Here is a 57,500-nt window from a genome sequence, read left to right on the forward strand (position 1 = left end):
CGCCTCCAGCGCTGATCCAATACCGTCGGCCCATATTCACGCTGGCACTTGTAGCCTTTTAGCGGAACGAGCCCCAGGAGCTTTGCGTACCCATCAGGCTCCCTCATGGAATGTGAACACATCGCATTGAGATGTGGCAAAGAAGGGAATTGTAATGCAATGGCGATATAAGACCTATTGATCTAGTACAACTCCAGTGCCTAGTTACCTATAGGACTTCAAACCAGAGCGACGGGCTAAATTGAACTGAAATCATCTGATAACGTAAGGTTTTTAAAATGTGTAAACAATGTTTGGTCCCAAATCAGAATAAGAAGTCAAGAGAAAGGTGGAAGGGATCAGCGTGGAGAGGTGCCCTGAAAGAAGGAGAGGAAAACAGGAAAAGGATGCTGAATGTAAGTCTCTGTATGGTGGCGCCCGTTCCTTCCGGAGAGCACCCTGACTTACTGCACACAGTACCGAGCGCTGCTGCACCCGGTGCCGCCTTCTCACAAACACCTCATCTCCGTAGATCTGTGTGACGTCTCCACCGATCCTACCGCTTCACCGCTCCCGCTGGCGTTGGCCAGCCACCGTACATGCCAGTCACAGGATCTACACCCCCATCTTCCTGGAGGAGAAGATCAGGGTGCTGGGTAGGGTGCCACATGAGGGGGAAGGTGTGGGGGTTGGATCCCCCCACAGCTTCAAATCTTCCGGGATCTCAAAAGAAAACCTGTGCAGGGAGACGGCCCGCCGCAAAGCCACGTAGCGCGGCGCAAACGCCGCTCCCGGCTCCCCCGCCAGCCTCGCCTCACTTCTTCACAGCCTGCCGGTAGCTGTGTCTCTGGCCCTCCTGCCGTGGCTTGCTGCCACTGCCGCTGGCCTTGCTGCTGTTGCCTCCGTCCCTGGTGCTGCTGGCCTGGCTGGCCTGGCTGCTGTCCTGCAGCGTGGGGCTGGAGCGGGCGCGCTGCAGCCTGTTGTCCTCCAGGAGCATCGTCTCGAACGCGGACAGGTCCTCCTCGCCACTCCGTATCTTGGCACGCAGCAGCATGACGTAGGTCCCGTACCGCGTTTTCTGTGTCAAGTGAAGGGAGAGAGAGAGAGAGAGACAGAGAGAGATAGAGAGCATGGGCATGCCATTGAGACAGAGAGAGAGAGGGAGAGTGAGAGAGAAAGAGAGAATGCAAGAGTGGACCAACAAATGAGCTGCAACAATAATGACTTCATGCTTGACCGGAGTCTCTGCTAACCAGACCAAGGAGTCTGAGTGAAGTCTCTGCTTACCAGACCAAGGAGTCTGACTGGAGTCTCTGCTAACCAGACCAAGGAGTCTGACTGGAGTCTCTGCTAACCAGACCAAGGAGTCTGAGTGAAGTCTCTGCTAACCAGACCAAGGAGTCTGACTGGAGTCTCTGCTAACCAGACCAAGGAGTCTGACTGGAGTCTCTGCTAACCAGACCAAGGAGTCTGACTGGAGTCTCTGCTAACCAGACCAAGGAGTCTGACTGGAGTCTCTGCTAACCAGACCAAGGAGTCTGACTGGAGTCTCTGCTAACCAGACCAAAGAGTCTGACTGGAGTCTCTGCTAACCAGACCAAGGAGTCTGAGTGAAGTCTCTGCTAACCAGACCAAGGAGTCTGAGTGAAGTCTCTGCTAACCAGACCAAGGAGTCTGACTCACCTCAAATTCCAGGTATTCGTGCCGCTGGCGGTACTCATCCAGATCACGCCCTTTGACCTTGCGATCAGGGGGATAGGAGCTCAGCTCAGCCAGTTCAGTGGAGATGGCACGAAATTTTGTTTCATGGGATTTTACCTGTTCCTCCTGCATGCACACAGATGGTCAGTGTCAATTCACAATCATAGTAGACAGAGGCAACTCAAGGTGCACTGATATCAATACTAGTATCATATATTAACCTCATACCAGGCAAAAATACAATCGATTGTATTAATATAATGTATTAATGTCACAAATAACTAGAAACGAGTACTGCTAGCAATCTCTAGTGGTTTCTGTAGTCGTCTATCTCTCAATGTTGTTTTAAGGTGGTAATGGTAACCTACCTCTGACAGTTTTAAGGTAGTATCGCCACCTACCGTTACCTCTGACTGTTTTAAAGTGGTAATACTAATAGTTCTGATAGTTTTAAGGTGGTATTGCTACCTTACCTCTGGTAGTTTTATGCTAACCTACCTCTGACTGTTTTAAGGCGGTATCGCTACTAACTGCTAACTGTTTTAATCGTTAAATTACCTCTGACAGTTTTATGGTGGCATCCCTAACCTACCTCTTGTAGTTTTTAACTGTTTAAAGGTGGTATCGTTAAATTTGGACAGTTTGGAGGTGGTCATTCTAACCGACCTCTGACAGTCTTAACACTTTCAGTGCCAGCAGGGGGCGCACGATTTAGTGCTTGAATGCCCAGCATCCACTTCAATGTTAGTGTAACTGAGGGGTACAATTCCCTGACTGTATTGATAAGTATGGTATCATTAAACCACTACCGCTTTATGTACTTTAATTACTGGCCATACAGTACACGATATATGAATATGATGAACACTTCCCACAATGAAATCGGTTCCAGTCAAAGGTATTAATCAAGTATTTAATGGAGCAAAAGGTACATAGGATACTTTACATTATTCTTTGAATGCACTTGTAAGGCAAAGGAGTATGCGTAGGCAAATCAATAACGAATGTCCATTCTCTGGTTACGCAGGAGGTAATTATACAACCTGAATCTTAGGGAATTATATCTATGGTGCACTAGTAATATAGCGGAAGATACTGGAAGGGGTTCCCACTGGTTGTAAGCCAGCAGGGGGGGTAGAAGATCTGTCGGTAGTAGGACGTCTGGTCAACGATGACTAGGGAGACTTCAGGTACAGAAGCCGGTGCAGTAGCCTCTTGATCCACAGACGAATACAGCTTGGTTCTCTTGTAGACTGTAGCTCCACAGGGAAGAAAGCTAGTCGGCCTCAGGCTCTCTGGGCCCGACTCGACTTGACTCCTCTCGGGGTAAATCCAACACGTGCAGGCGTCGGCGATTATCCGCTCCATAAATCACAGGACCAAAGCAAATATATTCCAGCCGCAAAGGGCTATGTAGTCGTCGGGTAGATTAATCCAGTGTACATGTCCATACGGTTCTCGCCTAGGTCTCCTCGGGTGAAAGCGCCATGCGGTCGGCCCAGCCTGGATAAGAACTCTAGCTAATACGAGGAAGCGTTGGAGATGCTGGTCACTATAGAATTCTAACCGCACGATACACTATACACAAATAGACTATTAAAGACTTAATAGAAATATGTCGCACTCGACGGTATAGCGCCAAACTCTGACAATTCAGTTATTAATTCGCACGCGGTCTCGATGCTCTATTCTGAGGCCAAACAGGCCATACTTCACCGCACGTTGTATCGTGGGTGAGGCTTCAACTTATCGGTAACATACTAAGGACGAAGGGTACGGAGGTAAGGGGCTTCTACATTCACCTGCGCCGTATTTATACGCACGGTGAACAAAACTAGTTCCACTCTCATTTCTGTCGCGTATCCCTGGGCAAGGGCGGGCATGTCCAGACACATCTTGACGGTGACTTTGAACCTGGCTCCGGAGGCCTGTTCCTTAATGTCAAGCAAGCAGTGCAAGAATGCGGAAGCATTCTACCGTAGTGGCGTGCGGTAATGCGCCTTTCATTTTCCGCCGCCCAGCACGCAGGTGCGTGCGGCGGCGTGCTCGCGTAGGTGCGTGCGTGCGCCGGCGTGCTCGCGCGAGGTGCCCGCGCATGCGCATGAGATCCCGCCTTGGTTCGACACGAGCGGAGCTCAATATATATAAGTCACCGCCCCTTATTCAGTATCCAGAAATAGCTCAATTGGCAAGACTGCATGGCTGTGGATCCTATGGCTCGTCGCTGGCAAGTTCGAATCCCATCAAATATTTTTTTTAACATGATTTTTTTTTTAACGTGTATTCTTTCGCCGGTTAAGGTTAGGCATGGTTAAGGTTAAGGTTAAGGTTAGGCATTGTTTCGGAGTTGGTTAAGGTTAGAACGGTTAAGTTTAGGCGCTGTTAAGGAGCTGGTTAAGGTTAGAGTTTGTCAAAGAGAATGGCAATATTCTTTCTATGGTTAAGGTTAGGCATGGTTAAGGTTAAGGTTAGGCATTGTTTCGGAGTTGGTTAAGGTTAGAACGGTTAAGTTTAGGCGCTGTTAAGGAGCTGGTTAAGGTTAGAGTTTGTCAAAGAGAATGGCAATAGACAGCCTATTTCCGCGCGACAGCTCCCAAAGCGGGCCTGAAAAGAAAGGCGCTTTACCGTAGTGGCGTGCGGTGACGAATGCTTCCGCATTCTTGCACTGCTTGCTTGACATAAAGCTACACGCGCTCCGGAGGCCGGTCCCTGGCGCCGGTGGACCGCTGTCCAATAGGAGAATGAACTATTATGGTCTGGGCTAAAGGGATATTCCGTGTATATGTACAAGGAATATACAGGGGATATCAAACGATATACAAATACTATGCAATATATATCAATAAATAAATATATATATTCGGTTTAATCTGATCCTTTGTAACAGTTAGCGTTAATAACGCCTAATCTATGTTTTAAATTATGGCTATGTGTCTAATCTGCCCGTCGCTTATCAATGAGTCATTTTCCAGTCAACATTGTCGAAGCGGATTGTTTTTTTTATCGGTTCATTTTCGTTTTATAGCATTTTGAAAAGCCCTCGTTTTCAAGGAAAATAAAAAGATTCCATAATAAACACCCTGTACTGGAATATTCTAGAATACACAAAAACGTTGTAATTTTTCTGCCTATTTATGAATTGTTTTCAAATAAACACTAGATTATCGATAGTATATGTGTACGTATGCACGCTATATAGGCGATCTGAAAAATCGATTCTCTGATTTCCTCAAAGCCATACCCACACACACACACACACACACATAGGGCGAACGCTGAGAGCTCAGCGAATACAACTCTGATTATCCCAAGACTTGTAAAATAGATTCCTTACCTCAGATCAGATTTCTCCAAAAAGATCATTCCAATTCCTGATCGCCATTCCAAAAATCGATCACTTTTATTGATCCAACGCTACATACTGTACATATGTATTCCACGCTGTTCTGAGGGTCCACAATGAATCCGATCGGCTCGGGTTACATGCCTGAGAAGTAAAATGTGGATTCCGGATTTTTCTTTTCTCATCCATTTTCATTGAGTCCATTCCAAAAGGGTGCATTACCATCTGGGAGACGATAGGGGGCGGTTTTTTCACATCTGAGCTCCTGATGGGGCTGGTTTACCAACGGGAGACTCCGTTGATGAAATATGAATTCAGATCGCTAATAAAAAAAGAACACGCTAATTGTCGTGGTGGGCATTCAGGGGGCGGGCTGATAACACGTGTTATGTCGTTTTGGGCATTCAAAGTGTTAAGGCAGTATTGCTAACTTACCTCTGAATGCTTTGATCTGGTCCCCGGGAGCAGTGGGCGGCTGAACTTCTTCTGTGACCCAACAGCTGCTGGGAACGGAGGGGCTGAGAAGATGGCTGCCACCGTGTTGATGCGGGTGATCCAGGACTGCATCTGCTCTGCGTTCCTGTGAAGGATAAAGCACACGCACGCACGCACAAGCACACACGCACGCACGCACAAGCACACACGCACGCACAAGCACACACGCACGCACGCACGCACGCACACACACACACACACACACACACACACACACACACACACACACACACACCAGAATCAGTCTCCATGGCATGTACACACAGGCACATAGCGAGTTACCAACTAAGACATCAAAGAGAAGATAATCATCAGAGAAATGTAGCCTTGCTGTTGACAAAGAAATACATTTGCAGCCAATTAATCCACAAGAAAGGCCTTGTTATACACTAACCGAACCACTAGAGGCCCAAGAGAATAATCAGCCCGCCCCCCCCCCAAGTCCCTGAAGAGAGAGAGAGAGAGAGAGAGAGAGAGAGAGAGAGAGAGAGAGAGAGAGAGAGAGAGAGAAAAGCAGACAGACAGAAAGGTTGAGAAAAAGAGAAAAGCAGACATAGAGGTAGAGCGAAAGAGAAGATGTAGAGCGAGATAGACAGACAGACAGAGAATAAGAGAGAGACAGACCGACAGAGAGGGAGACAGAGACTCACACAGAGAGAGAGAGGTGAAGAGAGAGAGACAGACACAGAGGTAAAAAGAGGAAGACAGACACAGAGGTAAAGACAGGGAGACAGACACAGACAGAAAGTAGAGGTAGAGAGAGACACACACACAGGTAGAGAAAGGGAGACAGAGACAGACAGAGAGGTAGAGAGACAGAGAGATATAGAGTATCTGGGCCAAATGCGAGCAGCAACTGGGTCATAGAGCCGGTAGTTCCTTGGGGACTGGAGGGGACATGTGACCAGTCATATGCTGCTTCCTGTATCTAAACACACACTTAACACATTACCATACTGTATCCAAACACACACTTAACACATTACCATACTGTATACAAACACACACTTAATACATTACCATCCTGTACTCCATTTTGTACATGCACTCAGTGTGCAGTCGTACACACACGCACGCACGCACACACACACACACACACACACACACACACACACACACACACACACACACACACACACACACACACACACACACACACACACACACACACACACACACACACACACACACACACACACACACACACACACACACACACACACACACACACACACACACACACACACACACACACACACACACACACACACACAGCTCTGCTGTGATTGGCCAAGGAGAAAAGCTAGTCTGGACAGAGACCGCTGCTCCAGAAAGGAAACAGGGTTTCAAGAGTGACCTTGCAGAGTCAACATCAAACAGGCTTTTATGTCTGCTGGCCACTTTAGCAGAGGTGCAGGATTTAGGTCCTGTGTTTAGATGAGGTACAGAATTAAATGGAACGGGAATGGCTGCTGCTGTTACCAGACCATCATATGTACAGTGTGTGTGAGAGAGTGTGTCTGTCTGTGTGTGTACGTGTAAAGTGTACATGAGTGTGTGTATGTCGTACAGTATGTGTTGCTGTATGTGTGTTTGTTTGTGTGTGTGTGTGTGTGTGTGTGTGTGTGTATGTGTGTGTAAGTGTATGTGTGTGCCTATTGTTACAAAGGGTCAGATTAAACCGAATATATATATTTATTGCCTGAGATCCCATGTATAATATTTGTATATCGTTTGATATCCCTTGTGTATTCTTTGTACATATATACGGAATATCCCTTTACCTGGTACAGGACAGACCATGATATTCGTTCTCCTATTGGAAGCGATCCCCTAGGCGCCAGTGACTTACCCCTAGAGCTGACTTGAAAGCTACCGACACGAACATGTCCCAACTAGCCCCGGTTCCGCGTAGGAATACGGCTACCGAAATACGAATGGTACTATTTGTTCACCGTGCACATAAATAGGGCGCAAGAAATGTAGAACTCCTCTTAGTCCCTTGTCCCGTTCAGTCTCGTTCAGTTCCAGTTATCCAAGTAACGTCTCTCCCCACTACGCAACGTGGGCAGAGTAGGGCTCGCATCGCCCCAAGATAGAGTCTCGTGTTATCCTAATACGTTTGTTTAACGTATCGTTCGCTATTTATTAGTAAACCTTCATTACGAGTCAAAGACCACGTGAAGTGGGTAATTGTGCGTCTACATAGAGCATTTATTGCTGCGTACTAATAGGATAGTAACGTCAAGTTCAACCGTGCACTACCGCGCACCGGAGGATACCTACACCGGACCAGCAGAGCCACTTTCCGGCAAGGATTATTATTCTTCATTGCTTTGACCAAGCTGCTGGAGCAGAGAACCGCCTACCCCACTGCTACTGTGGGATCTACACCTGCCCGTGAGACCATCACTCGAGCCCGTCTCTGTCGTACCAGAGGCTCCATGGCTTTCACCTACGCGGCGCGCACCCTGGGACCAGGCTGCCTTTCCCCGCTGCTCCAGGGAGTAAGATCGCCTCCGTGGACCATTGACTTTCATAGAGCATTGCCTCCCCCTGCTGGCTTACAACCGGTAGTACACCCCCCCTCCCCAGAATACCAGATCTAATTCCTAACATTCCATATTGATTTACTTACGTACATTCTTTGCCTTATAAGCGCACCAAAGTAATGTAATATAATATTCTTTATGTAATAAATATTCTAAACAAGTATTTGTGTGGAAACCGTTTCATTGTGGAAGTGTTGTCATCTAATATACTTGTGTACAGTAAGGCCAGTAATGTACATACACGGTAGTAGTTTAATGATACTAATACTTGATTAATACAGTCAGGGAATTGTACCCCTCAGTTACAATTGGTCCTTCGAGCCGGATAATAATTAGCGTAATATTAATATAATATTAATATTGACATGGCCGATGACGAACACTCCACAAACGGTTCTCCTAAGCTAGATCGCCCGCAGCGCAGACGGCAGCCACCTCCCTATCTAGAGGCATACTCTGTCAGTCCAATACCTAGCTTTAAAGGGAAGTTAAACGCGGAAAAAGTAGAAAGTAAAATTATGTCCGACCCTAACAACCAGGCTACCCCGCCAACAGAGGCCCTAGTGGGTTCTAATGTAACTGACCAAGCTCACGGTGGGGACCAGGAGGGAACTGACACGACTTTACCCCCAGACAATACCGAAGAAATAGTCCCCGATCAGCTCCGGGAGGAAGACAACCCTAAAGAGACGCGCACCCAGGAGACGGATCTCCTCGGTACGCAACAGGAGAACGGATCTCCAACAAGTACTGCCGGGAGCCGATCGCCCCGAACGGCGTCTTCCCCCAGCGAGGCGGACAAGATGCTGGCGCAGGCACTCATCGCCACCCTGGCAGCCTCCACCGAACGCGATCGACTTCAAGCGCAACAGACGTGCGAGCGCGAACATTTTGCAGGCGAGCGAGAGCGCTTCCAAGCGCAACAAAGGAGTGAAGACGACCGAATAAGACTGGAGACCAGACGCCTCCAGACAGAAGAGAACATTGAGAGAAGCCGCGCCGACGTCGCAAATGCACAGCTCCACGCTGCCCATGCCAGCGCCAATGCCCAGCGCGACGTCGCCAACGAACAGCGCGACGCCGCCCAGGCCAGCGCCAATGCGCAGCACGACATCGCCAATGCCCAGCGCGAAGCAGCGCGCGACGCAGCCCATGCCCGGCGCGAGGCAGAGCGCGACCGGCTGCAGGCGGAGCTGATGGACAAACTGGTTGCCATGGCGACACCCCCTCACTCCACACGGAGCTCTCAGAGATCGTCAAGACATGGGTCTAGGACACATTCCCCTACCCGACGAAGCGACCCGGGACCCCGCCAACAGGAGGATCCTGTCCACGTCTCGGAACCCCCTCCCCGGCCGGTCCATACGAGACCTAGCAACCGGGAACAACCGGACCACGCCGAGAGACTGAACAGAAGACTCCAGGTCCTAGCAGAGGGAGAGGAGGAGGAGGAGGAGGAGTGTCAAGCCGACCAGCAGCAACGTACTCAGGACCAGGAGGTCCAGTACAGCCCAGAAGTCAGCCCCGAGGCCCTGCGCTACAAACCCCCGACTCAACTCACGGGTGAGTTTGACGCACCGTCAGCCCCGAGGAACAGCACCTGGGTACCCGACCTTCGGTACCCACCAAGTACCAGCCCAAGACGAAACGCAAGAGGAGACTCGCCTAGGAGGCCTCTCCCCCAACGCTCACCGATGTGCCAGTCATCCATGGCATCATACATTGGCACACCGACGTTTCCAGACTTCACCCATGAGAATCGAGCACAGTATACGGAGCTCCGGATGTGCTTAGAGACAATGATGGTGGATGTCGCCGATGAACGCCACAAGTATGCAATATTACTGCAGCACCTGAAAGTGCCCCGGGCGCACAATATAGCGCTAGCCTATGCCACCTCTACGACCCCATACACCGCGGCTCTAGCAGCGCTGGACCAGAGATATGGACGTATATGGGATTACGTAATAGAAGAGATAAGGCATATTGACCGCTTACCCCCAGCAACAGACAATCGCTCACTAGACGACCTGTCTATAAAAGTACAGTCCCTGGTAGGGATGCTGGGAGCGCAACGAGAAAAGGGTATGCACGAGCTATACGCCAACTCTAACGTCGAGAGGATTTTAGAGAAGCTGCCGCCCGCCAGACAGGAGCGCTTCAGGCGGCAAAGAGACCACCGTGATCCTAACGGTCCAGAACCATCCCTCCTAGACTTGGCCGACTTCCTGGCGAGAGAAGTCAGCAGCCTGCGATTGGATACGTTCGTGCGGAGCACACCAAGCTCCAGAGAGGGACCTAGGAGAGTAAACGATGGCCGAAGATCGGTGACTGTTATGCACCAAGCCGAATCAGTACCGCAGCACCAGAACCACAACACCCCCTCGACGAAAGAGGACCAGTGGAAGATTGAGTGCCAGTACTGTGAGGGAGAACATCGGCTCTATCAGTGCGAAGATTTCAAGAAGCTGACCACGGATGATGTGAGCCAGTGGGTCAAGTACCACCGCCGCTGCTTCCGCTGCGCGCGCAGCCACCTAGCAGCTGAGTGCCGCTTGAAAAAGAAGTGCAGCAGGTGCGGTGGCACCCACCTGGAGGTCCTGCATGACATCAACAAGCGTCAGCCAGGACAACCGAGTGGGCCCGTCGCGGTAATGTACCATGCCGAGGCGGTGGCACCAGAACCAAAGTTCCACCAGACCGCTCCCTGGTGTCCCGACTGCTACGGCAGACACTGGGAGTCAAGGTGCGACTCGTACCATATAGAGTCTACGTCACCACCCACAGGAGTGCTCCACATTGACCAGCACAGCGGGACCCCCCGTGTGCTCCTCAAAGTGGTCAGAGTGCTCCTGAGCCACGAGGACAAGGTCCTGGACACTTACGCCGTCCTGGACGATGGGTCCGAAAAGACTCTCCTCCTCGCTTCCGCAGCAGCCCAGTTGGGCCTGCGAGGTGTCAAAGATACGATGACCATACGCACCATCAGAAGGGACCAGAAGACCATAAAGGGTGAAAAGGTCTCCTTCGAGATAGCAGCGGTGGACAAGCCCGAGAAGCAGTATAGTATAAGTAACGTCTTCACCAGCCACGACATAGGCCTGTCGCAGTACACCTACCCCATCCCACAGCTGATGGCTAAGTATGGGCACCTACGTCAACTACCTATACCGCTTATCGACGGCGCCACACCGACCCTGCTCATCGGCTCCGACCACGCGGACCTCATTCTCCCAATTGAGGCGGCCCACGTCGGACCCAAAGGATGCCCGGTCGCGGTTCAGACCCGACTGGGAGGGACGCTCCAAGGCCCCCTCTACGGACTTGACAGTCAACCCACGTCTACAAGCTGCCTACACACAGAGGCGAGCGACACCGGCCTCTCCCCCGTACAGCAGAGGCTATTGACATTAAGCGAGAGGCCCGTGAGAGAACCGTGGGTACCAGAGGGAGTTCGGAACTCCACCCCCCTCAGCTGCGCTTCAGACGTAGCTGACCTCGAACCCAGCACCCCAAGCGACTCCTTGACGGGGCGGCCGGGACCGGCCCCTCCTCACACGGGGTACAGAGCGAACAAGAGAAACAGACGGAGGAGGAGAAAGCACAGCCAAGCACAGATCAAAGCAGTCTCAGGCCCGCTTCCTCCTAAGCCCCCCTTCATCCCGTCCAGTCGTCATGACCATAGCCCAGTCACTACCCCGAGCTGCGTGGCCGGCCGGCCGCGTAAGCAAAGTGACCACTGGTGCCGACGGAAAGGTCAGAGTGGCAGAAGTGCTCGGCCAAGGGCGGATCTACAACCGACCCGTGGCGAGGCTGATAGAGTCGCCAAGGCTCCCCGACTCGCCTAATGACGACCATGACCCCTGACTTTGTGAACTGCCCGACCCCTCACAGACATTGAGTAGTGGACAGTGCGGTTAATCTGTCTCTGCTTAGCTAATTAGGTGGGACTAATTAGGGGGCGGCTGTTACAAAGGGTCAGATTAAACCGAATATATATATTTATTGCCTGAGATCCCATGTATAATATTTGTATATCGTTTGATATCCCTTGTGTATTCTTTGTACATATATACGGAATATCCCTTTACCTGGTACAGGACAGACCATGATATTCGTTCTCCTATTGGAAGCGATCCCCTAGGCGCCAGTGACTTACCCCTAGAGCTGACTTGAAAGCTACCGACACGAACATGTCCCAACTAGCCCCGGTTCCGCGTAGGAATACGGCTACCGAAATACGAATGGTACTATTTGTTCACCGTGCACATAAATAGGGCGCAAGAAATGTAGAACTCCTCTTAGTCCCTTGTCCCGTTCAGTCTCGTTCAGTTCCAGTTATCCAAGTAACGTCTCTCCCCACTACGCAACGTGGGCAGAGTAGGGCTCGCATCGCCCCAAGATAGAGTCTCGTGTTATCCTAATACGTTTGTTTAACGTATCATTCGCTATTTATTAGTAAACCTTCATTACGAGTCAAAGACCACGTGAAGTGGGTAATTGTGCGTCTACATAGAGCATTTATTGCCGCGTACTAATAGGATAGTAACGTCAAGTTCAACCGTGCACTACCGCGCACCGGAGGATACCTACACCGGACCAGCAGAGCCACTTTCCGGCAAGGATTATTATTCTTCATTGCTTTGACCAAGCTGCTGGAGCAGAGAACCGCCTACCCCACTGCTACTGTGGGATCTACACCTGCCCGTGAGACCATCACTCGAGCCCGTCTCTGTCGTACCAGAGGCTCCACGGCTTTCACCTACGCGGCGCGCACCCTGGGACCAGGCTGCCTTTCCCCGCTGCTCCAGGGAGTAAGATCGCCTCCGTGGACCATTGACTTTCATAGAGCATTGCCTCCCCCTGCTGGCTTACAACCGGTAGTACACCCCCCCTCCCCAGAATACCAGATCTAATTCCTAACATTCCATATTGATTTACTTACGTACATTCTTTGCCTTATAAGCGCACCAAAGTAATGTAATATAATATTCTTTATGTAATAAATATTCTAAACGAGTATTTGTGTGGAAACCGTTTCATTGTGGAAGTGTTGTCATCTAATATACTTGTGTACAGTAAGGCCAGTAATGTACATACACGGTAGTAGTTTAATGATACTAATACTTGATTAATACAGTCAGGGAATTGTACCCCTCAGTTACACCTATGTTATTGTGTATGTGTGTGTGTGTGTGTGTTTGTGTGTGTGTGTGGTCATTTAAGAGGAGCTCAGTATCTGTCCAGTAATCCCACAGGCAATGAAGACAATTTCATTATTTCCCCCCCTTCTTCTTATATATCATTCCATTTCCTCTGAACTTCAACTTTTTTTGTGTCAAGGACAGCCAGGTTGATGCACTTAAGGCTGCAGACCCCCATTTTATAAGATCTTGTCTAAGAAACATCTGAGAAGAGTTTGGTTATTAGTAGGGATGTCCGATATTATCGGCCTACCAATATTACCTGCCGATATTGGCATTAAAATGTGATATCAGAAAATATCGGTTTACATTTTTTTCTTTTTTTTTTTAACCTTTATTTACCCAGGCAAGCAAGTAAGAACAAATTCTGATTTTATTTATTGTCAAAAGTATGCATAATGTTGTGTTAATTCCACAACAAGAGATATGTAAGGGATAATGACGAGGTCATTGTCGCAAAATAATTGACCGACACAGAGTTTAGAACACAGAGGCGCCGCGCCGTGGTGTTCTAAATGCAGTGAAGGTCAATTATTTTGCGTCAATGACCGAGTATAGCTATACATTATCCCGCTTATTACATGGCTAACTTACTAACAATATACCTAATTCATTTTACACCATCGACAAGACGAGATCAAATGCAGACGCAGTTGTTCTGTGGCTCCTCTGTCATCGCCGGCAGCCGGCAGGTGTGTGGTCTGATTACCTGATGAGTGCAGCTGTGCATATGCTGAGCTTAGCTTTCGTGACTGTCTGCGACCAAAATGCTTGATTGTGATTGGTCAATAGCGCTGTGTTACCCGTATCAGCGGTCATTATTGCGCGTTGCCCATAGCAGCGGTCCGTTATCGAGAAATAACTGACCGCTGTCAGGGGCAACCGAGCGCTATTGATCAAGCATTTTGGCGAATGTTAAAACGCCATGTAATAAGTAATGTTAATTACCTGAAATTATTCAGTTTTGGGGGGGGGGGGGGGGGGGAACCCTGCATATATCGGTATCGGTTGATATCGGTTGATATCGGTATCGGAAATTAAGAGTTGGACAATATCGGTATCGGTATCTGTTGTGAAGGATCAGATTAAACCGAATATATATATTTATTTATGGATATATATTTAATAGTATTTGTATATCGTTTGATATCCCTTGTATATTCTTTGTACATATACACTGAATATCCCTTTAGTCTACTACAGCCCATAATAGTTCATTCTCTCATTGGACAAGAACCTGGCGCCAGCAGACAGGCCCCTTGAGTCAAGTTCAATAGTGCCGACGAACATGTCCCAACTAGCCCCGGTTCCGCGTAGGAATACGGCTACCGAAATACGAATGGTACTATTTGTTCACCGTGCATATAAATAGGGCGCAAGTAAAGTAGAACTTTCTTTTAGTCCATTAGTCCTTTACCCTCCAACCTAGTAACAGACGTGAAGCCTCACCCACGACCCACGTGTGGTGCAGTATGGCCTATTTTGGCCCCAGAATAGGCATTGAGACCTCGTGTAAATTCATAGCTGAATTGTCATAGTTTGGCACTGTACCGTCGAGTGGGACGTATTTCTATTAAGTAATAATAGTCTATTATGTATGGTGCATCGTTCGGTTAGAGTTCTAAAGTGAGCAGCACCCCCATCGTTCCTCGCGTTATCTAGAGTCTTAACCAGGCTGGGCAGACCACGCGTGGTGCTTTCATCCGAGGAGTTCTGGGCGAGGACGAGTGGACCTGCACATTGGATTACCTACCCGGACGACTGCTGAGCCTATACGGCATGGAATATCTATTTGCTTTGGGTGCTTTGATTTGTGGAGCGGATAACAGCCAACGCCAGTGAGTGTTGGAATTACCCCCGAGAGGAGCCCAGGTGAGACGGCGCTCAACCCAGACCGAGGCCGCCTCGCTTCTCCTTCGTTGTGGACCTACAGCTACCGTCTACAAGAGGGCCCAAGTGTATTCATCTGTGGATCAAGATCCTGCGGGCACTGTTTTCTGTACCTGAATTCTCCCCAGGAATCGTTGGCCAGATGGGATGCAGCTGACGGCTCTCCAAACCCCCCCCCCCTACTGACTTACAACCAGCAGGACCCCTTTAGTATCCCGCTATAATCCTTAAGTACCATCGCTATAGTTTCCCTAAAGAACCAGGTTGTATACTTGCTTCCTGCGTAACCAGAGATTGGACATTCAGTGTTGATTTGCCTACGAATACTCATTTGCCTTACAAGTGCATTCAAATCATAAATGTAATTAAGTGAATGTTGTATATACCTTTTGCTATATTAAACCTTCGACTGTTATATTTGTGTGGACCTGATTTCATATGTGGGAAAGTGTTCATCATACTTAGATATCGTGTACTGGATGGCCAGAAGTTAAAGTACATCAAGCGGTAGTGGTTTAATGATACCATACTTATCAATACAGTCAGGGAATTGTACCCCTCAGTTACAATTGGTCCTTCGAGCCGGAGGGTAACTAGTGTAATATTAATATAGTGTTATTAATATTGAAATGGCCTATGATGAACACTCCACGAAACGGTCCTCCTAACGTAGAACGCCCGCGGCGCAGACGACAGACACCTCAGTACTTAGAGGATTACGCTGTCAGTCAACTACCTAGCCTTCTACAGACGGTAAACGCGGTAAAAGTAGAAAGTAAAATTATGTCTGACCTTAACGACCAGGTTACCCCAACCACAGAGGCCCTAGTGGGTTCTAATGTAACTGACCAAGCTCACGGTGGGGACCAGGAGGGAACAGACATGCCTCTACCCCCCGCCAATACCGAAGAAGTAGTCCCCGACCAGCTCCGGGAGGAAGACAACCCTCCAGAGGTGGAACCCTGCACGGAACAAGATGAGGAGAGCGGCGAGGAGATAGAGCTCCAGGACTCCCCAACGAGGACAGCCAGGAGCGGCTCACCTCTACAAGCGTCTTCCCCCAGCGAGGCGGAGAGGATGCTGTCACAGGCGTTCCTCGTCAGCCTGACAGCCTCTACCGAACGCGATCGACTCCAGGGTGAACGCGATCGACTTCAGGGTGAACGCGATCGACTCCAAACACAGCAACGGAGCGAAGAAAAGCACATACGCCTGGAGATGAGACGCCTTCAGACGGAAGAGAATATGGCAAGAGACCGGTCCGACACCCAGCGCGCCGCTGACGGTGCCCAAAGAGAAGCAGAGCGCGACATCGCTCTCATCCAGCGCGAAGCCGAGCGCGACAGACTACAGGGCGAGCGCGACAGACTACAAGCGCAGCTAATGGAGCAGCTGATCACCAGGGCAACACCCTCTCCCTCCGCCAGGGGTTCAAGGGCCTCGTCGAGACAACAGTCAAGGGCAGCATCCCCTAACCGACCAAGCGACCCTGAACTTGACCACCAGAGAGAGCCTATACCCCCCGCAGACCCCCTTCCCCGACCGGTCCAAGCGAGACCCAGCTACAAGGAAGGAGCAGCATACACTGCGGAGAGGCTAAATAAACGACTACAGGATCTAGAGGACCTGACAGAAGAAGAAGAGGGAGAGGAGGAGAACCAAGCCCGACGACAGCACAGTACTCCACCGGACCAGGAGGTCCAGTACAGCCCAGGCTATACCCCCGCGGCGCTGCGCTACAGACCCCCGACTCTATTCACGGGTGAGCATGACGCACGACCAGCCCCGAGGAACAGCACCTGGACCAGCGGGCCATGGTACCCTGCCGGTACCAGCCCACAGAGAGGCGCAAGAGGAGACTCGCCTAGGAGGCCTCTCTCCCAACGCTCACCGATGTGCCAGCCATCCACGGCGTCATACATTGGCACACCGACGTTTCCAGACTTCACCCATGAGAATCGAGCACAGTACACGGAGCTCCGGATGTGCTTAGAGACAATGATGGTGGATGTCGTTGACGAACGCCACAAGTATGCAATATTACTGAAGCACCTGAAAGTACCCCGAGCGCACAATATAGCGCTAGCCTATGCCACCTCTACGACCCCATACACCGCGGCTCTAGCAGCGCTGGACCAGAGATATGGACGTATATGGGATTACGTAATCCAAGAGATAAGGCATATTGACCGCCTACCCCCAGCAACAGACAATCGCTCACTAGATGACCTGTCTATAAAAGTGCAGTCCCTGGTAGGGATGCTGGGAGCGCAACGAGAAAAGGGTATGCACGAGCTATACGCCAACTCTAACGTCGAGAGGATTTTAGAGAAGCTGCCGCCCGCCAGACAAGAGCGCTTTAGGCGGCAAAGAGACCACCGTGATCCTAACGGTCCCGAACCATCCCTCCTCGATTTAGCCGACTTCCTGACGAGAGAAGTCAGCAGCCTACGCTTGGATACATTCGTGCGGAGCACACCAAGCTCCAGAGAGGGACCTAGGAGAGTAAACGATGGAAGAAGATCAGTGACTGTCATGCACCAATCAGAATCAGTACCGAGCAGTAAGAACCACAGTACCCCCTCGAGAAAAGAGAAGTGGAAGATGGTGTGCCCGTACTGCGAGAAGGAACACTGGCTGTCACAATGTGACCTGTTCAAGAAGATGAATGCAGAAGAAGTGAGTCAATGGATAAAGTCCAACAGGCGCTGTTACCGATGTGCGCGCAGTCACATGGCAGCCGAGTGCCGCCTAAAGAAGAGGTGCAGTCGGTGTGACGGAGCCCACCTAGATGTCCTACACGACAGTAACAGAAGAAAGCCTGCACCTGCACCATCGAGCAGCACAAAGGCAAGTGTCATGTACATTGACCCCGCCAGCAGCAGCGGCGCCAAGGTGCTCTTAAAGGTAGTCCGTGTAACATTGAGCCACCAAGATAAAGTCATGGACACTTACGCCGTCCTTGATGACGGGTCAGAGAAGACCCTTCTCCTCGCATCCGCTGCGGCCCAGCTGGGACTGCGGGGGAGCGAGAACCAGATGACGATTCGGACAATAAGAAGAGATTTAAAGACGATAAAAGGCGAGAATGTCTCCTTCACTATCGCAGCAAGCGGGCAGCCAGAGAGACGGTATAGGATTACAAATGCTTTCACCAGCCAAGAAATAGGACTATCACAGTACACCTACCCCATCGCCAAACTGATGGATAAATATGTACACCTGCGTCAACTACCTATCCCGCTCATAGACGGCGCCACCCCGACCCTGCTGATAGGCTCCGACCATGCAGACCTCATAGTCCCGATAGACCGGGTCCATACAGGACCCAGAGGCTGTCCTGCAGCAGTCGAGACCCGCCTAGGATGGACACTACAAGGCCCCCTCGCTAAATCTCTCAACCGAACAGCAGCCACTAGCTGCCTCCACTCCAGAGTGACAGAAGAAGACACCACTCTCCTGCAGCATGTCGAGAGGCTATGGACACTAGAGACAATGCCCTTTAAGAACGAAAAGAAAGACATTCGTTCTAAAGAAGACATTTACGCCATAAACCTCCTCGAGCAAGGGACAAAGAGAGTCACAGTCGGCGGAGTGATGAGATACGCAACTCCACTCCTGAGGCGAGAGGGAATGCCCACCTTTCACGCCACGAAAGAAGCTACGGAGCGGTATCTATTGAACACAGAGCGGCGCCTAGCCAAAGACCCCGCTCAAGAGTGTGTACCGCGCTGAGATTGAGAAGCTAATCACAGCGAGACACGTAATGAAGATTGACATTAAAGAGGCCGATCAGACGACCGAATCATGGTACGTGCCGCACCACAAGGTCCACCACAACGGCAAGGATCGCATTGTGTTTAACTGCAGCTACCAGATCGGATCCCAGAATCTGAATAAAGAGCTCTTGCCCGGCCCCACACTCGGCCCCTCTCTACTAGGCGTGCTACTACGCTTCCGCCAGGACAAGGTGGCTATCAGTGGGGATATCAAAGGGATGTTCCTGCAGGTGAGACTAGTGGAGGAGGATAAGCCCCTACTGCGGTTCCTATGGAGAGAGAGGATCGGAGATGAGCACCCAGCCATCTACCAATGGGAAGTCCTCCCCTTCGGAACCACATGCAGCCCGTGCTGTGCTACATTTGCACTGCAGAAACACGTCGCAGAGGACCCAGCAGCAGATGAAGAGGTCCGACACAGTGTGAAGAACAGTTTCTACGTGGACAACTGTTTACAAAGCGTTTCGACCCAAGAAGAAGCCGAGGCTCTCCTACTCAAGCTACGCGCCTCCCTGATCAAAGGCGGCTTTGATCTCAGGCAGTGGGCCAGCAGCGACCCGCAAGTATTGCGCAGCCTCTCCCCCGCGGACAAGGCAGCCAGTAGCGAGACCTGGATGGCGACCATCCCAGGAGAAGCCCAAGAAATGACACTAGGACTAGTCTGGCGCTTCAAAACAGACTCGCTCCACTATAGACACAAACCCCTGACCTTCCAGCAGGGAAGGTCGACGGCGATACCGACCACCAGACGGAGTGTGTACAGAACACTCGCCAGACAATATGACCCGTTGGGATGTATTCTACCTTACACCACCAGGGCAAAGATGATTGTACGAGCACTATGGGACAAGGACCAGGGCTGGGACGACCCAATACCCGCACACCTTGCCTCCACAGGGAGAGAGTGGGAGACGGAACTCCGCTCACTCCCAGGCGTCAACATACGCCGCAGCTACTTCCCACCCACAGTGAGGCCAGAGACATGCAAGATGGATCTACACGTCTTCAGCGACGCCTCCGAAGTAGCCTATGGATCTGTGGCCTACTTGCGTGCCCAAGAGAAGGGAGGAGAGATACACACCGCTTTCATCCTGGCTCGCTCAAGAATAGCCCCACGAAAGCAACAATCTATCCCGCGTCTAGAGCTCTGCGCATCCCTAGCAGGAGCGCATCTAGCCACGTTAATCCAACGTGAACTCACCATCCCGGTGCAAAGAACAATCTTGTGGTCAGACTCTACGACAGTACTCACATGGATCAAGTCTGATTCATGCAGATACAAGGTCTTCGTGGGAGTCAGAGTCACAGAGATTCAAGAGTTAACAGAAGCAGCAAGCTGGCGGTATGTGGACACCAAACACAACCCAGCTGACGTCATCACCCGGGGAATGTCCCTAGATGACCTCACCCGTCACAACATATACAGTGACGGACCAGAGTTCCTCAAGCTCCCGGAAGAAGAGTGGCCTACGCCCACCCCACGGGAGGCGAGTAAAGAGGAGGCTGAAAACAAGAAACCTATGTTCTGTGGATTGAGCACAGTCGCCTCCACAGACCCCAACATAGATGATTGCCTCACCCTACAGAGTGCGCAGCTAAAGACATTCCTGTGGCACCACCCAGAGATTCAGCCCACCACTGACATTTCAGCAGCTGACTACGAAGAAGCAGAACTTCTTCTACTACAACGAGCCCAGAGAGACTTGTTCCCCGATGAGCTAGACTGTCTACAGGGAGGAAAGCCCGTCCCATCAGACAGCAGACTGCTCCACCTGGCACCCGAGAGTGACGCCCATAATCTCATCAGAGTGGGTGGTCGTCTGCGGAGAGCCCCCGACCTACCGGATGACGTTAAGTACCCGATAGTCTTGAACAGCCGACACAAGGTCACAGAGCTGATCATAAAGAAATACGACGATGATGTGCACCACGCAGGAGCAGAGAGAGTCTTCGCGGAGATCAGACGTCGCTATTGGATACTTCAAGGGAGAGAAGCAGTGCGACGCTTCCAGCGAACCTGTCTAGACTGCCGAAAGTGGCGCGCGCAGCCCAGCATACCCCGGATGGCTGACCTACCTCCCTGTCGCCTCCGACTCGGCGACAAGCCCTTTCACTCCACAGGCATGGACTGTTTTGGCCCGTTGTATATAAAGAAAGGAAGAGGAACCGAGAAGCGGTGGGGTATTGTATTCAAATGCATGACCACCAGAGCGATACATATCGAACTCCTTCCAACCATGAGCACAGACTCATTCCTTATGGCCTTCCGAAGATTCACATCGCGGAAAGGAAAACCGTCTACATTGTTGTCTGATCACGGGACAAACTTCAAAGGCGGAGAAAGAGAGCTGAGAGAGAGCTTCCAAGCTATGGGCCCAGAACTTAAGACCCACCTCGCTCCATCCCAGATTGACTTCCAGTTTAATCCCCCGAACGCACCCCACTTCGGTGGAACCTGGGAACGAGAAGTACGTTCTATAAAGACAGCCCTGTACGCCGTGCTTGGGGCCCAGACTGTGGCGGAAGAAGTCCTAATGACAGTCCTCACGGAGATCGAGGGAGTATTGAACTCCAAGCCCCTCGGTTACGTCTCAAGTGATGTAGCAGATGTCGACCCAGTCACCCCCAACACACTCTTGATGGGGCGGCTGGACCCCGCGCTACCCCAGACAATGTACAGGCCTGAAGAAGCGAACGGCCGAAGAATGTGGAGGTACAGTCAAGTACTGGCTGACAAGTTTTGGAATAGCTTCCTACTCCACTATCTACCGTCTCTACAGACCCGCCAGAAGTGGGTAAAAGAGAGAGACAATTTGACAGAAGGAACAGTCGTCATGATTATCGACCAGTCACTACCCAGAGCTATGTGGCCGGCTGGCCGCGTAAGCAAAGTGATCACCGGTGCCGATGGCAAGGTCCGAGCAGCTGAAGTGCTCGTCCAAGGGCGAACTTACACACGACCCGTGGCGAGGCTAATAGAACTGCCAAGACTCCCAGACACTATCGATGATGACCATGACCCCATGACTTTGTGAGTTGACTGACCCTTACAGCGGACCTTGAGTGGTAGACAGTGCGGTTAATCTGTCTCTGCTTAGCTAATTAGGTGGGACTAATTAGGGGGCGGCTGTTGTGAAGGATCAGATTAAACCGAATATATTTATTTATGGATATATATTTAATAGTATTTGTATATCGTTTGATATCCCTTGTATATTCTTTGTACATATACACTGAATATCCCTTTAGTCTACTACAGCCCATAATAGTTCATTCTCTCATTGGACAAGAACCTGGCGCCAGCAGACAGGCCCCTTGAGTCAAGTTCAATAGTGCCGACGAACATGTCCCAACTAGCCCCGGTTCCGCGTAGGAATACGGCTACCGAAATACGAATGGTACTATTTGTTCACCGTGCATATAAATAGGGCGCAAGTAAAGTAGAACTTTCTTTTAGTCCATTAGTCCTTTACCCTCCAACCTAGTAACAGACGTGAAGCCTCACCCACGACCCACGTGTGGTGCAGTATGGCCTATTTTGGCCCCAGAATAGGCATTGAGACCTCGTGTAAATTCATAGCTGAATTGTCATAGTTTGGCACTGTACCGTCGAGTGGGACGTATTTCTATTAAGTAATAATAGTCTATTATGTATGGTGCATCGTTCGGTTAAAGTTCTAAAGTGAGCAGCACCCCCATCGTTTCCTCGCGTTATCTAGAGTCTTAACCAGGCTGGGCAGACCACGCGTGGTGCTTTCATCCGAGGAGTTCTGGGCGAGGACGAGTGGACCTGCACATTGGATTACCTACCCGGACGACTGCTGAGCCTATACGGCATGGTATATCTATTTGCTTTGGGTGCTTTGATTTGTGGAGCGGATAACAGCCAACGCCAGTGAGTGTTGGAATTACCCCCGAGAGGAGCCCAGGTGAGACGGCGCTCAACCCAGACAGAGGCCGCCTCGCTTCTCCTTCGTTGTGGACCTACAGCTACCGTCTACAAGAGGGCCCAAGTGTATTCATCTGTGGATCAAGATCCTGCGGGCACTGTTTTCTGTACCTGAATTCTCCCCAGGAATCGTTGGCCAGATGGGATGCAGCTGACGGCTCTCCAACCCCCCCCCCCCCTTACTGACTTACAACCAGCAGGACCCCTTTAGTATCCCGCTATAATCCTTAAATACCATCGCTATAGTTTCCCTAAAGAACCAGGTTGTATACTTGCTTCCTGCGTAACCAGAGATTGGACATTCAGTGTTGATTTGCCTACGAATACTCATTTGCCTTACAAGTGCATTCAAATCATAAATGTAATTAAGTGAATGTTGTATATACCTTTTGCTATATTAAACCTTCGACTGTTATATTTGTGTGGACCTGATTTCATATGTGGGAAAGTGTTCATCATACTTAGATATCGTGTACTGGATGGCCAGAAGTTAAAGTACATCAAGCGGTAGTGGTTTAATGATACCATACTTATCAATACAGTCAGGGAATTGTACCCCTCAGTTACATAGGCCGTGATCAATCACACGATACTATACATATGGCCTATATCAGTGGAGGCTGGTGACCAAATTCTTAGGTGAAGCACAAATTATTATATTATATTATATATTAAATTATATTTTTAAAACATCCCCCACTGTGTGTCAGTGGTCAGTGGACACAGATGAAAACATAATATTAATATACACTATATATTAATATTAATACCAACACCAATCAATTAATTAATATCAATATTAATATCAATATACATACTAATATACTATCAATACTACTATTGAATATACATAAACTATTCATTTCATTTACACTATACATTTCATCAAACCAGCATGTCATGTCTCCTTTAACTGTGGGTGAAAGCGGTCCGAGAACTACAATGGGGACCCTGATGTAAACAAGACAAACGTATTTCTCCGGTCTGCATCCCCTTAACAATTGTGTGTATTGAGCCGTACTGTATTGTACCCATTCTGCAATCTGTTAAATAAAGTTTTCATTCATTCATTCATTCAATGCCTGGCAATGTTTACTTCTGCATCTCACGCAACACACACAAGCCACCGGTCGTTTCAGACACAAACCCACACACAATGGACAAGATAGCAGTTCTCATTCATAAGAGCACACCAAAGTTCCACCACATGAATCTCACCGTGATAAATCAGCAGAGCCACAGAGGCACTAGATCAGCCGTGCATCAGCAAAGTACGCTAGCCACAAGCTAGCGGCAACATTCATTCATTCATTCACCACTAACACAGTGCACATGCAAATATTATCTGCAGGCTGCATTAGCAGCCAGCAGCCAACGTGATACATTACATTGTGTTTATATGTGACATAGCCAAGTTAACAACGTTTCAATCCCTTAATCAAGTCTCTAAACAATTCGGCTGGCTAACGTTAGCCATCCGCAAAGTACGCTAGCCTAGCCACAAGCTAGCGGCAACATTCATTCATTTACACTAACACAGTGCACATGCAAATATTATATGCAGGCTGCATTAGCAGCCAGCAGCCAACGTGATACATTACATTGTGTTTATATGTGACATAGCCAAGTTAACAACATTTCAATCCCTTAATCAAGTCTACTACAAGTATTGTTCTCTAAACAGTTAGCTAACGTTAGCATCAAGGCTAAGCAGGCTTTCGTTTTACAAACACTACAACTTACTTTTTTCTGATCCAGGTGCATAAGTCCACTTCTTCATGTTGCTCAGTTGCTGGTTTATACTTCGGTCCTAATGTTGGCGCAAAGTTTAATTTAGCCTACTGTGTGTACAGTAAACTACTAGCTTGCTAAGCTAGTAGCTAGCTACAAGTTAGCTTGCCTTCACAGTCCAAGATGGCACGTTCACGTCAACTACAACTACACTAGTCTTCAACTGAGATAAAAAAAAATATATATATATCATCCAAGTAAACGATGCAGTGCACAACAATAAGTGAACAAGTGAATAAAGATCTTAAAATATGAATGATTATATTAGGCAAATTAATGTTCTTCAGGCAAATTGCACACATGAGATGATGGAACACAACTTTGACTAGAACACTGAAGCCAGTCCAGCTGCAGTTCCGCAGGTATTTTTGCCAGGCAGACTCTGATTGTATTTCAAAGGCTGCCAATCATTCATCCTCCGTGTATTATTGGATTGTCAAGGCTGTCAATCATTCAATCCTCCATTCAATGGCAAGCGTTTAACTGCACAGACCGTGCTTAGATGAAGTTAATAGCCTATTTTGATTGGCTATTATTTATTATTTAACATTGGGTCAACCTGTGAAGTTATTCTGCACGAATATTACTGCAGTCATTACTGCAGTGCAGGCCTGCTCAGAGCTGTCAATTTTGGCCATTTTTGAAGAAAAGAAATTCACTGGAATTTTTTTACAGAGGACAATTTTTCTAATAAAAAAAAAATAATAACAATTAAAAAAAAATATATATATATATATATATATATATATGTAAATTAATAATAATTATGAATTATGAGTGCATTTGTGTTTCACGTGTTGTCATAGAGAAACCTCCACTGGCCTATATATCCTGCAATTATATCCACATGAGTCTAAAGGTGTTGCAGTAGTAGTAGCAAATGCCCAAGTGAATTATATGATCATACATGTAAATACTGGTAGCCTTAGTTTGTATGTTATTACAAAGCACTGGGGGCGACAGTGGCTCAGGAGGTAGAGCAGTCGTCTGGTTGTTACGGGGGCTGCGGTAGCTGAACCCAATAGCAGAGACACAGGGAGAGAGCGAGTGTGGCGTTTTAGGATATTTATTCCAATAGGTACCATGCGGCAAAGTACAACAATGGAATGTGCAGAATGTGGTATCAGGAGCGCTCTTCGCTCTCCTCGGGAACGTCCGGGCGGGCGGCGTCTCGATAGACAGCGTAGGCCAGCAGTGGATTGTCCTGGGCACAGGGAGAACAAAGGTTAGCGAAGGATTGGCAATATTAGGAGAGAGCAGCAAGGTAGGATACGTCCTCGTACCTAGGTTGGCTAGTTAACACTAGGACGATGAGCGGCAGGATCCGTGGAGTGTATATCGGAACAGATTGATGAGCGGATCACTCGTCGATTGCTGCCAGTTGACAGCGTGTGAATGCTGCGACAGGAAGCTGCCCATGTAAGGGCACGGAAGGAGGGGGACAGAGGTAGGCCCGGGCCGTAATTGTGACACTGGTAATCGGAAGGTTCCCGGTCCGATTCCAGCTCCTCCCGGCAGTATGTCGAAGTGTCCCTGATCACTTAACCCCTAACTGCTCCCGATGAGCAGGTTGGCACCTTGCATAGTCACACATTTGATGTGTGAATGTGTGAGTGAATGTGAGGAATAAGTTGTAAAGCGCTATATAAATGCAGTCCATTTACCATTTAGAGCATAGGTGATATGCGACTAATATACTGACAGAAAGGTGACAGCTAGAGGTCTGTGGAAAACCTAGCTCAAGTGATACGAGAGTGAAATTAATAATCCAACCAGTTAACACGCAACGGCCCGTATTAACATGCAACGGCTCTTTAGGACGATTTGCCCACCGGCGCGACACGGCACTTTGCAAACATCTACCGACTCGGTTCTGCATTTTTTCTAAAACATACAATAGATATAATTAAAGCCCTATTGGTTGCCGTTCGAATGCCACCTCACCCGACCAAATCCGTTCAGCGGTTCTCGAGTTACATGCCGATATGTCAGGTGTGCAACTTTGTACATGTGAGTGTCAGATTACCACCCCTGATTTCCGAGGCTCTGGAACTGTCAATCATTCGCCGATTGCGAAAATGTTTGGACAGGGTTGTAGCCAATGAGTCCAGCTTTCCATCTTACACGTGTGTGTTGCTGCATGACAAATTCTTCTTCTTCTTCTTCTTCTTCTTCTTCTTCTTCTTCTTCTTCTTCTTCTTCTTCTTCTTCTTCTTCTTCTTCTTCTTCTTCTTCTTCTTCTTCTTCTTCTTCTTCTTCTTCTTCTTCTTCTTCTTCTTCTTCTTCTTCTTCTTCTTCTTCTTCTTCTTCTTCTTCTTCTTCTTCTTCTTCTTCAGTACCTTCTTTTTTGATGCACCGCTCCTCATCTGAACAGGTTCAGCGCATGAACTCTCTCAAGTTTAAACTCGACTCGACTTCAGCTGTTCAACCCAAACCTTAGATGCTCATAATCATGAAAGCTGTGTTCCTGTCTCACAGGCCCGGCTGAGGAAAAACCGGCCACGGGATACAGTGTTCTGGTACACAGCGCTGCAGAGGCTCATTGTGGCCTTGCATTGTGGCCGGCTACAGTGAGGCGGAGGCTTCTGGCCGGGCAGGTTTCCAGCTGGACCCCGGAGAGTTGGAACAACAGTACAGAGTGAAACGCCCGGCGGTGGAGTCGCTCCCCCCACTGCCCTGCACCCTGCTCACACTCTCTCCCTGATCTCACTCCACCTTCACGCTCGCTCAGGTTTCACTGCTTTTCTCTCACACAAAGCACCACATTACGTCGATGTTTCACTGGCCGTTTGAGGCTTAACCCCTTGTGTGGTGTTCAGGTCTGCGGGAGGGAACTTATACAATGAATGATTTATTTTTACTAATTGGCCTTGGCTTATTTTCTGTGCAGAAAATTTAAAATAATCATTGAGTGCACACTGTGCTTCATAAAATATAAGAAATAAAGGCAAATGGCAAATATCAACCATGCATGCTGTCTAGATTGCTTGTAATTGGGGCAGGAAGACGGAGTTGGCCCCCATCACAATTGGAGGTGCTGCTGTGGAGAGAGTGGGCCAGTTCAGGTTCCTTGGAGTCAACATCACGAGGACCTGAAATGGGACACCCATGCAGATCAGGTGGTGAAGAAGGCCCAACAACGCCTCTTCCACCTGAGAAGACTCAAAAAGTTTGGCATGGGGCCTAGCATCCTGCATGCATTTTACAGGGGCACCACCGAGAGAGTGTCCTTACCGACTGCATCACAGCTTGGTACAGGAACCGCACTGCTCACAGCCGCAGAGCAATACAGAGAGTTGTTAAGACAGCTCAGAAAATCTGCGGCTGTGAGCTCCCCTGTATACAGGACATCTACAACAACCGGTGCATTAGCAAGGCCCGGAACTTGGAAGATTATAAAAGATCCAGCCATCCCAACAACAGCTTGTTCCAACTGCTGCTGTTACCGCAGCCTCAGAGCAGGTTCAAGGACTCATACTACCATCAAGCCATCAGACTCATGAACACTATCTAGAAATTATGATTTTATTGTGTGAATGAATGAATGAAAAAGTTTATTTTTGAACATGTATTCTCCACATTCCTCCAAACAAATCACAATATCAAGCTCCGTCAAACAGAACAATCATAATGAAAAAGACATTATAAACAAAAAGTCAAGAGCAATGTAGTTAGTTAGTTTATTGTGTGTATTTATGTATTTAGTATTTTAAGTAGTACTTTACGTACATTTTATTCTACTGTTGCACTTTTTATATCAACCACTCTCAGAACTGTCACTTTTTCATACATCACTATTATGCTGGTTTTTATTGTGTTTTTGTGTATGTATTGTTCTATTGTGTATTTTATTGACATGCTGTAGGTCGAGGGGGCAAGACCCAAGAACTTTGCTCTTTTTGTATGTGGATATGACAAAGATGCAACAATAAAACTGAATCTGAATCTGAATTGAGATGAAGGTTTGGATCCTTTGATATTTTCCCTTTGATCCCGTTCTAAACGTTCATCCGGATCACGCTAGGTGTCCCTGGCTCGTTTGACTACGTTGGAATTGCAATGCCGATCGAATCTCACCAGGTGGCAGTATCGCCTACCTTTGAACTCTGATAGAAAGGGATCAGTAGAGACAGTCTGAACTGGACTGTCAATACTAGGTCTGAGGGGGAGGAGCTCTTGCAGAGCAATCGCTAGGAGATCTGCTCGCCTCAAAACCTATAGTTTCCCGTAAACACGTGTAATTACATATAAACAAGTAATCGCAATCGCCGATGGGATCATTGTAATTATTCTTTTTGGAGTACCTTCTGGCTAAGGTAAGGAACCCTATGTCTATTTTACCGAACCTGAAACATGTTTCTGTAACGATCACAGTGTCCTATTTTACCGTACCTAAACCAAGCCTTTTCTAACGATCGCATTTTCAGGGTAAGACTACCCCCCCCCCCCCCCCCCCCCTTGATGAGTTTGTGAAGGCACATGTGTACATGGTAGAGTATTTGGGGTTTCAGGGGATCAACCAGAACGATTTGGGATTATTGCATATAACGCGTCTTATCTCGCGATCTATGGAAAAAGACTGGATTATTTTGGAAATGGGCGATGTTTAGCGTGTAATAAACTACAAACTACAGTGTGTAGAAACAAACTCTTTTTTACATGTTGGACTAGAAATACTGTCTGTCAAATGGACCACGACGATGGCTTGCTTCGCCCACAGAGATTGGATCTCGTCGGCCAGAGCTGTCACTGCTGGTGACCCTGACAATAGGGTCTGTACCAAACCTGAAAACGGGTGGGGGTGTGTAAACACAAGTCCCCGCCTCAGCGTTCTCTCCATCCACCTCGACATATGGCACTGCTGTAGCCATATGTGATGATTAGATAGGCGGCCCGGTCCCACCTGCTGTGCGTTGCCAACCCTGGACTCGCCAACTGCGCAAGCAGGGCGTCTCGTGGAGCTGGGATACCGCACCCTGATACTACCAATGAGGCAATCGCACCCAAGGTGGGACCCCAACAGAAAGGGCCGGTTTGATACGGGGGAAGCTGACATCACACTGGGTGACAAAAGCTCCCCCACTGAACACCTCGAGGTCGGGGGAACCCGCGCTGTTTGCCTCAAGAGGTCTCGAGCCCCCCTGCTGACAACCTTTGTAGTTGACAGACGTAACACCAGGCTCACCAAACACAGACGCCGAACGTGTGGTGTGGGAGCCGCTTGACAGCACAACATTCTCACGGACAGACCCAGTTTCAGCCATCAACTGGGTGTCAGCCCCTGTCCCCATGAGAAGCGAAACGTGGAGCCGCTTGCGCTTCATTGTAGGCACGCGACCCGCAACCAAAGGAAACAAATCAGAGCCCTTATCCCGCTGATGTTGGGGGTGGTGGGGGGGGGGGGGTGACCGGAGAGTAGAGGCTGACATGTGAGTGGATTTTGACTCCCGCTCCTTCCCACTCCCACAGAAATAATCCCATCCCATCCCAATCCCAAGTGAGAGTTTCAAAAAAATCCCACTCCCTCCCACTCCCACAGAGGACTGATCCCCATCCCGTCCCAATCCCGAGCCAAACTTTTATAGAATCCCACTCCCATCCCACTCCCGTTTACCAATCCTGCTCTGTTTTTCTTCCTCAGTATAAAATATGCAGTACATGTGTAGCAGGGTGGATTATCCCTGCTTCGTGGGAAGGGGTGTGCACAGTCACTGGGTAGCGAGACACAGTAGATCTCTGGCTAACTGCACCTCCGTCTTTGGGTCTGGAGCATCAACTGGAGGCTGGCAGTGGGAGTGGATGGGGCCCGGGATTTACCAACCTGGTCTGGTACTCTGGTCTTCCTCTCCTTTCCAGGGCGGTCAGCAGTACTCCCCAACACGCTCTCACTTCCCCCAATTACTCCTTTAACCCTCCCACACCTAGTGACTGAATTGTAAATAAATAACTTGGTTCCCCCCGCAAGCAGTACCCTCTCTCAGTGACACTAGAAACCTTACAGTAAGAAAGGGAAGGTTGAATAGGAAGGGGTTATTTGCAGTAACGTTACCCACACCAAAATGGTTAAGACTGGGCACAGGAAGGGACACGCACACAGAACCCCATTCAATGTTTTATGTTAATTGGTACGGTTCAGTTACAAAGATTTAATAGGGATAGTCAACTAGAATGAATTCCTACTATTACTCAGATTGTAACTCAACACCTTATAGCCACCTATATTATACACCCACCTCTGGGTTCTTACCAGGGATAATATACTTCAAATGTGTTTGACTCATCACCCACGTCTGGGTCAGTTCCATGTACAATACCTCTCTAAGGCTTTACTTATGGAGTCACAGGTCTAGAACCTCCCCACAGGGAAAGGGTTAATTGAATGGGAAATTATTATTCAAGAACCACACGTTATCACACTCAAAGGAAATCAAAAATGTGGGCCCACTGTACCAAAACAAAAGTCCTATACTAATGCCGGCATATAATGTGTATGGGGTACCCCTATGAACTGGATTTAGCAACGTTAGCTTCACCCGTAGGCCGCATCACACTGTGTACTGTGTAATTTCCGGAGCATCGAAGCTCTATTGTACTCAACCAAAATGGCGGCCTCGCCGCGCCACCACCGTCCAGGTAGCAAGATGGCGTCGAACGCTCTCGTCACAGGCGCTAGCAAGCGGGGCTGGAGCAGAGGGGCAGTAGCGGGCTGAGGGCGCGTGCTGGATGATGGCGACCTCTGCTGGTCGGGACGAACTCCCGTGCTGGCCTGAAGACAGCCGGTGCAGAGCAGACGTTGACGCCGGCGAAGACTAGTTGTTGACGGCCGGCGCTGGGTTGACGCGCAGCAATACTCTGGCCCTACCCTAAACTGAAGCTACTCTCTGGGTCCCAAACAGCCCACCTGCTACACGGTTATACTGTTGCGCAACGTGGCTGGCTACACCACCGGTCTCTTCAGCGCCTCGCGCTCGGTGTATACTGGAGTCAATATAGCCGTTAGCAGCATGCAAAATATACCGCACACACTGCTACTATAACACGCTATCTATGGACGTTAGTCCTTGGGTTCAGTTTCTCTTACTCACGCACTATCACGGGTACTTCTGGGATAACCCGTCATATACTCAAGTTCAATACGTTCGCCCGTGTGGTCCACAACGGGGGCTCTGTCGAGACATGACCGATCACATCCAAGTCCAAACTCAAAGAGGCTCGTTCTCCCCCCTTCCGTCTCCATTGGCTTGCTTCCTTTCCCGTCTCTCTCGTACGCTCTCTGCCTGCCACCGCGCCCCCTGCTGGTACCGCCAACTAGCCCCACAGGGAAGCACTGGATGAAAGAATATGACCCAGTGTTACTGTTCATAATCCATATTCCAGCCGGTAGAAGAAGGAGAAGTCCGCGTCATTGTTCGAGGGAATATTAATGGGAACGAGTTAGTATGTCTTGGTGCACCAGGGGAGATAAAAGGCAAGTCAGCACTTCTGAATAATAGCCATATTTTCAGGGTGCTACACATGGGTCACATCATGTCTGTAGGGCTATACGTTAACCTTTTTTGCACATAGCACTGGTGCTACAGAGGTTGATAGTTTTGTAGCACAGGCCAAAATCTTGTAGAACAAGTATAAAACGTGTTATATTTGTAACAGTCACAAATGTGCCTATTGTTTTGTGTTATTTAGTTGCAGTGCCATGTTTGGCTGTCATTTTCATGCTGACAAGTTGACGTCACACAGCCAGACACGTTACGTGTAAGGAATTATGGGATTTGGTGTTGGATGTATGGACTCTACTAGGGGTGGGAATCACTAGTTTCATCACGATACGATATGATATCGATTCTTTGGACAACGATATTTGCCAATATCACAAAGGTGCCTGCAATCGATATGAGACGATATCATAAGCCCATTCAACACAATCAGTAACATTTAGATCAACTCAAAAAAATTTAACGGAAATATTATTTGAAAGAAATTAATTTAGCTCTTGCAGACATTTAAATTAAAAACAATCTATTGTTTTTTTTTTTTTTTTTTTTGATCTTTTTCCCCCTCCATTTTCCTCCGATTTTCTCCCATCCCAATGTTAGTCGTATGCCAATTCCCAGTCCCTTCCTGGTCGCTGCGCACTTACCCCCCACAGTCAGATCATCTGGGAGAGTGGAGGCTACCACGTGCTTCCTCCGACACACGTCCAGCCAATCACCGCTTCTTTTCACCTGGCAGCGCGGATTCTCATCGAGAGGGCGTAGCGTGTGGGAGGACCACACTATCCCCCTCAAGTCCTATCCGCGCTTAGCAGGCGCCCCGACCGAACTGTAGGAGTCGCTGTTTACAACGACCCGGACCCACCCCGCCAGCTTCTCCCACCCTCTAATACAGCCAATTGTATTAGTGCAGACGGCCAGCCAAGCTGGTGACAACCCCGGAGCTGTGAGCTGGATTCGAACAGGCGAATCCAGCTCACAGCTCCGGGGTTGGTGACGAACGCAATCTCCGCTCGGCCACCTAACCGCCAACAATCTATTGTTTTAATACAAATAGACCTCCTGTTCACTGTAAAGTGCCACGTTTTGATATATTGAGCTTTAAACTTGAAATAACATTTTGGAACTCACAACACACAACCTAAAACCCCTCCCTACCTTCCTCTCCCAAACAGTTCCTAATTTCTTTTTATGTTGCATGATCATGTATAAATATATTATGTATTATATTTGTTATGTTTAAATATCAACATTATCTGGCCATCCTCAGTAAATGCTATCAAACTCCTCCAAACAGAAAGAAGCATTTTGTATAAAAGTATTCTGTACTTCTGTATGACAACAAATAAAGAAACTTGAACTTTAACTTGAACTTTGACCTCACCTACTTAAAATCATTGACGTAGAGAGAGGGACAGAGAGAGGCTGAGGCTCCCCCGCCCCCTCCCTTTCCTCACTGTTTTCTCTGCCTCTGACCCGGGTTAGCTTAGTTTAGTTACCGGTAGCAGCTAACTAGTTAGTTTTGGTGAGGATGCAAAGCATGTAAGATGCATTGGAAGCGTCGCGGGGAAAAACAGGCAGGGACTTATTTCCTGGTCGCAAAATGCGCATTCTAACATAACATAGCACGCTGTTGTTGTTGGGCTGCCGGAGCTGCGCTTGGGAGGAAATGCCACAGGATTTTCAAAATAAGAGTATCGATATGAACCGAACGTTGCTAGCTGCCGGAGCCATAGATATTATGGCTGGAGCTGCGCTTGGGCGGAAATGAGACTTGCCACAGGATTTTCAAAATAAGAGTATCGATATGAACCGAATGCCTATCGCACGGGTGCTAGTGCAGTAAATTCATTCATCGCACAAACCGATTTTTTCATAGCACGCTGTACAGCCCTGAGGTCTGCCTTAGTTAAATATAAAACCACCAAACATTTACATTAGTGATGCACCAATGTATCACTCCCGTCCAAATCCTGTTTATTTTGTTGTCATAGTTCCCACTCCCTTCTGCTCCTGTTTACTTTTACTCCTGGTCCTGCCCAATCACGGGATTCAAAGTGAAAAGATGTCATCCTCTACCGGAGAGCGAGCTGGACACAGCTAGACGGCGACGTTTTTTTAGGGCGTGCTCATCTAATGTAGCCGATCCCTCGGCCGCCAAGGCTGTCGGCCTTGCGGTCACCTGTTTTCGTTGTGCCCAGGGTACCTCAGGCGGGGGAAACATGGCCGCTGGTTGAGGGCCTCGCCACAGCCGTTGACGAGGCCGCGCTCTCACCTCTGGCTGCATGGTGCGAGGCGGTGTGGGGCCCAGGTCAAATACCGCCCGCGTTTCCGCGGAAAGACAAAAGAGTCCCTCCGCGGAAAGAGGAGCCCTAAGGAGAAGAAACCTTTCCTCCTCCCCAAGGGAAGACTGCTCCAACCAGAGATGCCTATGAATAAGAGTTGATAGCATCCTGATCCTCCCTAAAGCTTGAGTTAAGAGTTCTATAACTCCAAAAACACGCACGATGTTTTCGGCGTCGGCTGGCCCTGCAGCCCCACTACCCGACACCAATGTGGACAGAAAAACATTCAAATGAGCAATGACACTGGCCGCTGCTAAATTCCATCCTGTGGCGGTATAAACATCATCAGCCCATACCGCCACCTGCCGGGCCGACTCGCCCTCAGGCGTCGGCTTCCGGGTGGGACACCGTTCAACCCTGACAGGGCAAAGGATCGATGATACCTGGCTCTCAAGCCAGGGCACACCTGTTGTCAGCCCATTCACCCATAAAAAGGGTAAATAAGCCTCAGCAAAACCCCCCACATTAGCTACCGACTGACCTTCATCAATGAACCGGTTAAGAGGAGGGAAAAAGTGGTGACATCCCACGGCGGGGAACAAAGGAACAGTGACCCAGCATTGTAGCATTAGCATTAGCCGCGCGCTCCAGGATAGCTGGGAAAACATCCAACTCAGAGTCATGACAACAACGTTTACCCAGATATCCTGCCCCTTGCGCCAATACACAACTCGGTTGTCTCACGATCACAAATGCTAGCATTGATGCCTGGTAGCGCAGGCCCTACCTGTGCGCGACCTAGCCCGACAGCTAGCCGCCGCGCAACGTCCCTCGATCCGCTGTCAGAAGACAAGGAACCCCCAGGACAGGCCCGATGCGCTGTTAGAATGTGCCGAGAAGATTCCAGGGGCTGGAAAATCACCGGCGAAAACCCAACATTGTTCAATTTCCTTCTGCATTGCATAACTACTAGTTCATGGCGTGCACTGCAGCGTCCATGATGGAAACAAAAAAGAGGAAGGGGAGTGTGACCATGTCCGGTGTCTTATAGGACACTGGTGCGGGGCCTGGTCAGGTGCATGGGTGCATTGTTTTGTTAATGAAGCACAGTAGGTGCTGGAGATAAAGATATATCTCATTATGGCGAAGAGCGAGACGCGATGCCAGTAATGCTATATAACTAACGTTATTGGTCTTTAACCATTAGCTCCTTACTGGCAACGAATATCACAACGCAAGCATCCATTGACAAAACATAACAAATCTAACAGTTATGCACATTAGGTCATATTAACCATGTCGATACAAGATAAAAACCCATGAGCGCAATGACCAGGAAGGGGAGGGGGGAATTGGCATAACGACTAAATGGGATGGAAGGAAAAACAGAAACAGGAGAAAAAGTGGATAAAAAAATACCGGTGTTCTACGCTCGGTTGGTGACAGATATATATGGGTGCCATTCTATTGAAGCATGCATTAAATTCTAAATATACAAGGAGAGGAGTGTATGAGGAGCTAATGAGTTGTTAGCTAGTTGACAATGAAATCAATTGCAGATGATTCAGACATAACCCGTTTAAATGACGGTCAAAACGAAATGGCATTCAACTGTCGGCCAAACTGAAGGTTCACACTTTGCACCAATATAAATCCACTCATGAAGCCATTACATCCTTCCTAGTTTCCTTGTTCTCAGTAGAGTTCAAACTGACCAGAAACTAAGAATAATGGCTTATAATACTTTTAGCTTTACTTGGGCAATACATTTCTTTTTCAGCAAACATTTAATGTGGCTCCACAACTCTGAAATAACCATATTAGGAATCAAGTGAAACACAAACAGTGAACAGAGGCAAATTGACACGTTTGGATGTCGTTTATTGAAAGCCAGACTTCTGCTAGACTCTGCATTAACAGTCGTGATCGCCGTGACACGTTAGCCGAAGAGGGCGAAGCCCATGTCATCGTCTGACGCCTCCTCGGCTGACTCTTCCTTGACCTCCTCCTTGGCACCTGCCCCCTCCTCGGTCTCTGCTGCCGCAGCGGTCTCTGCTGCCGCAGCGGGAGCAGCCACGGCCGCGAAGGCAGAGGGGTCGGCCAGGAGGGCCTTAACCTGGGGAGGAGATGGAGATACCATTTAGCATTAATTTATACATTCTAAGCATTCTGTCATTTTTAAATCTCTGGATTGCATGACAGATGTGTCCCGTCCCCCAAGACGAATAGAACCTGCCTGACTTTCGGAAGATTTAATTCATGAATTAAAAATATCTGCATTTCATTAGCGGTTTTCCTGGCACATGTGTTCTATAGAAGGAAGCTAGCTTATCACCGCCTAGAAGTACAATAGTGACCGGTGTCTCGTGTTTGACATAAGGAGACAGAGGTTAAGATGTATTGAGGATGCCCAATGAAAGGTTACCCAAAGTTGCCTTGAGATGGACCCCAGTTGGGAAGAGAAAGAGGGGTAGACCAAAGAACACCTGGCGAAGAACAGTGATGATGGAGCTGAAGGAGATGGGTCTTTCCTGGGACGAAGCGCAGGCCAAAGCACGAGACAGGATTCAGTGGCAGTGTATGATTGCGGCCTTATGCCCCAACCGGGACGAAGAGGATAAGTAAGTAAGTAAGTAAGTAAGTGTTTGAGACCTGCGTCCCTGCCTGTCGTGGGATGCAGGCAGACAGGGATAGAAGGAAACAGGTTTGTTGTTTGCAGGGGGAACAACAGCACAGCACCGATCAAAGCTGCTCTGTAACTTGTCCTGCACTCTGAGGCAAACTCTTGACAAGTCTCACAATACAGTTACTCAGATTCTAAATATACCACAATATAAATGTCAGGTCATACCTGGTCTGCCAGGGGGAAGGAGTAGTCAGTCTCCAGGGCGACAGCCAGGACTCTCTTGTAGCCGTTTATGATGGAGTGTGGGATGGAGGCCAGAGTAGGGTAGCCGATCTCCAGACACACACTGGCAATGTTCCTCACACCCTGCAGGGACAAGACAGGTCAGACACTGGTCTCCACATCCTGATCACATCTTCAATAACAAAAACACTGGTCTCCACATCCTAGTGGATCACATCTTCAATAACAAACGCCTAGTTAGTTTGCAAGCTACCATTATCAATAGGCACATGAACCTGTTGGTAAGTGAAACTTGCTCTTTACGTACAGATTCATATCTATAGCAATGAGACCCATACGTGGGCCATTTATCGGCAAGGGTTCCAAGAATCGGAACCATCCCTTTAATGGGTAATCTACAATGTGAGCCAATTACCAGAACAGATGTGCACATATTCTTTTAAGCCTGTGTAGTAGTGTTTGAGACCTGCGTCCCTGCCTGTCGTGAGATGCAGGCAGACAGGGATAGGAGGAAACAGGTTTGTTGTTTGCAGGGGGAACGACAGCACAGCACCGAACAAAGCTGCCCTGTAACTATCCTGCACTGTACTGGGGGGGGGGGGGTGACAGACTGACCTGGAGGAACCTGGCGTGCAGGGCAGCCTCGGTGATGTCGAGCACCTCAGAGCTGTAGACACTACCGTTGTCGTACACCTGCTGGACGTTCAGGCCGAAGGAGAAGGGCGAGATGTTGAGCATGTTGAGGAGCGTGGCCTCGCTGGCGCCCACCTTGTCCCCCGTCCTGATCAGAGCCACGTCGCTCTGGGGGAGGGGAAGGCGAGAAAGACATGAGTTATACCACCCAGATACTCAATTGCATCCTACAGAACATTTTACCTAGTTTGTGTCACACGTTACCTTCAGACAAGCGACCCCATTTTAGGGGGGCTAAACATTTTTAAAAGGATCTGCATTTAATCAACCATTTTCCTGGCACATGTGGTCTATAGAGGGAAGCTAGATTAGCTCCATCACCGTCTAGAAAGCGTGACTGATTGTCGTGTTTGAGACCTGCGTCCCTGCCTGTCGTGAGATGCAGGCAGACAGGGATAGAAGGAAACAGGTTTGTTGTTTGCAGGGGGAACGACAGCACAGCACCACACAAAGCTGCTCTGTAACTTATCCTGCTGGTTCAAGACTAAAAGGTGCTGGAGTTCACATCAGCAAGCATTTTACATTCATGAAAGCTGTTCAAACAAATATGCACATCCAGAGTGCAAAGAGAAACACTGACGTACATAGGCACATGTAGCACTTTCACGAGGGTGTCTTAAACGAGGTATATCCCCTTGCAGGAAGGTACACCCAAGCCTGAGGCATTTCCAAACTCACCAAGATTTCAATGGTTCCTCTTGAGATCTTTGTGGTGATGCCCAGAGCCTGGAAGAAATTGGTCTTCTCAGGACCCAGACCAGTGTTCTGGGCGGGCACAGTCACCCCACAGGGGGCCATCGCTCCGGCACGGGCAGCAGCAGGCACCTGGAAAACAGGGACAGAGGAGCAGGTTCACTAGGAAGAATAAAACCAGGGATAAACCTTACATAATAGTGAACATATTACCTGTGCATAAACAATGTTTCATTCAAAGTAGTGTTGGAACTGGTACTTGTTACACGGTTCGTATTAGAATTTCCAACGTTGGGTACTTGGAATAGCTCCACGCCAGCACTAGTTAATAGGAGCTGCTGAAGTCTACTGTGGACTACTTTGCCTACGGAGCAGATTGAGAATCCAGACTATAAAACTGTTTGTGCATGAGGAAACGGGAAGCTATCCAGATACAAGATAGCCTAGATTAGCACAAATTAAGCGGATACAGACCACAAACCTTGCAGTTTGCCATTCTTTTTGTAAGATATTTAAGCTAGGTTAGTGGTCCGTATCCACTTCGATTGATTTGTGCTAAGCTAGCTGGCCGGCCTTCTACAGACAGAAGACACTGTATCCATCTTCTTGTCTGACTATGGAGAAGACAGTAAGCACAAGTACCAGACCAACAGATTTGTGCACGCTCTTTTCAATCAAGATACAAGATACAAGAGTTTTATTTGTCACGGCATACAGGTATACAGTGAAATGCGGGGGGTCTCGCCTGCAACGATGTGCATAGTACAAGTAATAATAATAAGAGTCCGACCAATAGAGCGACATAGTGCAATAAACAAGTAAACAAAGTAGGCATATCGGTATCTGTACATGAGCTATTTACAGAGCATGGTAGGACATACTAGGTCCTGTGGCAGTGCAGTACAGTACACTGTTAGCTACGGATGAGGCACTGGGTCTTTATGTACACTGCTATACAATGTTATATTATACGATCTCAAGCTATACTATTCTTAAAGTGATCTTTCCTTCTGTAAAGTGTCCATAGTGTGAGCGTGTGCAGCATGAGTGAGTGTGTGCTCATGTTAAAGTGGTTGCTAGTGTGTGAGCGTGTACAGTGTGTGTGTTATGTGTGTGCTCATGTGTGCTTGTGCGGAGAGTTCAGTGTTCAAGGCTCTTATGGCCTGGGGGAAGAAGCTGAGCCTAAGTCTCTCTGTCCTCGTTACTGGTGCTCGCAGGCGTTTGCCTGACCGCAGCAGCGTGAGCAGGCTGTTGTTGGGGTGGTGAGGGTCTTTCATTATCCTGCAGGCTCTGGATTTGCACCTCTTGTTGTATAGGACCTGCAGGGTTGGTAGTGCAATACCCATGGTACGCTCGGCTGAGCGCACCACTCTCTGTAGTGCCTTCTTGTCCTGTGCCGTGCTGTTGCCATACCAGGCAGTGATGTTTCCAGTCAAGATGCTCTCTACAGCTCCGGAGTAGAAGGACTGGAGTATCTTCCCAGATACTCTGAACTTCCTTAACTGTCTCAGGTGGTAGAGGCGCTGCTTCGCCTTTTTTACGACTGAGTCTATGTGTGTTGTCCATGTCAGGTCCTCTGAGATGTGGACCCCCAGGTACTTGAAGCTGCTCACCCTGTCCACGGTAGCCCCGTTTATCCTCAGTGGTGTGTGTGTCTCCTGCTGTCTCCTCCTAAAATCCACGATCAGCTCCTTGGTTTTACCAATGTTCAGGAGCAGGCTGTTGTCCTGGCACCAGCGTTCCAGTACCTCAACCTCCTCCCGGTAGGCCTTCTCGTTGTTGTCCGAGATCAGCCCCACCACCACTGTGTCGTCCGCAAACTTCACTATGGAGTTGGAGCTGAACTTGGCCACACAGTCGTGTGTGTATAGTGAGTACAGCAGGGGGCTCAGAACACAGCCCTGGGGGGACCCGATGCTCAGGGTGATGGTGTTGGAGGTCTGACCCCCCACCCTAACCGCCTGGGGCCTTTCACTCAGAAAGTCCAGTATCCAGGCGCTCAGAGCGGAGCTCAGACCCAGCTCGATCAGCTTGTCCACCAGTCTGGTGGGGACTATGGTGTTGAACGCTGAGCTGTAGTCAATGAACAACAGTCTCACATAGCCCCCCTTCTGGCGGTCAAGGTGAGAGAGGTACTTGGGAGACCGCATCGTCAGTGGACCTGTTTGGCCTGTATGCAAATTGCATAGGGTCCATATCACTGGGGAGGGAGGCACAAATGTGATGCTTGACCAGCCTCTCGAAACATTTCATGGCCACAGAGGTGAGTACCACCGGTATGTAGTCATTGAGACATGTTGGGGAGGGTTTCTTTGGTACAGGGATGATGGTAGACATCTTGAAGCAGGCAGGGACCACTGACGATTAAATATGGCGGTGAACACAGGGGCTAGCTGGTTAGCACAGGACTTAATGACACAAGTTCTCATAGTGGGGTCTAGTGAGCAGAGAGAACTTATAAAAAGTAGACTGGGTAACCTGAACGTAGAAAATAACACTGCAGTAAAGAACCTGGGGGTTATTATTGATTCTGAATTGAATTTTAATACACACATTAATCATGTCACGAAGATTGCCTTCTTTCATCTTAGAAATATTGCACGAATTAGATGTGTCCCTGGATGATGCAAAAACTCTAATCCACGCTTTTGTTTTCTCTCGGCTTGATTATTGTAATGCACTTTATTCTGGCCTTCCAAAGAAAACAACTGACAGATTACAACTTGTCCAAAATTCGGCAGCCAGAATTTTAACTAGAACTAAGATGAGGGAACATATTACTCCAGTTTTAGCTTCACCTCATTGGCTCCCGGTTGTCTTTAGGATTGATTTTTAAATTCTCCTGCTTGTTTTTAAAGCTCTTAATGGTCTGGCACCATCTTATCTCTGCGACTGCTTACATAGATATGTTCCAAACCGCCCCCTCAGGTCCTCTAGTGTGGACCTGCTCGAAGTGCCTACAATGAAATATAAAAAATATTGCGAAGCAGCTTTTTGTTTCTATGGGCCGACGGCGTGGAATAATCTCCCACTACATATAAAACAGGCAGCCTCTGTGGATAGCTTTAAAGCACAGCTCAAGACATATTTTATACTCTTGCTTTTAGCTGATTTTAAAATCCCAATAATTTTTTTTTTAATTTGTTTCTGTGACCTTGACATGAGGCCCAGATGGTCCGTGAGAGGCCCAGATGGTCCGCGAGAGAGGCCCAGATGGTCCATGAGAGGCCCAGATGGTCCGTGAGAGGCCCAGATGGTCTGTGAGAGAGAGAGGCCCAGATGGTCCGCGAGAGGCCCAGATGGTCCGTGAGAGGCCCAGATGGTCTGTGAGAGAGAGAGGCCCAGATGGTTTGGTTTGAGTTTGTCCGCGAGAGAGGCGTCGTTGCTCCCAATTGAGGGGGCGTTGACTTTGTAGTCAGTTATTGTCCTCAGTCCCCGCCATAAGCCTCTTTTTGTGCCATTTGTGTCTCCAATTTATCAGCATATGTCCGTTTTGCAAGTTTTACAGCCTTGCGCAGAGTATAGACTGTAGTAAAAAAAGTAGTAAAAACAAACATAATAACTAAAAGCACAAGTACCAGACCAACAGATTTGTGCACGCGCTTTTCAATCAACACTTTATTCCTCCGATTGTGCAGTGAAACCTGTAGTCCCCGCCTAGAAGTACAATAGTGACCGGTGTGTCGTGTTTGAGACCTGCGTCCCTGCCTGTCGTGAGATGCAGGCAGACAGGGATAGAAGGAAACAGGTTTGTTGTTTGCAGGGGGAACAACAGCACAGCACCGAACAAGCTGCCCTGTAACTTATCCTGCACTCTGAGGCAAACTCTTGACAAGTCATTGGTTGAAAAGCAGTTATGGCATCAATTCTAAGTGCAAATGTCTCCAAGCGATGTCCTTGGTCTCACCAAAGAGACTATAATAAGTGAAGATAACGCTAGCCGTTTTTAGTTCAGAACAGTTAGTGGAAGTACCCCTTTTTGTTGTGTTCGCACTGCAGGAACTGAGGACCATGTGTTGAAGTCAGAGGTTCTGTGTAGGATTGTTATTAACTGTCTAACTGCATATATAACTGTCTCCACCAGTAACTGTCTAGCTGCATATATATCTGTTTCCACTAGAGGGCGCTCTAGGCGGAGCCACTCAGGTACACCACCATGTGGCGAGTATAAAGGTAGATGTCTCCTCCCACTTCTTTCTCTCCCCCCATGTCTCTCAGTAAGAGAAGACCTGTAGAACTACTGCTTTCCATGTGAATAAAAGAAACCACGCCGATTAAGGCTCAAGATAGAAACCATGCCTCGACCACATTATTGTCGCCCTATAGCCGAATTCTGTTAACACCATGTTTTTCTGGAATTTCAGCCCTCATCTGAGGGCAGGGCCGATCGCAGCACAGACACGAGTGATGCAAGTGTATGGCGATTGGTCAAGACGTCAGGTTCATGGTCTCAGATTGTGTGGGGCTGGAGAGAAAAGATGCCATAAATGCCAGTGAACCTTGAATTGTAGTTGAAATACCAACTAATAAATTTAAACCGCGAATCTCTTACATCAATATTAAGCAATCATAACGATCTCATATTTTGAAGGTTAAGTATTTAACACTTTAGTTGCCAAAGGACGAGTTTAGGCGTCCTTCCCCGCCATACTCAAGTTGCCGAAGACGCCGTAACTCGTCTTTGATATCAATATTTCAAAAATCTGTGATCGGAATCATATTTCCTTTCCGGGGCCCTGAGACACAAGTGTGATCTCCTCTCAATCCTCTAGCGGTTCAAGACCGCCATCTGGTGGCCGATCGGCAGATCGAAAAAACGGATGTTACCTTTAACCCGGCAGGACTCACTCCATATGTGGTCCGGGCACTCGCTAATGTTAGAGAGACTCAGTCTTCACACAGTGAACATCGATCGCTGCAAATAACTCGAAAAAACAACATGATTTGGACGTATATATTATTATACAATTTGGAAATGGACCGGGTATTTCAACATCCCATAATGGAAAACTGTCTACCCCACGCTGATCGCCCAATGGCCCGCGGAGACTGGGGTGAGTTTTAGCGTGTAATATTACCGTGTTCGACACTAACTGCTATGATGAACATTTGACCCACATTAGATGAATGGTAAAACGTTGCCCACAGAATTATAAACGATCCCCCGCCCATCCGGTCAATATCAGATGATACGTAGAAACTTCTAGAAGTACGTCCAATTGAAATTTTTTATCTCGCACAGATTCCTACCAAACTGTATTTCATCATCAATATAATGTATTTGGGGCTATAAATCACGTTCTGGAGAAAGCTGCAGAAAGAGATGAAAACATACTTATACTTTAGATCATATTTTAGTATGAATATGTGAATGAAAAAGTTTAACGTTGCTACACCATGAACAATACATATAGGACCTTGAATGGGCCCTAATAATGGCAATCTAGCAATAGAATTTAAAAAGTTATAGCCCTGCAAAGAAGGGGAACTTCTCCATGTTAAATAGAGCTGGCAACGGATGGTATATCATGAATTTAACCTTAGGCAATCAAAGTGTTAAAGTTCGCTATTGCCCATTTTAGCACTCCGATCTCAACCAGGAAATGCTTAGTTGAAGTTGCTCAAATCTAGTGTGATCTACACATGATGCACCGCCAAGCTACCGGCCCAGTGGTGCTGCTGCTGCTGCTGCAGTCTCCAAAGGTGGTGCAGTAAAGCGGCCAATGTGGCCCTTTGTGCAGCTCATACAGGCAGCGAGGACTTGGAGTCTCTGGACTCACCTTGTTGGCCAGCAGCAGATCTCGGACCTCAGCCAGATCCTCCTTGGTGAAGACAAAGCCCACGTTTCCTTTGATGTGGGGCAGAAGCCTGGGAACACAACAGATCAACATTATAATTCTAGCATAGAGTGACCATGTGAAGCTGTCTGAAACTAGCATCCCTGCCTGCTGTGGGATGCAGGCAGACAGGGATAGTATGTAACAGTTTGTTGTTTGCAGGGGGAACGACAGCACAGCACCGATCAAGCTGCTCTGTAACTTGTCCTGCTACATAAACAAACTACTTGAACATTTTATGAACGAGGAAAGCTCCAATAATGGTATTTGATATGGAGTGAAAATACTTTGTTTATTCGGCTTATAAACTCATTTTGACTATCAGTTAATTTAAAACGGCATATCGCTATACTGAGTGTATACTATTTACGTCACAAATACGGTTTAACAACTTGTTGCCAAGCACAAGGTGCATGAGTGTTTTGTTCCAAATGATCACAGACAATGAAGAAGACTACGACGGTCTGGGATCCGTTCAGCTCTCCACCGCATCAGATGCTAGTTTGGCCACTAAAGTCCACGATTAACAAGCAGAATCTAACACAGCAGTCTCACGTTGCTAGATCCATCTCCACACTACAGCACTGTGCCAATGGAGTTAACAGGAGTGGAATTTAATTCTGAAAATAGTGACTCAGTTTTAAATATGCTACAAACAGGATTATGGTGCGTTTCGTTTATAGATTAAAGGGGACCTATTTAACTATTTCTTTCACTATTTGGGCACTTTTACACAATTCCTGTGAGTTTATGGAACACATATAAGGTTTATTTAATTTTTTTTAAATCATTTTTTTCCCTTTCTAATCAAGTACTCAAAAACAGCATTTGTCTACCTCAACATTTTAAGACGTTTTGAGGCTTGGCCACGCCCATACTCGGAATGCGATTTGAGTGACAGAGAGAGAGAGAGACCCCCACCTGTAGCTCCGCCCATACGCGTGCAAAAGTGAACTCGTACACAAACATGGCGCAAGCATACGTTTTTGATCCGGAGAGTGACCCAGACTACAATGAAGACGAGATTGAGGGAGGGCTTCAAGTTGTTTCTGAGTGGTGGGTAATGTATACTGTCTAACAACAGTCAGTAACAGTAACGTTAGTTAGTAGTCATTTATGACATTATAGCGAGCTATAACGTTAGCGAGCTATAACGTTCGTTTTCTTTGGGTAAATTAGGTAGCATGCCCAGCGAAAAGAGAAGCATAATGTTATATATTGCATCCACGTCTTACAAGTACAGTAGGAATTGTGTTGAATCTGTTCACTTTACAGTAGATGCACTTTCGTTTATGCAGGTGTGTCTGTGGCAACTGTGCTCCAATCCATTTATAAGATAGTTCCCCTTTAAGTTCTGACATGTTGCAAAACAGGTTATTTTTCTGTAATGAGTCGGGTGCCGTGGGGAGTTACAGGGTGCCTTGGTCAATAAAAAGTTGAGACCCAATGGCCTGGAGGACACAACCACTGAGGAAAAGGCCACAACTCACTTCTCCAGGGCAGGGTTGTTCTCCAGGTGACCATGGATGGCTTTGCGCATCATGGTGTTCTTGCCCATCAGCACCACAGCCCGGCCACGCAGGGACAGGCGGATGGTCTGCATCTGCTTGGAGCCCACATTGTCGGCTCCCACAATGAAGCATTTTGGGTAATCATCCAGCAGTTGCTGTAAACAGAACGGGAAGAGATATCGGCACATTCAAAGACGTTTAAGACAAGCATTAGGGTTGCACGGTATACCGGTATTAGTATAGTATCGAAGTTCATATTGGTATAGTATCGAAAAACGAAATTTTTGGTATCGTGACAACCCTAACAAGCATATTAAAATAATTTGAATACCAAAACAAATGTTTTTAGCTAGCTATTTGAGGAGTCCGATTGAATCATTATCATTTTTAAATTAGACTACAATTCAAGAGGTGCATGAGACTTCTAAAACTAAGGTCTCTAAATAGTGTCAGACAGATGGCCAGCAGAATGGTACACCCACTGAAAATGTAGCTCCGAATTAGAAAACGTGATCAACCTTTGTAGACATCGTTTATCAACCATTAGGTTGAGTATAGAATCTGTATGATCAGTTTCAAGTATGGTTTCTCTATTGAATATCGTGATCAGGGGTGTAGCTCCAGATTCTGGGCCCCATGAAAGAATGTATTTGTAGACCCCCAGTGTATGCGAGCGCGCGTAAGCGCGCAAGCGAAATTTTTTTGGCAATTTTTTTATTGATGAAAACGCATAATATGGTTTTTACCTATACATTCGGATCAGCAGTTCAGCACCTGCACTGTTGGTGGGTGAGCCTAGTAAAGGATGTCGCATTGCGTTCATCTTCAATGAATGGACCAATGCAATAGTCTACCAAAGCCCCCCCTCTCTCTCTATATATCTCACACACACACACACACACACACACACACACACACACACACACACACACACACACACACACACACACACACACACACACACACACACACACACACACACACACACACACACACACACACACTTCAGAAACAAACATAGTATCAATGAGAGCATCAATAATACACCTGAGTGATGTCTAGTAAAAAAAAAAAAAAAAAAAAAAAAATTTGGGGGCCCCCCCTCAGTGCTGGGCCGTTGGAATCATCCTAAGCTACCCCCCCCCCCAGCTACGCCCCTGATCGTGATGGTACTTTGTATTGAAGTCAAAATATTGGTATTGTGAATTTAAAAAAAAAAATTATTAAAGCTCGAGTGTGCACTCAGTACATTCAAGTGTTTGAGACCTGCGTCCCTGCCTGTCGTGAGATGCAGGCAGACAGGGATAGAAGGAAACAGGAAACAAGCTGCTCTGTAACTTATCCTGCACTCTGAGGCAAACTCTTGACAAGCGATTAAAGAGGTTGTGAAAAAAGTTTGTTTGGCGTTGGTTGTCAAAGCAGGTATGGCATAAATTCTAAGTGCAAATTTCCCCTCAAGTGTGTAAATTATACTTACGATAATTTTCACAAAATAGTTGGACTTCCACGTGACCCTGTCTTCCCTGGGCATCTTTGCAGTGCTTCCAATGATCGCTTAAGTAGCTGGTTTAAAGACGAGGTTATCTGCAAGAAAGTAACACCATGACATTATACGATTACAAAATGCACTACACAACTGACATGTCGCTTCTGATTCTACCGTAGAGACCATGTGAAGCTGTCTGAAACTAGCGTCCCTGCCTGCTGTGGGATGCAGGTAGACAGGGATAGTAAGTAACAGTTTGTTGTTTGCAGGGGGAACGACAGCACAGCACTGAACAAGCTGCTCTGTAACTTGTCCTGCTAACACAAGTTATTTATGAACGAGGGATATAAGTGGTTTTGGATATGGGACAGATACCAAACTAAACGAGGGAAGCACCAATACAGATATTAGATTATTGCACCTCACCACTACAAGGTGGCACGCCAGGCCCGGACTGGCCATCGGGACGTTCGGGACGAATCCCGATGGGCCGGAAGTAAAGTGGGCTGGTCCAAAATATATATATATTTTTTTATTTTTGTAATTTTTTTCTTATGGGGGGTTCGACTGGCCCATTTAGTCCACTCCGATCGGCCCACTTTGGTAGGGTAGGGCTGAAAAAGTTAGATGTAAAAATGAAAATGTACACAGAAAGATGCTTAAAAATAGCCTACTAGCTCTTTCTAGAGATTTCAGTCATCGCCCAGGCTACATGGTCTGTACGGCGGGCCGGTGTGGGCCAGTGTGAGTCAGTGTGTGGGCCACTAATGTGGGCCGGTGTGTGGGCCAGTGTGTGAGTCGTGTGTGGGCCACTAATGTGGGCCGGTGTGTGGGCCGGTGTGTGGGCCAGTGTGTGAGTCGGTTTGTGGGCCACTAATGTGGGCCGGTGTGTGTGGGCCGATGTGTGAGTCGGTGTGTGGGCCAGTGTGTGAGTCGGTGTGTGGGCCACTAATGTGGGCCGGTGTGTGAGTCGGTGTGTGGGCCAGTGTGTGAGTCGGTGTGTGGGCCACTAATGTGGGCCGGTGTGTGGGCCAGTGTGTGAGTCGGTGTGTGGGCCACTAATGTGGGCCGGTGTGTGGGCCAGTGTTTGAGTCGGTGTGTGGGCCGGTATGTGGCCCAGTATGTGGGCCGGTGTGTGGGCTGGTGTGTGGGCCGGTGTGTGGGCCGGCAGTGGCGCCGGCAGGATTAAATTCCATAGTATGCATGCTTGCTCGCACAGAAACAGTCCATCCAGATGATGTAGCCTACACAGCGCTCTACTACAGATACACTAACCAGAGCGCAACGACACACAGGTGACAATAGTGTGTGTGCGTGTGTGCGTGTGGGCCGGAGTGACTCTGAACGTCTCAGGCTGAATTTGTGAAACACAGAAAAAAGGCATTTATAATGCATGTCCCCTTTAGATCAACTTTCCAGGCCCCTGTCAACTGTCAAATGATATCAACTGTCAACCTGAATTAACATTCAGTATTCAATATGGTCTGATATTAACATTCAGTATTCAATATCGTCTGATTCAATATTAACATTCAGTATTCAAGTAGAACAGCTAGCTAGCCGTTGTGGACACTCACCTTTCCACAGCAAAACGGTAGGCAAGGCACCTTGGTTGAGAAATTCAGGCTTCAATCTATGTTGTTTAGTCTATCTGTTCAGTACTGTTCAAAGATGCACAATGAGATCTTCTTCTTCTTCTTCTTCTTCTTATTTGAATTTCCGGCAGTGTAGACGCATCGTGGCGTATTACTGCCCTCCGCAATTCTTTTTATGGGCTCTTCTTCTTCTCCTTCTTCTCCTTCTTCACCGTCTTTTTCTCCTACTGGACCCCGTCATCAACTACATATATATAGAACACAAATGTTCTAGAATGTTTGATTGACATGATACTGTGACATCACAAATGTTCTAGAATGTTTGATTCTGACATCATACTGTGACATCACAAATGTTCTAGAATGTTCTATTATTATTATTATTATTATTATTATTATTATTATTATTATTATTATTATTATTATTATTATTATTATTATTATTATTATTATTATTATTATTATTATTATTATTATTATTATTATTATTATTATTATTATTATTATTATTATTATTATTATTATTATTATTATTATTATTATTATTATTATTATTTTTTTTTTTTGTATCTCTCTTTCTCCGATTTTTCTGTTTTCTCCCCGTCCCAATTTAGTCGTTGTGCCAATTCCCCCCCCTCCCCTACCTGGTTGTTGTGCGCATGTTCTCCTACTGGTCGGTAGGGAACCCTGAAGTATCCCCACGCTTCCTCCGACACGTGCGGTGACAGCCAGTGGCTCTCTTCTCACCTGGCAGCGAGGGCTCTCATTGGTGAAGTGTAACACGTGGGAGGTCACGCTGCCTTCCTCAAGTCCTGCCTCCGCTGAGCAAGCTCCCAGACCTGACCTGTAGGCGTCGCTGTCCACAACGGCAGTTTCCCACCCACGGCTTCCCTCCCCCTAACCCAGCCAAACGAGTTAGTATAGCGATCAGCCCAAGCCAAGGCAATGCTGACTCCGGGAGTCGAGACCGCAGCCTCTTGCATTGGTGACGAGCGCAATCGCCGCTACGCCACCTGACCGCTATAGAATGTTCTATTATGACATCATACTGTGACATCACAAATGTTCTAGAATGTTTGTTTATGACATCATACTGTGACATCACAACGGAACATGTTTGAGAGACATTTGAATAATATAAATAATGTTTGGTAAGGCTGTCCCCGAAGCCTGTTTTTGGGATTTAAACTTCGTCAGGGTTCTTCGAACGGACGTTCGAACCTTCGTTTTATTTTTATAAATTCTTTATTTTTAATTTTTTATATCCTCAAACTAAATCCTCAATTTGAATAAAGTGATTAATCGGATTAAATTAGTATTTTTTCTTTTATTAAATTAACTGTCAACCTGAATTAACATTCAGTATTCAATATCGTCTGATTCAATATTAACATTCAGTATTCAAGTAGAACAGCTAGCTAGCCGTTGTGGACACTCACCTTTCCACAGCAAAACGGTAGGCAAGGCACAGTGGTTGAGAAATGCAGGCTTCAATAACTGTGGCAATTCTAGAGTTAATATGTGTAAAAGATTTTATTCATTGATGACCCAAAAAAAACAGTATCTACTTGAGGAGAGAATGTGTATATCTGTGTTTTAACTTTGTGTACACACTTACCGCCCATAATGAGAGTAGGTATGCGTTACTCATAAATTGTTTCTGCTTGGGGAGAAGTCTTGGTTTTGGGGAGAGTAATACTTAGGGTTTCCAACCTGCTCTACTTCTAGAAACAAAACAGTAAACAAAATGTGTATTTTAGCAGCTTTAGGGGCTACAGGCGTGTAGTTCACCAGTTTGATAATAATCTATTATTTGGGAAACAGAAAATACTCTGTTACACTATAACCACTTGTAGGGCTGGGCGTGGGCGATATGGCCAAAAATGATATTGCGATAACGATATCGATAACAATATCATATCACGCAATATCCATAATTATCAATATTGTTATAAGTATTAAAATATAATATTTGATGTTTGATGTTATGGAGGTGTTCGTGGTTATGTTACTACGTGTTTTTGTTAATATTTATAGTTTTTAGAGTTTTGTTTGTACCAACTGTTGGTGCATTTAATGTATATGACCGTCAGTCACTCATAGACATTGGATTACGGGAAACTTACCAACTGGATTACTCACTGGACCAGCTTTCCGAACCGCAACAATGGCCTTGATCCCAGGAACAGAGGACCCAGACGGCGAGGAAAGAGAGCTGGAGTCCGTAACAGGCTGAGAACCAGGCGGCACAGGACACCACTACCCAGTATATTGCTAGCCAATGTACAATCAATTGACAATAAACTGGATGACATCCGAGCAAGGATTCAATATCAAAGAGACGTTAGGGACTGCAACGTTCTCTGCTTCACTGAAACGTGGCTCACGCCGGAGGTCCCAGACCACGCAATTCAACCGGCCGATCACTTCTTTATCCATCGCAAGGATCGGACATCAGAGTCCGGTAAACAACGTGGAGGAGGTATTGCCTTCATGTTTAACAAAAATTGGAGCGATCCAACTAACGTGAAGGAATTATCCAACCACTGCTCCCCAGACCTGGAATATATAACCATCAAGTGTCGTCCTTTCTTCCTCCCGAGGGAGTTAACGGCGATCATCCTGATCGGAGTGTATATTCCACCGCAAGCCAGCAACAACGCCGCGCTCTCCAGACTCCACGACGAGGTAAATAGAATACAAGTGGCGAACGTTAACGCCGCCATTTTGGTGCTGGGCGATTTCAACAGCGCCAATCTGAGAAAGGTATTACCTGACTTCTATCAGCATGTGACTTGCAACACCAGAGGCGGTAACATCCTAGATCACTGTTACACGCAATTTAAAGGTGGCTACAAGGCTCATTCTGATAGTGGCTTTGGTAAATCAGATCACGCGTCAATCTTTCTTTCACCAAAGTACAAACAGAGAATTAAAAGTACTCCTGTAGTCTTGCGAGAGGTGCAGAAATGGGATTTGATGTCAGAGGAGACGCTCCGGTCTGTGTTTCACTGCACAGACTGGAATGTGTTCCGCGACACAGATAACATTAATGTCTACACGGAGACAGTGCTGGACTATGTTTGTACTAGGGTGGAAGAAACAATCCCCACTACCACAATGAGAGTTTACCCAAATCAAAAACCCTGGGTAGACAAATCCGTCCGTGAAGCTCTGAGAGAGCGCACCAAAGCATACAACGACGGCCTAGTGGCAGGTGAAGTGGATTTCCCAAGCTATTTCGGTTCTGCTCTGATCAGAACCTGTTTGCTGGTACTCTGCGTTGTGATTCAATACCTTAAAGCTCTGGGAATCACTTCTCTTCAAACTGAGCAGTGCAGGCAGAAGGAATTAGGAGGAAAAAGGTTATATAGCAGTTGTTTAATCAAAGTTTAAGAGTGTATACAAATTACAATAAGAAAATGCTATAGTTGTGATCACAAACACTATGCCGTGAGTGAATACAACCAGACTAATATTACAGTATAAAGAATGATAGTTGATAAGTTGTTGATGGTCTTTGTTGTCTTGGCTGACAAAACAAAGCAGTCTGTTTTCCCTCCAAAAAGTCCTTTGTCCTTGTTCTGCCTTGGTTGAGATGGGTGGAGAGGTCTTGTCTTGTGGGTTGGTTGTTTCAGAGTCCCTCTCCTCCATCACACCTGGGATCTTATAGCCAAGGCCCAGTGTCTCGGAGTTGATGACATCATCACATTATTTCCTCCAATCACAGGACTGCTAAGCTGGTATTTGAAAAATAGGGGTTTGGCTTAATAGCCCAACCCCCTTCACATAACTGCAAACAGACGCTGTCCTTACAGTCAACAATATAAACATTGCATCATTTTCATTTCCTAATATCTATATTTGAATTACAATTGCCCACATAAACACAGATATATTTCTTTATCACTAAGTCTGTTGACTTTAATCATTCTTTTAGAATAGAATATAACTGAATAACAGATTAAATTAGAACTGGATAGAAGAGAATAGATCAGAATATAAAACCATCAATTAATCAAATTGAACATAAATGAAAACAGAACAGGCACATTAACTAATTACCTAATTTAAGTATGACCAAACCTAATTATATTTTACTTGTTTGGAGCTTAAATTAAGGATTTCAATAGTGATCTTCTCTGTGTGTGTGTGTGTGGATGTGTATGTGAAAATGTGTGTGTGTGAGTGTGTGTGTGTGTGTGTATCTGTGTGTGTGTGTGTGTGACTATGTGTGTGTGTGTGTGTGTGTCTCTGTGTGTGTGTGTGTGTGTGTGTGTGTGTGTGTGTGTGTGTGTGTGTGTGTGTGAGTGTGTGAGTGTGTGTGTGTCTGTGTGTGTCTATGTGTCTGTGTGTGTGTGTGTGTCTGAATGTGTGTGTGTGTGTGTGTGTCTCAGGAAACTCCAGCGAGATAACATGTTTATGTGACCTTTTGGTCTTTGTTTTGATCTTACAGAGCCCATTGTCCCAGGCCATGGCAGACGGCCCTTGGGTTCCTGTCATAGATAGAATCATTTGACCACTCACTTCATATGTAAATCGACCTGTGTGGCCACCATGGCAATCAGTCTATGTAAACACACACACAATCTATGAATTATTGTTTTGAGGGCCAAGTATTTCTACACATTAGTTAATCATGAGATCTATGGTTTGGGAATTTACCACAGTTCCCCACTTGGATAGTTTACCTATCCTTAATATGTCAAACATAGATATCAATCTCTACACACTACTATCTAGATAACACTTAAGACATTTTATTAGGATAAAATATATATCTGATTTGCCACACTCAGATCCTAAAATTCAAATTAGCCATTTCAGTTTGTGATTGTTCTCGTACCAAGATCAATTTCCATTGGTCTCAACTGTGAGTTGTCAAATTCTGACTTGGAGCATTGAGGAGGAGGGGTCTATGTTTTCTAGATTTGACCCGGCCTCCTCTTTGTTGCTCAGAGCTGATGCAGTATCACGACTGCTGGGTGTAACTCAGAAAGCAAATTGCCTTGCTATTACACCCCATCTTCTGTCAAGAACATCTTGACTCGTGTTGACCTCTATTAGGGGGTAGAGCCCCCTGCTGTATCTTCTATTGCTGTCATCGTGTTGACCTCTATTAGGGGGTAGAGCCCCCTGCTGTATCTTATATTGCTGTCACAGCGGTGGGGAGGTCGTCGCTTGCTGCTCGACCCTCGTTGACCCTCGGATTAGTGGAAGAGGTTTGTTTCTCCTCCCCTCCGCCTGGTCGTCGATAGGGGCGATAGCAGCTCCCCCCCTTCGCTTGTTGACCCCCTGGTCAATAGTTGAGGCCTTGCTTCTGTTGACAGCCGGAGTTGTTGCTGAGGCCTAGCCGCCTGTCTCCTCGTTGGTTGTCTGTCGTTTCCCTCTGAAGCCTCAAGACTCGGTCACTGCGTTGGCCAAGACTCTCCCGGCCCGAGAGGTAGGCGTCTCCTGGTTCTCCGCAGTGTTGTGGCTCCCCATGGAACCGCTGGGTAGACACTAGCCAGTGTCCTGCATCAACAGTACCGAAGGAGTCCTCGGTCTTCCTTGTACCACTCTCTGATGACTGCGGATTCTCCAATCTCCCATCCGTATCCTGTAGTGAATATATATCGCTTCGGGGGACAGTGCAGGTCACTTCTACCACAACAATTGATTGAGAATCCATAATTTCCATAATTTTCCTCCCTCAGACTCTCTTTACTGGTTTGAGCTTTGACAACTTTCTTTTCCAAATCATTTATCTATATATTTCATGGCTTCTAGATCATTAAATTTCAAAATTCTGAAAAATTCACATGGCTCTCATTATATTATGCTGTCAAAACAGTATACTCCTCCACCTCTCGATGTGAAATACACAATGAAACATCGTTACCGTCGTCCTTTGAACAGCCGCACCCGGACCGGAAGGTCAGCACCGACACATCCACTCTCCCAGTAACCTGTGTATATGGCAACAAATCACAGGCCGCCTTAAACACACATCTTCCACACCACAAGCCAATTATCAATTACACATGTCCACACCCTACACAAGACTAATTTGGCCAATAGCGACCAAACCTATTGAGCTTCATTAATGTACAGAGAATCATGCTTCCCAACACTTTTACCAACCACGACACACCCCCAGCCCCTAAAACTGGGTATTCAATGGGCGGAGAACAAAAATCCATAACTAGCTCATGTTTCTTCACTTTGTTCCCAGTCCATTTTACAGACATATACTACCCCGTCCTGATGTGTCGAGATTCCTCCCAGCTTGCCAGGTACCCTAAGAAAAAAACACACAGAAAGAAAGAAAACAGAAAACAAAACACAAAGAAAACGCTGCCAAACCAATAAATGAAAAAATAAACCAAACTTGTGAGCTTTTTCTTTTTTCTTCTTCTTTAGCTCATCTTTAACTAAGAAACAAAAAGGGAAATCAAATGAATAAACAAAATGTACGCTCCCGGCCTAAGTCAGGAATTGCTCGTAACACACTAGAAAAGAGAAGTAAAAATAAAAGTAAATAAACACCTATCCTATTGCTCATAACTGTTAATACGCTTCTATCAATACTATAAAATACTAGAAACAACTATGAGTCTTTTCAATTTCTTAATCATGCAGTCCACCCTTTGATCAATCTGAATGTTGACCAAGCATGGATAATTTACTGATCACTAGCTGCCGTAGTGTCACATCATCACACTGTCTAATATTGATTAACTGTTTAACATAATTTGATCCTCTTGTTAGTCTGATTAGTTCATGCATTTGTCAGTCACCCATACATCCGTTTTTAGTAACTTTCATTCATAATCTAATCACCTAACACCTCTATTTATTTTTATTTTTTATTTTTATTCTAATCTAATTAGGAGCATATTTTATCATTCAATATATCCCACCTCTACCCTAGTCAGTTGCATATATTTTATTCTGCCGGTGGCCTCTGCAGACATGACCTTTGAAAATGACCTTTCACTCCACAGAACCAACAACACTGGCGGTCTCCCCCGGGTTGTGGGACCCGGTGGGTCAGTTGCCTGTGACCGGATGACCCTGGGGTCATCGGGCCCAGAACATGTCCTGGTGGTATGCCATCATCGCCATGGTTCCCTGGAGCCTGTTCGGAGGAGAAAGCCACGTACCTATTTGGTCCAGTCACAGTTCCTTGAGAGGGGCCCGTGGTTGGGAGGGGCCCGCCACCTGTTTCTGTACAAACACGCCCTGTTGTGGATAGATGGTCCCGCTCTGCACAGTCCCGAGAAATGTGTCCGAGGGTCCCACACGTCCAACAATGCACCTGCCGCACACGGTAGCCATTCGGATTCCTGCCTCTGCCTACACCTTTTCCTCGTGGTTGCCACCTCGTGGGTGGTCTTATTGGGGTTTGTTGTTGTTCCGGCACGGGACCCCCTTGTGGCCATCTGGTTCTCCAGAGGGAGAGGGAGAGAGGCGATTGGAACCTGTCTCCCCTCCGGGCTGTGTGGACTGGATTAGGCCTTGGAGATAGTCCACTACCCGTCTAGCCTCGGCTAGCTGTTGTTCGAGAGGGAGGCACGTCTTTAACTGGCAGTCATCTGCAACGGACACTTCAGCGTGGATTGACTCGGGTAATACAGCTGTCTCTGGGTCGCTTGCTGCAACGACTCCCTGTGGCGGAGTAAAAGACATTATTTCCAGTCCCTCCGTCTCACTGGACACTAGAGGGGAGTCGATCACATTCCAGTCAATCAAGTCAACGTCCAATTCGGTCAATGTAATGTCTGCAGAGGTTATCGGCCTTATCTTGATTTGGGTACGCATTCTATACCGGCCTCCTTTAACTACAAGGTTCTGTAATGGCCTGAATATCTTTGGCCATCTTTTCGTCACTTTTATTGTGACATCTCCAGTCGTTGAAATAGACAGATTGTCTACCCTTCCTATGGTCAGTGCATCTAACCCTCCGGTTGCTCCTATCTGTGTATTTTCCATTCTCACTTTTCTTCAACCACTCGTAACGTCACCGTTTGGAAAGCAAGTTTCTCTGTATTCAAACTATTTTTACCAAACTTGAGTTAATTTCACTCACACTTCTATATTGGTGTAAACAGGAATTGATAATCTCGGTCTTGTGATACTATACCCCCTGACTGTCAACAGTCTCTTTGATTTCCCTGTTGGGGTTCGGAATTGTCAGCGCCGGCCATCCGTCCTGGAGCAGCTGTGAAGAGAGAAGCAAAAAATACACTTAATTATCAGTGACATTTCCCATTCACAATCCATCATTTGTCTCTAAGCATGGAATGTCGGGCATCTCCTATACTACGATCATATGAGAGCATTTGTGCAATTTTCGTTTTTGATTTATCAATGACA

General features: G+C 47.3%; 1 protein-coding gene across 1 annotated transcript; it reads right to left on the reverse strand.

Moving 5' to 3' along the window:
* Positions 1-36,397: 36,397 nt before the first annotated feature.
* Positions 36,398-47,592, reverse strand: LOC311229740 (large ribosomal subunit protein uL10-like; the record flags this gene model as incomplete). Its single annotated transcript, XM_084315817.1, has 7 exons — positions 36,398-36,574; positions 37,310-37,450; positions 37,943-38,128; positions 38,699-38,845; positions 44,494-44,581; positions 46,041-46,216; positions 47,539-47,592. The coding sequence occupies 7 exons, from the start codon at positions 47,590-47,592 to the stop codon at positions 36,398-36,400; spliced, it is 969 nt and encodes a 322-aa protein (XP_084171943.1).
* Positions 47,593-57,500: the final 9,908 nt, after the last annotated feature.

The sequence above is a fragment of the Notolepis coatsorum genome (genome assembly GCF_963971535.1).
Source record: "Notolepis coatsorum genome assembly, chromosome: 6".
Taxonomy (NCBI): Eukaryota; Metazoa; Chordata; class Actinopteri; order Aulopiformes; family Paralepididae; genus Notolepis; species Notolepis coatsorum.